At 33.3% G+C, this 72,089-nt stretch overlaps 2 protein-coding genes and 1 non-coding gene across 3 annotated transcripts; 2 read left to right on the plus strand and 1 right to left on the minus strand.

Annotated features, from left to right (window-relative positions):
• Positions 1–4,436: 4,436 nt before the first annotated feature.
• On the minus strand, positions 4,437–4,543 carry LOC139856318 (small nucleolar RNA R71). The gene has a single exon (XR_011761807.1). It is a non-coding gene; the product is annotated as a small nucleolar RNA R71 (small nucleolar RNA).
• Positions 4,544–29,586: 25,043 nt separating this feature from the next.
• LOC139854172 (uncharacterized) lies at positions 29,587–30,530 on the plus strand. The gene is made up of 2 exons (XM_071843493.1): positions 29,587–29,704; positions 29,899–30,530. Exons 1-2 carry the CDS (start codon positions 29,587–29,589, stop codon positions 30,528–30,530), a joined length of 750 nt encoding a protein of 249 aa, XP_071699594.1.
• Positions 30,531–30,662: 132 nt separating this feature from the next.
• On the plus strand, positions 30,663–33,321 carry LOC139854173 (uncharacterized). Its single transcript, XM_071843494.1, has 7 exons — positions 30,663–31,012; positions 31,070–31,180; positions 31,682–31,878; positions 31,981–32,073; positions 32,170–32,302; positions 32,459–32,838; positions 32,906–33,321. Exons 1-7 carry the CDS (start codon positions 30,663–30,665, stop codon positions 33,319–33,321), a joined length of 1,680 nt encoding a protein of 559 aa, XP_071699595.1.
• The last annotated feature ends 38,768 nt before the right edge of the window (positions 33,322–72,089 follow it).

Genomic DNA, 72,089 nt, shown 5'->3' on the forward strand with positions numbered 1-72,089 from the left:
AATATAATTCAAAATAAAATATTATTTAAGTATTAGAAATAAACATTTGAATTAAACATGTAAAATAATAAATAGAAGAATTAAGTAACTATTAAAAACACACACACATATATATATATATATATATATATATATATATATAATTTGATATGTATAAGTAATGATATTATTATTAATATTATTAATATTATTATTGTTATTATTATTATAATTATTATTAGATTCTTTATTATTATTAAAAATTAATATTTAATATTAATATGTGTATAATTAATATTATTATGTTTCTTTATATATTTAATATATACTTATATATATAGTTATACAAATACAGATATATATATATATATATATATATATATATATATATATATATATATATATATAGATATATATAAATATGTATAAATATGTATACATATATATATATATATATATATATATATATATATATATATATATATATATATATATATATATATATATATATTACAGTTTTACATATATAGATAAAATATTGTATATACAGATGCAGATACCGATAAAATACGTATATAAAATTAACATAGATTGTAATTAAATGCCAATACATATGCAATTATACTGTTATATATATATGGATATATAAATAAGCACAGTTAAAGGTACATATAAATTACTGATATATACTTAAATATATACAAATACATACGTAAATATATATAGAATACTGATATATATGGACATAGATACATTATATATATTTAAATATAGCACATCGTATTCTGTTTCCATCGTTATCTTTCTGCAGTAATTATTGCTTTATGATTCTTAAATCACGACTTTAATATGGAGAAGGATCCAAAAGCTGTTACAGACTCCAATCAGCTTTTTATATTTTAACCTCTTTTGTTTGTCTGTGTTAAAAATTCAATACCCACTCCACTTAAAGATCCATCGGTTTGTAATTATTAATTTATGTGTAACCTTACTAAAAGGCGTGAATACTTACTACTATAATTAATGATAAATTGGGTTTAAAAATCTACGAAGATCACTTGTTTTGTCCAAGAAGTCACCATAGATAACTCATGTTGATTGAGTTCTATACATATCAAACACCTTCGGATAACCATCACCCTTGTTGCAACCACCGCACAACATCTATGATCTTCTCCTTCGTGACTTGCTCGACATCCACGACAACTCCTGCAACATCTATTCTTTTTCTAATATGATCACTGCTGCTGTGCTATTAACTTTTCAAACAAACCCATACATCCTCTTCATAATCTTGCACTAAACGAAAATCACTAAATCGCCAACTTACCAAACTTATAACCTTTGATTGCTGCTACGACTACATGCTATTCCAACTTCTATTTCTGTCAAAAACCACAACTATCAACACACACACCACCACTTCATCGAAACTCCATCACCAAACATCAACCGCAAGCTATTGTTTTCGTTCTAGTTTAAACAATCACACCTCACCAAGCATCACCATGGTTCACTCCATGTATATTTTTCTGTTGTAACTTATATCGAATGCCACCACCATACCGCCTATTCTTTCTCTTCTCTCTCTCTAGCTATACCCCTCCAAATCTCTTTCTGTTTTAATCGTAAAACACTACAACCAAACACCACGTTTCCTTTCACCTGTGGAGTGAGTTTGCGAATTAAGAAAAGAATATGTATACTCGCAGATTGAGTTTGGCAAATGGAACACTCTTGAAAACATTATATAATACCTTATCAATTTTCTATACAATAAAAGAAAAAGTGGGACGGTTTGCAATCCAATGTCCGACAAACACTCAACAAGTGGTTCCACTTTGTGATTAAAGAAAACAATCACTTGCTTTACTTTATTTGATTGCTTTTACAAATTGAAACGGTTCCAGGGATGCTTGTTATTTTTCTTCGCAGCCTTTATACCTTCTATCTGATTCGGCCCAAATTGATTCTAGCATCAATAAGCCCAACACTTTATGATGGCCCAATCGAAATTCACAAGGAGAAGGAGTTACAGCATACTGTGATGATGATGAGTGCAAGATGTCACAATGAGGTCATGATTTTATGTGGAAATATATTACTGAATTACATCGAAAACTTTGAACCATGACTAAGTTGATGATACTTATGGATTTCGATATTGATAATGTATAATGAGCTGTGATGATACCAAGGATGAAGTCATCGGTATGGAAGAAGATGGTAAGTGATGAACCATGTTGCAGATGAGCAATAATGATTTTGATTTTCGATTTTGATTTATGATTATGTTTATGTTTAGGATTATGATCATTTTGATTCTGATTAATTTAGTTTAAAGAAGAGGAGGAAGGAGAAGAAACAGATATTCATAGGATATATAATTAAGTCGTGCTATTAAAACAGAAAAACCAAAATGGAAGGATGGTTAGGCGTATGTCGGATGAACGGGAGGTTGTGGGTTCGAGCCTGGGCATGGGCAGTTATCCTCTTTTGATCTTTTTCTAGTCAGGTTGTTATTATTATTACTTTTAGTGTGATTATTATTAATGTTATTATTACTACTGATTATTAATATTAACATTAACATTATTACTAAAAAAATAATATTATCCTTATTATGATTAACATAATGACTCTTATCCTTAAAATTAGTAATATTATCATTAAGACTAATATTAGAATTATCATTATTAGTAAACTTATCTTTTTATTTAAATTTAAAAGTATCATTATTATTAAAACTAATAACGTTTAGGAAAAATAAAAGTTTTAAGATTATAATTAAAGTTATAAGTATATTTTAATCATATTAACAAAATTTATATAAATATTCATATATAACATGTTAGGTATTTTTATTAAAATATCAATCAAACATATATTGATATAACTATATAAATATTAAGCATTTGAATATATACACACAAACTAAATATATATAGTATATAATTTAAGATATAATATATAAATCTGTTCGGTTACAATTATATGTGTTAATATATATATATATATATATAACTGATATAGGTTCGTGAATCCGAGACCAATCCTACAATTGTTCAATGTCTTCATATGTATTTTTACTACAAAATACATTTGGTGAGTTCATTTGCTCCCTTTTACTCTTTACGTTTTTGGGCTGAGAATACATGCAAATGCTTTATTAACTATTTTATAATATTTATATGCGTGAGTTCATTTGATTCCCTTTTACTCTTTACATTTTTGGGACTGAGAATACATGCGCTGTTTTTACAACTGCTTTATTAAATGCCTTTAAAATATATTTTAAACTGCGAATACATGAAATGCTTTTATAAATGTTTGACGAGATAGACACAATCAAAACATTCCTCGAATGAAATTATTATGCAGACAGAAGTTCTGCGAATTATTATTGAATTATGTGGACATGATAATTGCCATCATTGAATTATGTGGACATGATAATTGCCACTATTGAATTATGTGGACATGATAATTGCCACCAATGCAAATTGAATGTTATGTATCGAGAGAATGATTTTATACACAGGTTATGTGTATGCTATTTTTGTGCGCGAGATATGTGTACGGTTACTAAGATTTATGAAAGATGATTTCGTACACGAGAAAGGTGTACTGTATTTAAAAGATATCGCATGTACATTACAGGTGGGTATAGGATTCGGGCCCATTTGTACCATGCAGCATTTAAATCTTGTGGTTTATCAAAATGATGAATTTTATTGTTTTATGATAAACTTATGAACTCACCAACCTTTTGGTTGACACTTTAAAGCATGTTTATTCTCAGGTATGAAAGAAATCTTCCGCTGTGCATTTGCTCATTTAAAAGATATTACTTGGAGTCATTCATGACATATTTCAAAAGACGTTGCATTCGAGTCGTTGAGTTCATCAAGATTATTATTAAGTCAAGTATAGTTGGATATATTATGAAATGGTATGCATGCCGTCAACTTTTGATGTAATGAAAGATTGTCTTTTAAAAAACGAATGCAATGTTTGTAAAATGTATCATATAGAGGTCAAGTACCTCACGATGTAATCAACTATGGTGAATCATTTGTAATCGATATGGACTTCGTCCAGATGGATTAGGACGGGTCATTTCAGAAGGTCGAGGAGGACCAATCAGATTTCCAGAGATTCAAGGAAACTCGTTCGAGTTAAAACATCACATCATCCAGCTCATTCAGAATAGTTGTCAGTTTCATGGATTACCGAATGACGATCCTAATTCTCACCTTAATAAATTCATATCTCTTTCGAACTCCTACAAACAGCCAGGGATAGGACAAGATATAGTTCGACTATACTTGTTCCCCTATTCTCTCACTCATCATGCTCAAACTTGGTTTGAAGGACTGGAAAAAGATTCCATCACGTCATGGACAGAGATGGAAACTAAATTCCTAACCAAATATTTCCCTCCTTCTAAACAAACCAAACTGAAGAATGACATCATTAACTTCAAATAAAGTTATGATGAATCTCTTTACACTGCATGGGAGCGTTTCAAAACCCTGCTGAAGAAATGCCCTAATCACCAGTTAGAACGGTCAGCCCAAATCTGTACCTTCTACAATGGTCTTACGGTAAATCATAGGACGATGATCGATGCAGCAGCTCAAGGGAATCTGATGAACCAAACCGCAGATGAAGCATGGGAATTGCTCGAGAACATGACGATGCATCATCATGACTGGAACAGTGGTGAAACAACTTCATCATCTGCCCTACTCTCTGCACTTAACAATCAAACGGAGGCCATCAAATCCCTCACGGACAAGATGGAATCTCTTGCCAAACAACTCGGAGAATTGAAGATGCAACCGCAGCAGGTTAGCCAAGATCAGGCTTGTGTTAATTGTACCAACCTACAACCCACTGAAGACTATCAAGTTGAGTACGAAAACCCTGACGGTTCAGTCTGTTATGTTCAATACCCAGCTCGTCCACCAAATCCCGGATTCAATCAACCACCAAGGGTTAATCAATTTCAGCGAAGCAATCAACCTTTCCGGTATCGCTATCCACCTTATCCAGCCCAACAATCTCAATTGACCTACGATCAACCACTTCCACTCACTGGTCCCCCAGTTGAGGAGAATTCTCCTACCACCCAGATTACAAAAGCAGCTAACCTCACTCTCGGAGCTGATGATCAGTTAACTCAGTTCATCCAAGGACAAAAACAGCTAAATCAGAGAACTGCAACCAGACAAGATCAGACGGAGATACTAATGAGAAATTAATTGGCTCTGCTCAAAAGTTTGGAAACGCAGCTCGGACAGTTATCACAACGCCTTGAAACCCGACCGCAGGGAAGATTGCCAAGTAATACTATCCAGAATCCCCACATAGAAGAAGCAAAGCAAATGGATTCCGTAATCCCAGAGGAAGAACCACATAGGAGGTCAACTAGGCTCAAGAACAAATCAACATATACTCAGAATCTGACCCCTGAAACTCCAGTTCGCGTACCTTATCGTGGAAGGCTACAAGAAGAACCATCCAAGCTTGATTCCTTCAAACTAGATGGAAGATTCTTAGACACTATGTCCAAAGTTCCCAACCAGAAGAGATACATCCGAAGGCTTCTATCTACAAAGGAGAGGATACCAGACTCTAACAAAATTCCACTGAGTGAAGAATGCTCTGCATTACTCAGAAACTCTCTACCACCTAAGGTAGGAGATACGGGTCGATTTGTTTTCCCGTGTTCAATCTACCAATCTGGAACCATTCATGCGCTAGCAGATTTAGGAGCAAGTATCAACCTAATCCCCTACTCTCTCTACAAGAGATTAGAGTTAGGAGACTTTTCACCAACCAAAATGACAATCCAACTTGCCGATCATACAATTCGATATCCTAAGGGCATAGTTGAGATTTTCTTGGTGAAAGTCGACAAATTCTTGTATCCTACGGATTTCGTAGTAATGGATATTAAGGAAGACCTACATACCCCAATAGTGTTAGGAAGACCTTTCATGAATACGTCAAGGACTGTCATTGATGTGTACAATCAAACCATGATCTTACGATCACATGGGGAGAGCGTTACCTTCAAAATTGACCGACCAACCGATCTTTCTGGACAGGCAGAGATGTTTGCTATTTCCATCAGACAGATCACTTTCGATGATGAGTCATTACCACCAGCCGACGATATCGAGATGGGTGTCAAATCACAGTCTACAGACGACCCAGAAATGGAAGAAGAGGATCCCAGCAAAGAAATATAGGAAAAGAAGGAATCTGAAGAGGAAGAGGAAATGGAAGACGTAAAAGAAACTGCGACAACACCCGTTCCAAGCATTGAGCGTCATGAATAAATAATGAGGCTTGAAACGGCAGATCACAGTTTAATCATTCGCTTCAAGAAGAAGACCGACAAGGCTGAGGTTAAGGATATAGAAATTGATCCTGTAAGTATCAAAGTGGAGAATCAGAATACTGAAGAAACCCGTTCATCAGACGCATCCTCAGAGGAACCGGATACCGATGATGATGAGGAAGAGCATCACGAAGACATTCTGACTAACTCACACTCTCCAACCGAAGTAGATCAAGGGGAGCCGGACTCTTCTTCAGATCAAATTCCGGTTATATCCACACATGCAGACATGATTACCTTCATCAATGATACCGATGAATTTGAAGACATTCTCGAAGCCATCCGAAAGTCAACCATTGATTTTTCGCTACGCTTAATAGAACGAATCATGGCTATCAGAGAAGAGCACCACCTCTATCTCCGAAGAAAAGACAATGATGTTGAAATCCTAGAAGAACGCATTCAAGACTTTATCAACTCTCTTTACGATCATATCTATCACGAAGAAAGGCAACGAGAGCATAATTCAGTGGTTCGCACTATTCTCGAGACAAGATTCTATCGAGATCAGAAGATCATTTACTCTATGCTTTATAACGCCTTAGCCAGATCTGCACTTTCGTTCTCACGAAACGAATGAGCACAACTGACTCTCATCCGGAAGCATATGGATCTTTCCACCGGCCGCCCTACTTATCACTCTTATTTGCAAATGATCGAGGATATTCACAGTCTTTTCGCTCTTCTGGATAGAGATAACTTCGAAAGCACACCAGACAGACTAGTGATTTACGTAACAATTGATCACCATGTTGATCTGATTATCAAGGAGTTACAAGACGATGTTATGGAGGAAGCAAGACGAAACAATCCGTTCTCTCATCTTGAACCAGATCGAGTCAACATTACCACCTATATTACGAAGCAGCTATCACGTATCTTCCACGAATCCACAGATCCTAGTTTCATATTCAAAGCTGGATGTCGGGAGATATACTCAAAGACGGTGAAATTAATATTCGGATCAGGATTGTTGTTCACTTCTTTCCAGCTTCGTCTCTTAACTAATCTGTGCAAAGCTACAGACTCTTAATGTGGAGATCACCATTCCGAAGACTTCGAAATTCTAAAGATACAGTTTCTTACATTGTTTGAAGACCTCCGAAATGAGCATCCCGTCAGAGAAATCATAAACACCAGCACTGCGACCATGATTGACATTCATGGGTCAACCAACAGAGCTGTGGATCATATTCTCATCGGACTTCAAGACTTATCAAGAGCAGAAACTGCGCACTACTTATCGTTCAGAAGATCTTCAAGAGAAGTACCAGACTTGTTACCACTATTGGTCCGACGCTTTCTCAGAACTTATCCACCAAGACTCACATTCTCTCAAGAAGACCAAGATCACAACCATCAACGAGGAATGTTTGCTTTTTGAAGAATCACTACGGTCGAGCCAACGACCTTAAACAAAAGCACTTCTCGGGAGGCAACCCGTGCAATAAAGTAGAGTAGAAGAATAAAGGATGACAAATGAGCCGATAAAGAAGCAAGGAAGCCAGCCGCATCTGCTAGGGGTATTTCTTTCTTTTCGCTACTAGCTCAAGATTCAAACCATACCGCATCCTAGCTTATCACTAAGTGTGGGATAACACCCAATTAAAACACTAGACAAACACTCCCAAATCTTCAACTAAAACTCCTAAGTGTGGGATACACTAGGAACATTAAGGACAATGTTCGTCTAAGTGTGGGATGTTGGTATCTTTTTATGCTATATCATAATAAACCATTACGAAGATTCCAAGTCCTTAAGCCAAATTTCAAATTTTTTGCAAAAGAAACCCTTTTCGAAAAAGTATTTTTGAAAACCTAAAACGTTTGTCAATAAAAGTAAGGCTTAAGTAAGGTGGAAATCTTGTTAGATTGAAATCTCTAATAGAGCATTGCATGACTAAGGCATTATCGACCTAAATTGACTATGGTGAGGCACCCCAAATAAGACCCGCATTCATCTTTAATGCTTCACTATTTTCCGTTGAGAGTGCCGATGTCTGTGCTCAGAATCAGAACTTGCTTTAGATCTACATCTCCAAGCAGCAAAGCGTGGTTCAGTTGTAATCAAAATAGCTACCCATTTGTCAAACATAAGCCTTCCACACCTCCACTACCTCTACTCCACCATCACATCCATATCACCTTTACTATTTCTCAGAAAACCCAGAAAATGAGATTCCTTTCGAAAACCCAATGTTATAAACCTCTCAAGTGTCATGGAAAAGGTCTTGAAAAAGTTTACCGGCAAAAAGTTTCTCGAGATGAAGTCTCCAAAAAAAAAATGATGATGAAGTTCTGAAAAAAGGAGCAGAACTAAATAAGAGAAATGCCGAAGAGAACTCGACCGAAAATGATTATCAAATGAAGAAAAGTTCAAAAGTGCTTCTCAAAATACTTCAGCACTCCTATCTATCCGAATAAAAGTCTGTATAAAGACTACATTACCCTTTTATCTCACCCTTCAAAAACAACTTCACTCCAAAATTCCTTCTCCATCATTGACAAATAACCCATAAAGCTGAGATTACTACTGTTCTCGCGTAAGCAGTAAGGATTTGAGTCTTTATCAAGCCTATGACGATGGGTGAAGCATGACTGGCTATGAGTGTATTCATTTCTTAGATCTATAGGGAACCCTAAATACTTGAGTGATTTGAGTGACCCGTGAAAGCTAGCCGATGTCATGTAACCTCCTCGCATGCTTGCAGAGATAATTTCAATTCTAACATAGATAACTCACCTTATCTTTTTGCTCTTATAATAAAAGCAAACTGCTTAGGCTATTAGAAAAGAAATGCTGAAAAGATTCTTTAAAATGAGAGTTTGCTTGAGGACAAGCAAAGTCTAAGTGTGGGATATTTGATATCGGCTAAAAAGTCTCGTTTTCACCCCGGTATTAACGCCCAAAAACAAGAAAGATTCGAACTTTTTCGGAAAAATACCCACTTCGTCAGTTAGAATTGAAGAACAAGTAATTACGAAGGCGGTGCAAAAAGAATCAACAGAATCAGAGCTAAAACGAAGATTATAGAGCGAAAATGGTGAAAGACAAGAAATCAAGTTACAATCCAGGGAATCAAGGCTGACCAGCAAGCCATACGGCCTGCCATACGGTCTGCCAGTATGGAAACGGCCTGCCATATACGTGCCACCACACGAGCCACCATACGACCTGCCTTACATACGGCCTGCCAAAAATGGGCTACCATACGCCCTGCCATACACCCTGCCAGGCGTATGCTGGCAAATTCTAAGTCTATTTAAAGGGTCTTTGTCATTCATTCCAACACATACTTCAATTCATTTCTTTCTCTCTCTTGTATAATATTAGTCATACTTTCAAGGCCTTCTCACCTCCGAGCGGGAAATTAAGTACCCGGAGGCGAACGCTGAAGATTGTATTAGGAGCGGTCTGGAGTCTTGAAGTTGTCACTTTTGTATTCAGAACTCATTTAATCTACTGGTACTTCTATCCTTTATCTTATATAATGTTTTATGATATTATTGCCATGATTAGCGAGTAGTTATCTTTAGTGTATGCTATGATGTAAGCAATTATAATGCCGAAATAATATTATGGTCGGTGTATGTTGTCGAAATGCTTTCCGATTATGCTTTAAACTCAATCGCATTTCCAACTAATAGAACGTAGTTATAGGCTCTGTTATTGGGAAGTCACGAACCCCCGATTCAGAGTACACTATCTGTGTCACCCCTTGGTAAGAGAAGTCTATCGGATACAACGTAAGATAGATCGAGGCACATGGTTGTAGTAAGTCTATCGAGCTTTGGATTCCGACTGAGGACTCTTTCATAGTGAAACATCTGACTAGACCCCTAGTACATTGTCGGTCCTAGACCATGCTAGTGTAGTCACCAAGCATATAAACTTCGTACGTGCACGCTGAAGCACGGCGGTTGTTGTAAGCTGTACCTCTGCTAAGTAAGGCCATGGAACACGGTTAGTGTTGACCAGTACACTGCACCATAACGCGGTCTCAAGCATTGCACCCCGCTTGAGGGATTCTTAGTTAATTAAGGAACTGTTTGTTTAGACACATAAAGGATTGGATCGTTAGGATAACCGAACGTGTTCATGGAAGTCAGACTTGACTTGGCCATGGTGTTCTTTATGGTTGAACTCTTTTTAAGGGCCTAACTATCTTTTACCAATCATTAACGAAAGCATTGAGGCACATCACGTCTCTCGGATATGGTAAACCATGTATTCTATTATGCTTAAGAAAGTTTAGACCATTTTGGAATGTTAATACGTCACCCAAACGAGTCGCTCAATTAGATGAGCCGTCTGAATGTGTACGCCTGTAGTCTGACTGCACGGGCCTCGGGGGTAAGGGACGTTGCTGTCTATTCAGAATCTTCAAGCCTAACACAGTACCCAGTGACATGTCTTATGACAGGGGCGTTTAGGACCAGTGTAATGAATACAGGGCCTCTGCCTATTCATGAGCCAGCATTCCATAATCTCGGCAGAATAACTGATGAAGTCATAGTATGCACTTACTTTAACCTTATCTGAATTACAAATTTTATCGCATTTACTTTATCTATCTTATAAATTAGAAAATCCCAAAATAAATATCCACTACTCCCTAACTATCTTAGGCTACAATATAGGTTCGATGTTACTAATATCTCAAAAATACGACTCTAGGTCATACTTCCCTTACTTATAAGGAGTAGTAAGATTTAGGCCCCGCTAAATATAAATTTAAAACATTACCCTCTCCCACGAGTGGCTGATCCTGGCGAGCTGCGGCCTAACGACACCGCGCAAATAAAAACCGTCTGTTTCGGCCATATCATACGGCGATTAGGTAATCTCTAAAATCTTAGAGATTATTTATCCCAGTTCTAACCATAAATCTGATGAATAGAAATGATAGAAGGAAGAGTAGAAACCCTAACAAGAATGGTACGTAAGGTACAAGCTAGACTTGTTTTACCAACAGCATCAATAGTACCCTTAGCCTTACCAGTACAGTCAGTGCTGTCAACATCGCCTCTAACATCACAAGCTCTGCCAGTTCAAGAAGCACCGTGGACATCATTACGAGTCAACAATGAGTATATTGTATCAATGAGTTATGAAGTATTAACTCAATTCCTCTAAAGAATTTATATGTATATCTTATATATATAAATTTTAAAACCATCATAAATCTTTTTGTACTAAGCTATTATGTATTAATTGAAAAAGGGTAAATACTACTCGGATAATTCATATTACTAATATGCTATGATGTACATCCTGCGTTATCAACTTAACCTTCGCTAACTACAATCTCTGTTTCAACTCAATGAATTCCATTTCATAATAAACCAAGTGTATTATTCAATTACATAATTGATTCTACATTTTCATTTTCGATGTACTCGAAACTTTCCAGAAAACATCATCTGTGCCTTGTAAAGTTTACAAGAATTCCACAAGCATCAACATCCTTCACCGAGAAATATCAATAAGAATAAATAATGAAGTATTGATTTCATTAGTGAAATACCCCGCAAAGATTATGTAATCTTTAATATTTTAGAGATTAATCATTTCTAAGTCAAGTCGAAAATCAAATGAGCTTAATATGATATTAACTCATTAAATCTATATTACATCTTAAGAAAATATACATACATATATTTTCATAAAGACGGTAATAAAAATTCTTTTGTACAAAGTATTAATTGTGAAATCTTTAACGGGTAGGTAATACCCGAGAAATATTTAAGTTCGCAATTAATATGTTACACTGTACATTCTTCAACTTTGATTCAAAAATCATTAACTATACTCACTATCTTCACAGTGATACACAATCATTTCATACAAATTCAATTACATATTCTGATATTGACGGATCAGAATCCAAGTCATAACTCTGAACTGGTGACATCATTCTTAGATCTCTACATCTTTCAAAACTATACTTTGACTTCAAAACTGTGCAAGATCCTTTAGCGTTGTTTTTACCAAAAATAATCTTGCAATCTTTTTCCAAAGTATCCAGTTTTACTATACTTCCAACCAGTCAACCTCGACTTTTTAGATTAGCCTTATTATAATCTTGACATATACATTCTTGTTACCGGAGAACCTTTTATGTTCCACCACATTAGCAGTAAATTTACCAACAACTTCATTGATCATTGACCTTCCGAAAAATCCTTATACTTATTGAAACCCTATCATGTACTCATCCACGTCTTATAACGGTAATTACCATACCAACTACCAGGAATTAGCAATCAGTATTTTGAATCTCACAGCATTTTCTATGACAACAGTTATATATAGATAACATCTATCTTCTAGACTTACATACTTCGAATGTGAAGTTTCTGAAAAACATCCCAAACTATGAAACTAGTTCCCTGAAATTGGAACAATGCTGATGAAGCAGCAAAAACTGTAAACGACCTTAACAGTCAAAAGTTTGATGATAAAGAATAGTATGGTGGTAAAGCTGAGAAAAAGAGAAGGTTTGGAACTGGAAAACGGATTGAGCAGACTATGAAGGAGGCTGTGGACAAATCACAAAGTTGAAATCTACCTTCAAAGAATACAAATAATTCAGTGTCTACTGAAATCCTTAGCAAATACCTAGCTCCTTACTCTAAAACCTTTGCGGACAATTGTCATAACCCGTCCTTAACCATAAGAACGTGTTAGATAACGTATGATTTCATTGCGAGGTATTGACCTCTATATGCGACATTTTTAAAAGAACGACTGCATATATTTTACATTACAAACCATAATTCTTATTTTGATACAAGCTTTAGACAAAATAAAGATGATTATCGTTTAGCGATAATCTTAGACTTACAAACTTTACATGTGATGATAACAATACGATTTCTAGCATATTTTACATTACAAATCCTCCGATATGCAGTTTTATTTTTGATACAAATATGCATACTCAAGATCTTGTTTAAATTCAACATGTTGCAGCGGAAGCTTCTAATTATCACCTGAGAATAGACATGCTTAAAACGTCAACATAAAGTTGGTGAGATACAGGTTTAATGCCGGCAGCAATATATATATATATATATAGACCACAAGATTTCATATATAAACGTTTTAATAAAAATATTCTAAGTGGTTGAGCACTTGGTAACCATACTTAACATTTAATCACGTCGCATATTCCCTTTATTATGAAATCTTACTACACCGTACCAAGTGTAGTCACAAAACGAAGTACTGTGCAACCGTTGAATACTGGTCGTCCAGTCCGGTTGGGGTTGTCAGGCCTGATAGATCTATCAACAGGATTCGTGTTTACAATACCGCTGTAAATAACAGTTACCAAGCTACAGGGAAATATGCCAGTGGTACAACTCAACGTAGAATATATTTTTCAGTTACTTGTGTCCATAACATAAAACATAAAATACATGTATTCTCATCCCGAAATACTTAGAGTTTAAAAGTGGGACTATATACTCACTTTCGTCTTGAAGATATGTAATTTTGACTTGGTCTCCGATTGATATCACGAACCTATCCATATATAATATATCAATACCTTTTCTTTTTAAACAAACGTCACATATATATACTTATAATACTTTTAATACTTTTAATAATTCCTTAGTCCGTAGTTAGCAGTCCGATGTTAGTAATTCAATTTTAATGGTTCATTTTTAGGTGTTTAATAAACCCCCAATGAAATAAATAAAAACCCCCATCGTATATGTATTGGTCGAGATTAATCTTGACCCACGGTACCGGTGTTGTCAAATGACGTGTTGCGTACATAAAGTACCGGTGTTGTCAAATGACGTGTTGCGTACAATCATGGGATCTTATGATTAATCTTCTCGTATTGTTTACGGGTGATCCTGAACCATATAAAATTAAATTATGAGTACATATATATAAAATATCATGTTATTTTAAAAAGATGTGATTTATTTAATTTTCTCCAATTATTTTCGTAGCTAAACTAGTCTTAGATATCCGATCTCGTTTTGGTCATAGTTTCTTCGTTACAACTCCGTTTTCGTTGATTCAACTTGCCACTTCCTTGGATCGAGTCCCTCTTTAAGACTATGAACTGTAAATACCTTAGTGAAACTTATGAAGTTGATCATTTTCCATCATGTAAACAACCTTAAATGATTATTTTTCTAAAAATACTTATACTTTGAGTTAAATCATGAAATTTTTATGTGTTATCATATTCATAGTAAAAATCATTTTTCCAGAAAATAAACCTCCAATTCAAGGTTCAAGATAGTTTTTAATTATCCAACCCAAAACAGCCCCCGGTTGCACTCCGACGTCGTAAAAACAGTTTTTAAGGTGTTCTTTGAAAAACCAAGTTATACCTTGTTAAATTAGCATATATTTATGATATATTACAGGTCTTGAAGTATTTTAAAAGTTAAGTTAGAAGGATCTATTTAGTTTGCAAACAAGTTTGAAAACATTCAAACTATGTTCTTGTTGTTAAAATTTTATACCACAAAATAAGATAGCTATATATATATGAATCGAATAAGGTTATGAACAAAGTTACTACCTCAAGTTACTTGGACAAGATTGCTGTAAATGATGAGTGAAAACCTAGAACTAAAAGGGTGATGGAATTGGATGAAAGATTGAAAGTAAGTTTGTGTTCTTGGAAGGATTCTTGAAGTGTTTTTGTAAGAGTTTTCTTATGGTGATTAAGTGATGTTTTTATGGCTAGATCTTCATGGATATTAGCTGAATGGTTATGGAGTTTAAGGGTTATGAAGATGTGTGTGTTTTTAGCTAGAGAATGGAAGTAAAAGTGAATCAAAAATGGAGTACCCTTACTCCCTTAAAAACGTGATCAAGGGGGGGAGACAAAACAAAATTCAAGTTTGTAATCTTGTTAATTAGTCTTGCAATCATCCAAAAGTAATTACCTTATACATAAGGCATTGAACAAGGGCTGGTTGGTGGTGATTTGATGTGTATATACCAATAGTAAATACGTATAGAAGCTAGGTATGATACGAGTATATGTACTCTAGATATACGTATAGAAATCTTGTGAAAAATGGAATGAGAATTCAAATATAGCTATCTTTTGTGAATATACTTATATTGTTTTATGTATTTAAGTCTTTAAAAGTGATTAAATACATTACATATACGATATATGTATAAACATTATAGGTTATAAGTATTTATGTCAAATAACGTTACGTATGGTTATTGTTTTGAAAACTTAAGTTAGTAGTTTCAAAATATACTTATAACTTATTGTTATTAATACAAAATGAGATATTAAAACATCCTTAGATCATGTTAAATATGTATATATACATATATATACACAAACATATAATTATCATATATTGTATAGTTCGTGATATCATCGGTCAAACTAGACGGTCAATCGTTGTGTAAAACTCTCTTTGAAAACATAAGTCTCAACAATTTGGATTGCTTATCATGTTGGTAAGGTTTAATTTATATAAATATTAATCTTATAAGTATAGAACGATCGAAAAAGTGCGGGTCATTACAGTACCTACCCGTTAAATAAATTTCGTCCCGAAATTTTAAAATTGTACCTATTTTGCGTCATCGGAAAACAAGTGTGGATATTTTTGTTTCATTTGATCCTCTCGTTCCCAAGTAAACTCGGGACCCCTTCGAGCATTCCAACGAACCTTAACGATTGGTATCTTGCTCTGCTTGAGCCGTTTAACTTCACGATCCATGATTTCGATTGGTTCTTCGATGAATTGTAGTTTCTCGTCGACATGGATTTCTTCAAGAGGAATGGTGAGGTCTTCCTTTGCAAGACACTTCTTAAGGTTTGAGACGTGAAAAGTATTATGTACTCCGGTGAGTTGTTGCGGTAACTCGAGTCGATAAGCTACCGGTCCAATGCGTTCGATGATCTTGAACGGGCCTACATATCTTGGGTTCAGTTTACCCCTTTTTCCAAAACGTATTACACCTTTCCATGGTGACACCTTTAACATAACCATGTCACCGATCTGAAACTCTAATGGTTTCCTTCGGACATCGGCGTAGCTCTTTTGACGACTACGGGCTGTTTTCAATCTCTCCTTGATTTGTACTATCTTTTCAGTAGTTTCATGTATGATCTCGGGACCAGTTAATTGTCGATCTCCTACTTCATTCCAACAGATAGGAGATCTACACTTCCTTCCGTACAATGCTTCGAATGGTACAGCTTTAATGCTCGCATGATAACTATTATTATACGAGAATTCTGCTAATGGTAGATACTTATCCCATCCGTTTCCAAAATCGATCACACATGCCCTGAGCATGTTTTCAAGAGTCTGAATTGTTCTTTCACTCTGCCCGTCCGTTTGCGGATGATATGCGGTACTCATATCCAAACGAGTTCCTAGTGCCTCCTGTAGTGATTGCCAGAACTTTGAGGTAAATCTACTATCACGATCAGATATAATGGAAATAGGTATTCCATGCCTTGAAACTATTTCCTTTATATATAATCGTAATAATTTCTCCATTCTATCTGTTTCCTTTATAGGCAAGAAATGTGCAGATTTGGTAAGACGATCAACAATTACCCAAATGGTGTCGTATCCCCAGGCAGTCTTTGGTAACTTCGTGATGAAATCCATGGTAATACCGTCCCATTTCCATTCTGGAATTTCTGGTTGTTGAAGTAACCCTGACGGCTTCTGGTGTTCTGCTTTGACTTTGGAACAAGTTAAACACTCCCCAACATATGTTGCAACGTCTGTCTTTAAATTAGGCCACCAATAATGTGTCTTAAGATCTTGGTACATCTTTCCAACTCCAGGATGTATCGAATATCTTGTCTTATGTGCCTCGTTCAATATCAACTTCCTTAATCCACCCAACTTCGGTACCCAAATACGATTTGCAAAATATCGAATTCCATCTTCCCGCATAACGAGTTGCTTCTCATACTTCTTCATTATTTCATTTCCTATATTTTCTTTAGTAAGTGCTTCTCGTTGAACTTCTTTGATTTGTGAGTTGAGATTCATGCGAATTTTTATGTTCATCGCTCGTACTCGAATTGGTTCTCGTTCCTTTCTGCTTAGAGCGTCGGCCACCACGTTCGCTTTCCCGGGATGATAACGAATTTCACAATCATAGTCATTTATTAACTCAACCCACCTACGTTGCCTCATGTTCAGCTGTTTTTGATCGAAAATATGTTGAAGGCTTTTATGATCAGTAAACACAGTGCATTTAACCCCATACAAGTAGTGTCTCCATATCTTCAATGTAAACACGACTGCTCCCAGTTCTAGATCATGCGTCGTATAATTCCGCTCGTGAATCTTTAATTGTTGGGATGCGTATGCAATAACTTTCTTCCGTTGCATAAGAACGCAACCAAAACCTTGTCGCGAAGCGTCACAATATATTTCAAAATCATCGTTCCCTTCTGGTAACGATAAAATAGGCGCCGTAGTCAACTTCTTTTTCAGTAATTGAAATGCACTCTCCTGCTCAGAAGTCCATTCATATTTCTTCCCTTTTTGCGTTAACGCTGTCAACGGCTTAGCTATTCGGGAAAAATCTTGAATAAACCTTCTATAATAACCGGCTAAACCCAAAAATTGGCATATCTGCATTGGTGTCTTAGGAGTCTCCCATTTTTCAATGGCTTCAATTTTTGCTGGATCAACCTGAATTCCTTTGCTACTAACAACGTGGCCAAGAAATTGCACTTCTTTCAACCAGAAAGCACATTTAGAAAATTTAGCATATAGCTGTTCTTTTCTCAACAACTCTAATATCAACCTTAAATGCTGTTCATGCTCTTGCTTACTCTTGGAATAGATAAGAATATCATCAATGAAAACGATAACAAACTTATCTAAATATGGACTACAAACTCGATTCATGAGGTCCATGAATACAGCTGGCGCATTCGTCAATCCAAACGGCATGACTAAAAATTCGTAATGACCGTAGCGTGTCCGAAAAGCAGTTTTCGGTATATCTTCTTCTTTGACACGTAATTGATGATAGCCCGATCTTAGGTCAATTTTCGAGTACACACATGATCCTTAGAGTTGATCAAATAAGTCGTCAATTCTCGGTAGTGGATACCGATTCTTGATAGTTAACTTATTTAATTCACGATAATCTATACACATTCGGAAAGATCCGTCTTTCTTCTTGACGAATAAAATTGGAGCTCCCCACGGTGAAGTACTTGGTCGTATGAATCCACGATCCAGTAATTCTTTTAACTGACTCTGAAGTTCTTTTAACTCGGACGGTGCAAGTCTATATGGAGCACGGGCAACCGGTGCAGCTCCTGGTACAAGATCTATTTGAAATTCTACAGATCTAAATGGAGGTAATCCCGGCAACTCTTCCGGAAATACTTCAGGAAAATCTCTTGTCACAGGCACGTCATTGATGCACTTCTCTTTTTCTTTCTTTTCGACTTTATTAACATGTGCTAAGATAGCATAGCACCCTTTCTTCAAGCACTTTTGAGCTTTCAAATAACTAATGAGTTTTAGCTTTGAGTTACCCTTCTCTCCATAAATCATTACTGGCATTTTATCCTTACGAGGAATGCGAATTGCCTTCTTGGCGCACACAACTTCAGCTCCTATTTTGGACATCCAGTCCATGCCGATTATTACATCAAAACTTCCTAATTCTACGGGTATCAAATCAATCTTAAATGTTTCTCCGGCTAAATTTATTTTACAATCACGGCAAATTTTATCGGCTTTAATTAGTTTACCATTAGCTAACTCAATCATGTACTTAGCATCTAGAGGTAATGATGAACAATTCAATTTAGCGTGAAAGTCTCTACACACGTAACTTCTATCAGCACCAGTATCAAATATAATAGATGCGGATAAGTTATTAATGGTAAACGTACCCGTAACAAGCTCCGGGTCTTCACACGCCTCTCTAGCATTAATAACAAATGCTCTCCCTCGTGCAGGTCCGATATTCTTCTCTGGATTTGGGCACTGGCTCTTATAATGACCCTGTTTCCCACATCCATAACAAGTAACAGTAGCCAAAGAAGTTCTATTTGCATTAGTGGCAGGAGTCTTGGTACCATTTGTATTTGTAACGAGAGCCCTACAATCTTCAGCAAGATGACCCTTTCGATTACATTTTTTGCATACCACATTACAGTAACTAGAGTGATGTTTGTGGCATCGGTTGCATAAAGTATTTTGTCCTTTATAACCAAAGCTTAAACCACTACCCGCACCTTGCGTGATTTCTTGTTTCTTAAAAGATTGTTATTGGTTACCTCGATCATAATTTCCATTCCACTTTCTTTTGTTACCTGATACCTTCACATCAGTATTGGATACTTTCTTATCCATGATGACCTGATCCATTAGCTCGTTTGCCATGGTTATAGCTTCATGAATTGTCTTAAGTTTCGATGCTGTAACATTTGCCTTGACCTTTTTGGGCAAACCATCTTTGTACATTTCAATCTTCCGTTCTTCGGTTGGAACCAATTCAGGACATAGCAAAACTAATTCCATGAATCGCTGATTGTAGTTGGTGATTTCAGTACCAATAACCTTCAGACTTTGTAATTCATCTTCCAACTTCCTAACCTCGTTCCTTGGACAATACTCGTTGATTAACATTGTTTTGAATTCTTCCCAAGGAGTATCATAAGCTACATCTCCTCCTACAGCCTTCACATAATTTTTCCACCACGTGAGTGCACTATCTTGTAAAGTGCACGATGCATACTTGGTCATGTCCTTTTCAACACAACCACTTATTTTAAACACAGTCTCCATCTTTTCTATCCACCGGGTTAAACCGATCGGTCCTTCTGTTCCACTGAATGATGAGGGCTTGCAAGCTTGAAAAGTTTTGTAAGTGCACCCCACACGAGGATTTGGGTTAACTGCAGCACCTCTTGCAGCCTCGACCCATAACATTCTGTCGTTCACTCGCTGATTGATGAGTTCCTGGATTTCTTGTTCCGTCATTCGGTTCAATCGCGCCATATTCTTCTATAAGAATGAAAAGAAAATAATTATTCACATGGAATATTATAGATGTAGTGTATATTTACAGTACATTATAGCTTATTAATAATATGAACCAGGTATTATTATAAAATCCTTTTCTTCTTATTAGCGTTTTATAATTATATCTAGGGTAGTACCTACCCGTTAATGTCCATACTTAATAGCTTAGTACAGAATCAATTACTACCATCTAAATAATACTTAACCATGGAAAATTATTGCATTTCACACTTCACTATTTTACATATGCTTATCTTACATCGAACATTAAGCAAACAACACTAATAATATTATACAAAACATTATATGATCCCATGGTTTAATACGGCAGCGCATCGTTTGGTCTATTTTCTAGGACGTTTAGGTTCAAAGAATCGCTTAACGCTTATCCTGGCTGTCTGCCTATATTTTGGCTGTGGGACTGAAGAACTGGATGCCGGGATAGAACGAATAGGAATAGCGGAAATAGGGGTGGTAGTGTCTAGTGGAGTTGGTGCCACATCATCCTTATTAAACTCAAGATTTGAATTTTCTAATTCATTAGCCTTTCGTTTCTTTCCTAGTTCGAACTTGTCTTTCGTAATTTCCTGTATTTCTTCCTCGGGTTCACTTTCCTCCTCAGGTTCACTTTCCTCCTCGGGTTCACTTTCCTCCTCGGGTTCACTTTCCGGGTTCTTTATAGTTGGTTCATCCGGAATTTGTGAGTCTTCCCCAAAGATATTATTTTCGTCATCGGATAGGTTAATGACTGAAACACCATCTGAAGATTCTGATTCGGAGTCGCTGAATGTGATAATAAGTTTTGAGCCCGACATCTATCACACAACAACTAACCCATTAGTACTACATAATATTTACATATAAATTTTAACCAACAATGATAAGCAATGGTTTTTAAAATCAGACCCGGTCAAAGTCCAGACTTACTAATGTATCCTAACGACTTCTCGGTTAGACACACTAATGCAAACCTGGTTCGCTAAGACCACCGCTCTGATACCACATGTCATAACCCGTCCTTAACCATAAGAACGTGTTAGATAACGTATGATTTCATTGCGAGGTATTGACTTCTATATGCGACATTTTTAAAAGAACAACTGCATATATTTTACATTACAAACCATAATTCTTATTTTGATACAAGCTTTAGACAAAATAAAGATGATTATCGTTTAGCGATAATCTTAGACTTACAAACTTTACATGTGATGATAACAATACGATTTCTAGCATATTTTACATTACAAATCCTCCGATATGCAGTTTTATTTTTGACACAAATATGCATACTCAAGATCTTGTTTAAATTCAACATGTTGCAGCGGAAGCTTCTAATTATCACCTGAGAATAGACATGCTTAAAACGTCAACATAAAGTTGGTGAGATACAGGTTTAATGCCGGCAGCAATATATATATATATAGACCACAAGATTTCATATATAAACGTTTTAATAAAAATATTCTAAGTGGTTGAGCACTTGGTAACCATACTTAACATTTAATCACGTCGCATATTCCCTTTATTATGAAATCTTACTACACCGTACCAAGTGTAGTCACAAAACGAAGTACTGTGCAACCGTTGAATACTGGTCGTCCAGTCCGGTTGGGGTTGTCAGGCCCGATAGATCTATCAACAGGATTCACGTTTACAATACCGCTGTAAATAACAGTTACCAAGCTACAGGGAAATATGCCAGTGGTACAACTCAACGTAGAATATATTTTTCAGTTACTTGTGTCCATAACGTAAAACATAAAATACATGTATTCTCATCCCGAAATACTTAGAGTTTAAAAGTGGGACTATATACTCACTTTCGTCTTGAAGATATGTAATTTTGACTTGGTCTCCGATTGATATCACGAACCTATCCATATATAATATATCAATACCTTTTCTTTTTAAACAAACGTCACATATATATACTTATAATACTTTTAATACTTTTAATAATTCCTTAGTCCGTAGTTAGCAGTCCGATGTTAGTAATTCAATTTTAATGGTTCATTTTTAGGTGTTTAATAAACCCCCAATGAAATAAATAAAAACCCCCATCGTATATGTATTGGTCGAGATTAATCTTGACCCACGGTACCGGTGTTGTCAAATGACGTGTTGCGTACATAAAGTACCGGTGTTGTCAAATGACGTGTTGCGTACAATCATGGGATCTTATGATTAATCTTCTCGTATTGTTTACGGGTGATCCTGAACCATATAAAATTAAATTATGAGTACATATATATAAAATATCATGTTATTTTAAAAAGATGTGATTTATTTAATTTTCTCCAATTATTTTCGTAGCTAAACTAGTCTTAGATATCCGATCTCGTTTTGGTCATAGTTTCTTCGTTACAACTCCGTTTTCGTTGATTCAACTTGACACTTCCTTGGATCGAGTCCCTCTTTAAGACTATGAACTGTAAATACCTTAGTTTATATTTGAAATCACAGGTCATAGGTCAAACTTTAGTGAAACTTATGAAGTTGATCATTTTCCATCATGTAAACAACCTTAAATGATTATTTTTCTAAAAATACTTATACTTTGAGTTAAATCATGAAATTTTTATGTGTTATCATATTCATAGTAAAAATCATTTTTCCAGAAAATAAACCTCCAATTCAAGGTTCAAGATAGTTTTTAATTATCCAACCCAAAACAGCCCCCGGTTGCACTCCGACGTCGTAAAAACAGTTTTTAAGGTGTTCTTTGAAAAACCAAGTTATACCTTGTTAAATTAGCATATATTTATGATATATTACAGGTCTTGAAGTATTTTAAAAGTTAAGTTAGAAGGATCTATTTAGTTTGCAAACAAGTTTGAAAACATTCAAACTATGTTCTTGTTGTTAAAATTTTATACCACAAAATAAGATAGCTATATATATATGAATCGAATAAGGTTATGAACAAAGTTACTACCTCAAGTTACTTGGACAAGATTTCTGTAAATGATGAGTGAAAACCTAGAACTAAAAGGGTGATGGAATTGGATGAAAGATTGAAAGTAAGTTTGTGTTCTTGGAAGGATTCTTGAAGTGTTTTTGTAAGAGTTTTCTTATGGTGATTAAGTGATGTTTTTATGGCTAGATCTTCATGGATATTAGCTGAATGGTTATGGAGTTTAAGGGTTATGAAGATGTGTGTGTTTTTAGCTAGAGAATGGAAGTAAAAGTGAATCAAAAATGGAGTACCCTTACTCCCTTAAAAACGTGATCAAGGGGGGGAGACAAAACAAAATTCAAGTTTGTAATCTTGTTAATTAGTCTTGCAATCATCCAAAAGTAATTACCTTATACATAAGGCATTGAACAAGGGCTGGTTGGTGGTGATTTGATGTGTATATACCAATAGTAAATACGTATAGAAGCTAGGTATGATACGAGTATATGTACTCTAGATATACGTATAGAAATCTTGTGAAAAATGGAATGAGAATTCAAATATAGCTATCTTTTGTGAATATACTTATATTGTTTTATGTATTTAAGTCTTTAAAAGTGATTAAATACATTACATATACGATATATGTATAAACATTATAGGTTATAAGTATTTATGTCAAATAACGTTACGTATGGTTATTGTTTTGAAAACTTAAGTTAGTAGTTTCAAAATATACTTATAACTTATTGTTATTAATACAAAATGAGATATTAAAACATCCTTAGATCATGTTAAATATGTATATATACATATATATACACAAACGTATAATTATCATATATTGTATAGTTCGTGATATCATCGGTCAAACTAGACGGTCAATCGTTGTGTAAAACTCTCTTTGAAAACATAAGTCTCAACAATTTGGATTTCTTATCATGTTGGTAAGGTTTAATTTATATAAATATTAATCTTATAAGTATAGAACGATCGAAAAAGTGCGGGTCATTACAACAATATTCTTCATCATCATCTTATCAAAAATATTCTAAGATATCATCGTATCTTCCATTATAAATATCCTCCATATTTCTGAAGATATTTTTATAATTATTCTTATCTGAAATCATTCATCTCTTCGCGCTATCTGTGTTACATTATAAAAGAAACTATTTTAGTTTCTAAAATCTGAAAATTTCAAAAAATTGGATGTTTTGAAGTAATGTTGGGAACTAAAGCATGAGTTAGTATAATATAATGACACTTGATCAACGTGATTATATTACAGTAAGTCATGCTGAGTTTCTAATGGAACGTGATAAAGGTTCACAGATCCCACCCTCATCATGAACCATGTTACATAACTCTTTCATTCTATATAATCTCTAAATATATCAAGAAAATATATTTCTTGATGATTCGGTCTTTTCCGAATATTCTGGTAATTTGACAAATCAAGATCGTGCCATTACAATTCCCTTCTTAGAATATTAACTATGTTCATTTCAAAATCCATACCTATGAATTCTGGACCATTATTCGCTTGACTTGAAGGCGGGAAGAGAGAACGAAAGCATGAAGCTTCAAAATATAACGGAGAATATAAAGCCCGATAAAAACACAATAATTACAAACCATGAATATCAATAAGTATTGCAACGTAAAAACACGGGAGAACTAAAAACACTATAAAGCCAAGAGTATAGTAAAAGTGAATATATTCCTCCGGCGGCAGATGAAAAAGAAGAATGATAGATATGAAAGTTAGAAGTATATCAAGAATCAAAACTGGATGAAGCATTTTCAAAATCTATTAAGAAGTATTAAATAAGGAAGAAGATTATAGGAGTGGTGAAAATAAATGAAACGGAAGAGGTCAATTTATAGCGAAATATCAAACATAGCAATCGAGGCAGATTACGCATTTAATCAAAGAAAATCCTAATTTTCGCAAATTCCAAAAAATCAAATCTTATTTAGATAATGAAGATTTTTCTATTCCTTAAATTCCGAAAATCAAGCGTTACTACGCCAAGAGTTAAAAACGAATCTCTATTCTCCATTTTACTCTATTACGATAACTTCCCTCATACGCTTCGAGTAATTGGATTGTTTTATCCATATTATTCAACAGCGATAAAAATTCTATTTATCAACTCATTTCGTCATGAAAACATTTTTATTGTTAGCCATGATGACCTCACTCAAATTTCGAGACGAAATTTCTTTAACGGAGAGGTACTGTGATGACCCGGAAATTTCTGACTAAATTTAAACTTAATCTTTAACGTTTCCAACATGATAAGCAAAGTCTATGAAGTTGAATCTCAAAATTTTGAACTATTCAATTACCCTTCGATTGTTCTCAACGATTCGCGAACAATTATATGTAAATAGATACATATGCTATAACTTGAAAACGTAACAAAGTGTTATGAAAATGATACTGTGCATTAACCTTATTGGTTTGATTATCTGATTGAAATTTAGATAAGTTAACTAAAACGTTTAAGATGAACCAGTAAAACACTAATTTGCTACAGTATTTTCGAATTGCTACAATACCCGAAAAGCTACAGTGTTTTCGAAAATTACTATTTGCTACAATAAAAAAAACTTTGCTACGATAACTTTGCTACAGTTAAACACTATTTCAAAATGAAAATGTATATATATATATATATTTTACAAGGTGATAAAATAAAATATTAACTTAATCTTAAAAACGATTTGATATTAAATATATATTAACAAATAGCGAGACGATGATTTAAAGAAGTAAATGACTAAAACACTCAAATGTATAAATTATATTTCGAGTGATATAATTTAGGGATAATTTAAGACTATATTTTGACAAAGGTACATGTCCCAAAATGTAAATTACAAGTTTTCACAGCATACGAAGGGACACTCGAAAAACCGAAACCAGGACATAAGTTGCATGATGACGTACGACTTATCGGAAAAAAAATTACAAGTCAACTATGCACGTGAATTTAATATAATATATAATTAATTATATAAATTATATATTATAAATATAATTAATAAATATGTCGATAAGCGTAGGACAAAACAGATGTGAGCTGGATTTTTCAGCCATGCGATCGCATGGCAAACCAGTGCAAACCCCATGCGATCGCATGGGGTACTTTTTCAGGCCAGGTCCTATAAATTCATTCATTTTCTGTTTTGATCGGACATATATCTTTCCATCTACTCTCTCTGTATTATTATTATTATTTATATTATTATTATTATTATTATTATTATTATTATTATTATTATTATTATTATTATTATTATTATTATTATTATTATTAAGATTATTAAGATTAATAATATTAATCTTATTATTATTAGTATTAGTATTATCAGATATCGTTACCGTTATTATTAGTATTTTACATAAAATATTACGACGAGGTTATGGCCAAACAATTTCAAAATGGGTTTTCGAGCGGGATAAAGCTAAGGAAATTATGGGTTATAGCCATGGAGGTTATGGGTATGATTTGAGGGTTTTGCTTGTGAGTCAAACTAGTGTTTATCATCTCTGTTGTGTCTAGGTACTTTCCTGCAATATTGAATCACAATATTGATACGTGAGCATTCATATCTTATCTTTTATATATTAATAGTGTATACATGTCTAGTGCTCGAGTATATATGTTTATGCATGCTTGTATACTAAATTTCGTCGTTAAACAGTTTATAATGAATCACGAATTAAATACATATATTACTGGTAAAAGGTATATGATATACATGTTTTTGGAAAGCTGGCGAAAAATCAATAACTTTTCATTTAGAAATCGCGTAATTTCGATGAACGGATTAAAAGATATGATCAACTGAATTATGATTGACGTTAATTGAAATTGCTTTTGAATCTGCAATTAAGATTTAAACAACTTGTTTACGAGGTTGATAAATTGGATTTTTGAATATTACCAACCGAGTAAATGAATCCTTATATAAGGTACGTCTCGTTTTGTTGAACTATTGTCAAAATTGACTTTTTGAAACGACTTTGGATAAATTTTGTTTGTCGATCTCGAGCATTAGGATTGTGATACACTATGACCTGACCTAGCTTGATAAACATTTATTGACCAACATATGTTCTCTAGGTTGAGATCTACGGTTATTTGGTAATCCGAGTTTTGGTCACATTTTGGTGAACGACTTTATATGCTGCTAAGGTGAGTTTCATTTGCTCCCTTTTTAAATGCTTTTGCAATATATATTTTTGGCTGAGAATACATGCACTTTATTTTAAACAATGGACACAAGTACATAATAAATTCTATACTGAGTTTGAACCAAAAATCCCTTAGCTTTGGTAACTAGTAACTGCCGGTTATAAGAACTGGTGGGCGCAAGTAGTAGTATATGGATTCATAGGGCTTGATATCCCCGTCCGAGCTAGAGCACTAGCCTTTTAACGGACGTATGCTATTTGAGAAGCGTACACGTTAGTTTACGTGTATTATTAAGATGATTATACAAAGGGTATAAATTATATATACGTTAAGTTTAGTTGCCAGGGTGCTCAATCTTGTAGAATATTTTGATAAACGTTTTTTGGATGAAACAACTGAAATCTTGTGATCCACCTTTATATACAGATTATACGAAACATTAAAACTATGAACTCACCAACCTTTGTGTTGACACTTGTTAGCATGTTTATTCTCAGGTTCCCTAGAAGTCTTCCGCTGTTTGCTTATATGTTAGACAAGCTATGTGTATGGAGTCTTACATGGCATATTTTTCAAGGAAACGTTGCATTCACCAAATCATCACCATGTATCTTATTTTGACTGCATTGTCAACGGAAGTACTGTTGTAAACTATTATTTATGGTGATTTTCTATATGTACAAATCATCAGATGTCGAAAACCTTTGATTTAAATATTCATTTATGGTGTGCCTTTTCAAAAGAATGCAATGTTTACAAAACGTATCATATAGAGGTCAAATACCTCGCAATGAAATCAATGAATGATGTGTTCGTACAGATGGATTTGGAGCGATCCTCACATGTACATATCACTCCCCTTAATTATTAGGTATCAAAATTAAATTTGAGTGATTATTTGTTACATATGCATATATCTTTTTCATTACAATAAAGCTATGTATGGTCAAGTAATTTTTGTGTTGTATTCATTATTTACATTGAATGTTACCTAGTTGTGTAGTATTAAAAGATAAAGGTAATTTATCTGAATCTAACTTAAAATGTTTAAGTGCTGGTTTGTAGATGAATTAGAGTAAAAAGCTTCTAGACAAAAAGTACAAGGACTGAACTCGTAGATTATGAAAGATTATCTTGGAGCTTGTTGCTGGATAAAGAGTTTGAAGGGCCTGTTTGTATTTTGTTATTTCTTCAATGGCTTTGGTGTATTTTGACCATATATGGGTATATAGAACAGCTAGGGTTTTCTGTTCCATTATTCTCATTCAATCATATTTTTCTAGATTACTGTTAGGGTTTCTTATTCTTTTGATCTTATTATTCATTTTTTGATGAATAATAGTTATTGTGTATTGCAAGTGAGAGATTGAGATTTAATAGTTCTGTAATTCTATTATTGGTTCGATTTATTGAAGAAGTATTGTTTTGATTTCTGTGTTCTTGTGTATACAATCTTTGTATACATTACTGCTATTGGATTGAAGTTTTTACATGGTATCAGAGCTGTAGAGATCTCTGATCATCTTCTTCATTGTTCATATACAACGATTTTTCTGGTGACAAATTGATTTAGGGTTTCTCTAATCGATTTGGGGTTTTTAAGATCTATTCTTATAATCTTCGAAATCTGTTCTTCCGGTGGATTACGAAGGTTGATCTAAGTGGTTTTGGGCTGCTACAGTTGTTAATCTGAAGATTAATTGATGTTATCTCTGTATTTGGAAAATTAGGGTTTCTTCTAACCCTAATCACTGAAGTTGTTCTTCCGCTGCTTATTGTCTTGTTTCTTCTGTTTCTTTTGAACCTATTGCTCCCACTGTGAGGCTTCTTCTCTCCTTTATATATAAATTGTCTTCTAACTCTTTTTTGCGGGGCTTTGAAAATTTGGTAGTATTTCTTTTGTCTTGATTCTTATTCTCTTATCTTATCTGTGTATCTGTTTATTTGTTCTCTTATCTGCTTATTTGTCTTTGTGAAAACTTGATAGTATCTTTATATTCTTTTCTATCTGTCTATCTGAATATTTGTATTTGATCTGTTTATCTGTTATAATGGGTGATACTAGTGATACTCTCATTAGTAAGTTGAATTTTGGGGATTCACTTTATCTGCATCCTAGTGATATTAGTAGCACTCCTTTGATTTCTATTAAACTAAAATTACAGTCTGGTCAAGTGCTATGACTTTAGCACTTGAAACCAAGAATAAAATTGGATTTATAGATAAAACATGTATAAAATCTGAAGATGATGATATTCTTGCAAAACAATGGGACAGATGCAACTCAGTTGTATTGTCCTGGATTTTAAATTCTGTTTCTGAAGAACTTTATCTTGGTCAAATTTTTTAAAAAATTAATTCAGAAGTTTGGACAGATTTAAAAGAAACTTATGATAAAGTAGATGGCTCTGTAGTTTTCAATCTACATCAAAAAATCAATTCATTGACCCAAAATGGTTCACCATTGTCTGATTATTACCATAAACTCAATGGGTTATGGAAGCAATATGAGTCTAATGTGCATATTCCACAGTGTACATGTAAAACTGCTAAAGAGTTACAAGACCATAATGATATGACCAAATTGTGGCCGTTTTTAATGGGACTTGATGATAAATATCAGCAAATAAGAAGTATTATATTAACCACTGATCCATTACCTTCCATAAAAACTGCTTATACAACTCTTTCAAGAGAAGAATCACATAGATCTTCATCTGCTTCTAATCATAAAGGTCAAAATTCTGCTTTTGTTTCTAAAACTTTATCTAATTCTACAAATTTTAACAACAGTTTTCAAAGAAATAACAACAGAGATCCAAATATGAATCTTAAATGTACTAAATGTCTAAAATTTGGTCATACGGTGGATACGTGTTATGAAGTTGTTGGATATCCTCCTAATTTTAAGGGAATAATGTCTAACAATAGAAATAACATGGACTCCACTAATTCTTGGTCTAGTAATTCTGCTAATAATTCTACTAATACTTAAACTAATAAGGCTTTTTCTGAAAATACTTGTGCTTCTGATGATTCCTGTTCTCAGTATCTTTCACAGGATTAGATATCTCAATTACTTAGTCTGCTGAATAAGCAGAACTTGTGTGATGTACCCAAAGCCAACATGGCAGGTACTGGTTCATTGTTTTATGGTTCTGGTTGGGTAATTGATTCAGGAGCTAATCAACATTATGTTTTAAATGATAAAGGTTTAAAAAATGTGGTTCATGTGTCTGATTTAAATCTTGGTTTGTGTCATCCTAATGGAACCACATCTAAAATTTCTAAAATTGGAGATATTGATTTAACATCTAATGTTACTCTTTTTGATGCACTTGTGGTTCCTGAATATAGTGTTAATCTGTTGTCTATAAGTAAACTTGCTAGGGATAGCAAAATGTTTGTTGGGTTTGATGAATATAATTGTTATGGACTTACCCCAAGGCAGATTAATGGGGAAGACTCTGGGGACTGGTAGTGAACTTGGTGGACTTTATTTTTTGATGACTATGGTAAGAACTTGAGTTGCAGTTCTGTTAATGTTTGTATGTTGTCTAAACATACTTGGCATAACATACTGGGTCATCCTGCTGACCCTGTGTTACAAGTTTTAAAACATAAACTTCGTTATGGCAATGAAGGGTTAAAACCCTGTGAAATTTGTCATAAAGCCAAACAAACCAGGGAACTTAAGTGATCATAAAACTCAATATATTGGTGAACTAATATATTTAGACTTATGGGGTCCATATAGGGTGACTAGTAGAGATGGTTACAAGTTTTTCTTAACTATTGTAGATGATCATTCAAGAGCTATTTGGGTTTACTTATTAAGATCTAAAAGTGATTGTGCTGACAATGTCATTGATTTTATCAACATATTTTAAAATCAATTTAATAAAACTATTAAAGTTGTAAGAAGTGATAATGGAACTGAATTTCTTAATAATCATTTAAGCTCTTTTCTAAAACAAAAAGGTGTTGTTCATCAAACATCTTGTGCTTACACACCACAACAAAATGGTGTGGTTGAAAGAAAACATAGACATCTCTTAAATGTTGCTAGGTCACTTTTGTTTCAAGGGGGATACCACTCAACGTGTGGAATGAATGTGTCTTAACTACCACATATCTTATTAACAGAACTCCTGCTTCTGTTTTGGGTGGTAAATCTCCTTATGAGATTGTGTATGGTAGAAAACTAAATTTAAATCATTTAAGAGTGTTTGGATGTTTGTGTTTTGCTAAAGTCTTGAATAATACTGATAAGTTTGCTAGTAGGTCTGAAAAATGTGTGTTTATGGGATATAGTAATACTCAAAAGGGCTATAAACTATATGGTTTGGATTCTAAACTTATGACCATGTCTAGGGATGTTAAATTTTATGAACATGTTTTTCCTTTCAAAATGTCTATTAAAACTGAAAAATTGATTTATCCAGGTGTGGATCACTTGAACTTCTTCAATGACAATTTCTTTCCTGACACATCTCTGCAGCCCAATGATGACAGAATTACTTATGATCATAGTGATGGTAGTGGAAGTTCTATTTCAAGTAGCAGAGCACATTCTCCTACTAATTAGTCTAATAATGGTATTGAGACTATTAATATTTGTAGTGAGAGTGAAGGCACATCTACCATAACAAAACACGAAACAGCTACACATGATGACAATCAGTCTGAGACTGATAATCAACCTTGTGTTGATGACAGTTCTAAGGGGAATGTGTTCTTTGAACCTCCTGCATCTTCTTTAAGATGGTCTACCAGAGATGTGTTAATCCCTAAAAGATTTGATGATTTTATTCTTAATGCTTCTCACAAATATAGTTTAAATAATTATATTGATTATTCTTTTTTAAATAAACAAAATTTGTGTTTTACCTCTTCATTAAATTAAATTTTTGAACCAAAAAGTTATTTTCAAGCTTCCACTGATCCCAAATGGGTTGATGCTATGAATGCTGAAATGGAAGCACTTCATAGAAATTATACTTGGGTTCTTACAAACTTACCTCCTGATAGAATACCTATAGGCAACAAATGGGTATACAAAATTAAATATAAAGCATCAAGAGAGGTTGAAAGGTACAAAGCCAGGCTTGTTGCCAAAGGCTATAGTCATAAAGAGGGGATTGATTATGGTGAAACATTCTCTCCAGTTGTCAAAATGATAACTGTTAGATGTATTTTGTGCATGACTATTAACAATGGTTGGTCTCTTTACCAACTTGACATTAATAATGCCTTTTTATATGGAGAATTAGTTGAGGATGTTTACATGACCTTACCTCAAGGTTATCATGATAAGAATGAAAAAAAAAGTTTGTAAACTTATTAAATCTTTATATGGGCTTAAACAAGCCCCTAGAAAATGGAATGAGAAGCTTTCTAATTGTTTGCTTAAAAATGGTTTTGTTCAAAATAAATGTGATTATTCTTTATATACCAAGAATAAAGATAACAAAATTGTTATCTTATTGGTGTATGTTGATGACATTGTTCTTACTGTAAATGATATTTCTGAGATTAATAGTGTTAAGAAGTATTTGAGTAATATGTTTATTAAAGATCTTGGTAATCCTAAATATTTCTTAGGCATTGAGGTACTTATTACTGATCAAGGGCTCTGTCTAAGTCAAAGAAAATATTGTCTAGAGTTGATAAATGATTTTGGGTTGTTGGGCAAACCTGTTAAAAGTCCTATAGAAGTAAATGTTACTTCTTATAAGGATTATTCCAAAGATTCTCTCATTAAGAATATTACTGTATATCAATAGTTAGTGGGAAAATTGATTTATATTACTGTTACCAGACCTTATATCAGTTATGCAGTTCATATTTTGAGTCAATATATGCATTCACCTGCTCCTGTACATCTTAAATATTCTTTTAGGGTTTTGAGATATCTTGAAAGTTGTTCAGGAATGGGTATTCATATTATTAAAAGTGCATCTTTTAAACTTAATGCTTTTGTTGATGCTGATTGGGGTAAAAACTTATTAGGCAGGAAATCTATTACTGGTTTCTGTATTTCTCTTGGTGAAAGTTTGATTTCTTGGAAAAGTAAGAAACAGCCTACCATCTCTAGATCTTCTGCTGAAGCAGAATATAGAGCTATGGCAGCTGTTACTTGTGAGTTGGTCTGGATTGTTAATCTTTTGACTAGTCTGAATGTCAAAGATTTGATACCAGTCAAATTGTGCTGTGATAATGAACCAGCTATTCAAATTGATGGTAATCCTGTTCTACATGAGAGAACTAAACATTTTGACATTGATTGGCATATTGTGAGAGAGAAAGTTGAAAGTGGTTTGATCAAAATTATGAAAGTTGATTCTGCTGCAAACATTGCTGATATATTCACTAAAGGATTGACTATTAGTCAACATTATAATCTGTGCAGAGAATTGAAGTTGTTTGATGTGTTCTCAAGTAAAGCTTGTGGGGGAGTATTAAAAGATAACGGTAACTTATCTGTTCCAAGTTTTCTTGATCATAATGTGAATCTAACTTAAAATGTTTAAGTGCAGGTTTGTAGATGAATTAGAGTAAAAGCTTTTGGATAAAAAGTACAAGGACCGAACCTATAGATTATGAAAGATTATCTTGGAGCTTGTTGCTGGATAGAGAGTTTGAAAGGCCTGTTTGTATTTTGTTATTTCTTCAAGGGCTTTGGTGTATTTTGACCAAATATGGGTATATAGAGCAGCTAGGGTTTTCTGTTCCCATTATTCTCATTCAATCATATTTTTCTGGATTACCGCTCTCGTTTTCAACTGTATACCCAAATTAGGGTTTCTTATTCTTTTGATCTTATTATTCATTTTTTTGGTGAATAATAGTTATTGTGTATTGCAAGTGAGAGTTTGAGATGTAATAGTTCTGTAATTCTGTTATTGGTTCGATTTATTGAAGAAGTATTGTTTTGATTTCTGTGTTATTGTGTATACAATCTATGTATACATTACTGCTATTGGATTAAAGTTTTTACATGTAGTTTTGTTGGTAAAGAAGTAGAAGACAAGTATATTGTTCAGACCACTGACCGCATTAATCTGATCAAACTATGTGATCAAGCATATTTCCACCTAGGATAGAAACACGCTTGAGTGCAATAGAGGAGGGTTTTATTAGTTCAGCGGCGTTAACCTCCAGTCAGGTTACCGTGATAACCCTAACCGAGATAATGATCTCGGGAGGGTGGCTAAGGGCTAACCGTCGGTCGATGGACGGCGCTCCGATCGGCGGTGAAGGGAAAAACCCTACTAAGAGTGGTAGATAAAAACCCTAGAGAAGATTATGTGTTGATTGGATGCCCTAATTGATTGGTGACCCCTCTATTTATAAGAGGGAATTAAGGTTTAGGAGGGAGACTTGACCGCGGCCCATGGACCAAGCCCAATTACTCGGCCCGATAGGCTCCGCACATCATCAACTCCCCCAAATTCGGTGTGACATAGTAATGTCATATCGAAGTTACGAATATGCCACCGCAAATAACTCGTCGCATAACCCACACCGATTATGAACTCCAATGCATAAGGAATCCACATAGTAATGTGATGACGCGATGTAGTAATTTCGCATGCCATGCATTCATGAGGTGAGCGGGGATCCGTAGGGTAGAACCCTGCACAGTACGGCCTACACATCATAACTATGTGTGACACAGCCCCGCACATTGCAATCATGCATGATACGACTAAATGTGACGCATGCATGTTAACCACAACCACTCGCAATGAATCCTTGCGTTTAACGCAATGCAGCGATGTGAGCATGCTAACTTCCACTACCATCCGCAATGCACAAAGTAGCGATGTAGCAAAAACAAAACTGAAGGGATACTGATAGTATACCATCATTCTCCCCAGTTCGATATGAAATGTGCAAACATATCATGGCGAACTATAAATAAGACCACGTTAAAGTGACATCATGTAACAAGTAGCTGATCAGAACTCGTAGTTGTATACAAGGCATCTCAAACTCACGGAGTCCGATCTCAGAGTCATATTGAGTCATCCTTACCACATATTTGTGAGGGGTATCAAGTAACCATACGCTTACGCAGCGTAATCATGGACTTTTATGCATGTGTATGCATGTGATTGTAATTGCCTGATATCGCGAATTAAGACAATTCCTACAATGTGTGCATAAGTTAACCAAAACTTATGCACAATTTCGGGCGCTGCGTAAAATAAACCAATATTTTAACAAAAAGCCTGTGTGCGAGTCCTCACGAAAAAAGTTTATACTCATAAGTTGCAGCATCACTTGCTCTGTCACGTACTAGGGGTGCACTTAGTTGTGTGGTAAGGCAATGCTAACTAAAAACAAACCAATGTTTTTATACTTAAGAGTTTCCCCAAGTAAACCAATACTTAGGATAATTTAATGTGTACAAGCAAACCAATGCTCGTATTTTAAGTCGACTTGGTAGCCTTCTAGTCTGTGTGGTGCTTGGCTAGGGGAAACCCAATGCCCTTCACCTGCCTTTATATTCTAGCCTTGTAACCAAACAGGTTTCTGCCGCACGGGGGCTAGAGGACACCCCTTAAGTAGGCAGGAACCGCACAATAAACTATTGATAAAATATGTGCGAGAGATTTATTGGCATTTGAAAGTTATTATATCCGCGACACGTTTAATCTTGCCATGAACAATAGAATTTTGAGGACAATAGAATTCCACTCTTCGGTTCGTAAACCGTACAATCCTAGCGGGATTGCGAGTAATGTGGGGTTTAGGATCTTAGAATTTAACTCTCCGGTTCGGCTACCGTGAATAACCCAGATCGATATGATGATATCGTTGGGGGTGGTTAAATGTTAAGTCCACCATCGATAACGTTCGTTGACCGATGGCCCCCGTGAAGGTTGTAGGTTACCGTCATAAGAGACTGACCTGTTAACCTTAACCACGAATGAATGAATGTTGATGATGGTTTTTGTAACTCGACTATTGATTCGATAGAGCATAATCTACCTAACATCGCGTCCTTCGTCGAATGATTGTAATCATGTGACAAACCGGGAAAACTCATACAGTTAATCATACGGTTAAAACCCAAAAACCAATCGTGAAGATGATTGTAGGCAAGGAAGTAGGCGAGAAGCCATATGAAGAAGAGGTGCATCGTGATCATAAGGAACATAAGCTAAAAATTTGGGTGATCAAGTCCAACTAGCTATATATTACATCTCTTTAATGTCGTCGCATGCCAAATGTGATGCTTCCATGGGTTTATTCAGAGCCACCATGGTCAAGAAACGTGTGAAATGCACAAATGAAATGCCGCCATGGCTGAAAGTAAAGTGCCTGCAACACATGTAAAGCGTTGCGCAATGCACGAATAATCTTGTGACCATGGTCTTACGTGGAGCCCCTATGGCACAATACAAAATGCGTAAAAGTGTTTTAGGCTTAGGGTCGCCGCCAATGGAAACAAATCTTCCCTATCAGTTAAAGCCATATATCCATATATCCTGGTAGCCCACATTTCAATACTACTAAGTATTTTGTGGTGTTGAAATCCAACATCAAATTGACACCGTCTTCAAGGGTGATACATAAACGCGCATAGAAATTCTAATAGAAAAGAACTGCGCAAAGCATTACATAAATAACTACGCTCGAATGGGCGCGCAAAAGGGGCATAGAAAAGAGCGCGCATTGCGTTGTACAAAAGACCCTGCACAAATAACTGCTCAAAGAACTATGCAAGGTGCGCGAAGTAAAACTGCGGCCACGGGCTTATGCGAGGCCACCATGGCACAATATGCGTGGATCACAGAAACTGCGGTCATGGACTTACGAGGAGCCAACATGACTCTAAGAAAAGTGTGCAATGTGTTGCGTATTGCAACTCGCACGAACAAATTACAGCCATGGGCTTTTGCGGAGCCGCTGAGGCAATGTAAGGTTGATCTAAGCATGTACAACGTACAATAGAATCGCGAGAAGTGCGAATGGTGCTATGCGGGACTAATGCCAAAAGTGACATTCAAAGCGTAAAAGTAGTATGGAAAGATACCGTGTATTGTTGAAGCGTGTTGCGGAATATTTGCATCATAACTCTATGCCTTTACCATACAGAACGTAATGAAGTGCGTCAATTTTGACAAACTAGTATAGTCAACGACGACACAACGAAACATGAAACGGGAGCGACCCGGTGTTATATATAGGCATAATGATGCTCCTCCCAAAGGGGAGATATTCCTAAGAACACATATTGTGCAACTGGCCACCAAAAATAAGCTGTACGGCCGCACATGACAATGGAACACATCTTTCCCACTACTAACCTAGCACAATGCTAGCCCCCATTTCAATACTACTAAAGTATTTAGTGGTGTTGAAATCCAACATTAAGTTAACACCACCTTTGGGAGCGATGAACTTGTATGGCACAAGAATTAAAATTCTACGATTTACCATTGTAAAGTAATGGAAATGTACAAGATATAGTACCCAAAAGAAACTATGCAAAACACCGCAACCATGGCCTTACGCGGAGCCACTATGGTGCAAATGCAAAGTGCGTACAACACATTCAAAGTGTTGCGCAATGCACAAAAAATCATGCAACCATGGCCTTACACGGAGCTGCCATGGTGCAAAGGAAAAGTGCGCACAACACATGTAAAATGTTGTGCAACGCACAAATAATCTTGTGACCATGGCCTTACGCGGAGCCGCCATGGTGCAAAGGAAAATTGCGCGCAACTCATGAAAAGTGTTGCACAACTCACGAATAATTTTGCAACCATGGACTTATGCGGAGCCGCCATGGTGCAAATGTACATGTTGTCGCATGCAAAGTGCTATGAAAAGAACTGCGCAATTAGGTTGCACAAATAAGCCATGTGACGACCCGAAAATTTCCGACCAAATTTAAACTAAATCTTTATATGATTCCCACACGATAAGCAAAGTCTGTAAGGTTAAGTCTCAAAAAGTTTGAACTGTTTCATATATTCATTTGACTTTCGACTATTTTCGACGATTCACGAACCTTTAATTGTAGATAGATATGGGTGTATATATATATATATATATATATATATATATATATATATATATATATATATTAATTTGAAATATAATTTGAAATATTATATGTTGTTCTTATTAAAAGTAATTACGTAAAATAAAATAAAAATGATATTATGGTAATTATTATTTAAAAACATATATAAATCTATATATATATATATATATATATATATATATATATATATAAAGAATATTAAATATATATTTTGTGATTTTGAATCTATTCAGTAAACGATTGTTACACTCAATTGCCATTCTATGGATATTACATGAGTAAAATACGAACTAATATTATTTTAAAAATAAACGGTGATCCGAAAATGGATTCTATAAAGTTTAGACTTATTAAAAATGTATTTAGGAGCTGTTTGCTAAATTTAGAACTTTTTATATTTCACCCATAAATGAGAGGGGCAGTTGATGTAATTTTTATTTAATAGTTAATGATCGAATTTTATACCATAATGACCAAAATAAATAGATATAGATAATTTAAAAATATGGGATTTTTCTGAACACTTTTATCCACCACTGTTTAACAACGGAGCACGAATTTCAGTCCGTGAAAGACGACGGCTACTTAATCACACATTTATTATTATTAAATATATATTTCTACTAAAAATGGATCCGTCAACCAAGACTTAATATCATTGAATACTGTTTTTGTCTTTGTTGTCCCACCATCTAATCATATAGATATACATTCATACGTGCATTATCACACACCACTTGCTATATATTTTGTTTCTATATTATATATATTCTATATACACATGATTATATATAAAATATATATATTCTTACACAAGACTTAGACACACTCTAACACAAAACCAAAACCACTGGCCATCTCCACCATGAACCCCACCAATAAACTCAAGTTTCAGTTTTGATTCTAGACGACACCAACCTCAACACAAACCTACAAATCTTCGTGGAAACACCACACCACCTGCAAATTGTTTTCAAACTACTGATGTACCTTGATAAGTTTCTGCTGTACGCATTCTGCTGCTGCCATATAAGCTGTTCCAAGTCATTGTTCTTCGAACCAATACCACCATCACGAACTGCATACTCGTTGCTTCCCTATTACTCGAGTCATCACGACAGCCACCACCCGCCATCCTACATTTTTCATCATCAGGAACACAACCGCTACTTATTTTCTGTTTTTACAGCTTTTTGCTACTGCTTATTTTTCTGTTTTTCGCTCACGATGAAACCACCACAACCCACCGTAAAAAACCACTATGTTGCTACTATATTCTGTTCCATCTAAAGACCAACAACGATGATACAATGATCATAATGATGAACAGCTGCAGTACGCTTCTGTTTTGGCAAGCGAAGACGACGATGAACAGTACAATGATATAATGATGATGATGAGCTGTTGGTGTTGCCGCTGCTACGTTTTCTATTTTGGTTATACAACGATGGTGATGATATGTAATCATGAAGAAGGAAGAAACATAAGTAATGGAATGATGATGATACGTTTGCAGATAACCCCGCCCCCACTAATATCACGATCAATTAAATTTAACACATGTTTTTTTGCCATGATCTATAGTTAATTATCGGGCCACTTGGGCCATTCATGTTTTAAATGAATATGCTATATGGACTTTGTTGGGCTGGCAAGTAAACCGTCCCTGTTTCCATTCGAGCATCTAAGCCAAAAACCGAACACTCATGTTGATCTTGAATTCGCAAACGACATGTTTAAAGAAGATAATGAATGGTGGTTTATTGATGAAAGGAATATGTGACAAAGGATGATGATATTGATAATAATGATAATTGTTAGATGATGTTAAGTTGATGATGATGATAATGGTAATATGATAATGATTAGGATAACAATGATGATAATAATAATTGTTTGATGATAATGAGTTTGATAAAACGGGTACATATGTTAAAGAAATATTCGTGCAGTTTAAAACAGAAAAACGAAGATAGTGTAATGGTTAGGGGTGTCTTTGGGTGGGCGAGAGGTCGCGAGTTCGAGCCCGGGCAAGGGTACTTATTTTTGGAACTTATTCTTTGAGGTAGTTTACCTTTTACTTATTATTATTATTATTATTATTATTATTATTATTATTATTATTATTATTATTATTATTATTATTATTATTATTATTATAAGAGTTATTATTATTGTTACTATTATTAATTTTATCAATATTATCATAAGTATTATAATTATTATTGTTATTATTAACACTATTATTATTATCATTATTAATATTATTGTTATCATTATTACTATTATTATCATTATTTTTAATATTATTGTTATTATTATCTTTATTAGTATTATCACTATTAGTATTATAATAACTATATTATTTTTACTATCATTATTATTATTATAATTATTATTCTTATTCTAAGTATTATTATAACTATTATTTTGCAAACAAATGAAATCTATATAAAAATATATTTATTACAAGTATACTAATATTACTTAATATTAAGTTTTAACTAATATAATATTATTTATATTAATATACTATTAATTAAATTATATATCATATAACGTATTATAAGTAACAACAAAATTTTATATAAAGATATTAACCTTAATACATTATAAAATATATATATTTCTTTAGTGTTAATATTATTTGATATATAATAATTTATATAGGTTCGTAAATCCGAGGCCAACCCTTAACTTGTTCAATGACGTCATATGTATTTTTACTACGAAATACAGTATTGTGAGTTTCATTTGCTCCCTTTTTAAATGCTTTTATAATATATATTTTTGAGACTGAGAATACATGCGCTGCTTTTATAAATGTTTTACAAAATAGACACAAGTACTTAAAACTACATTGTATGGTTTGATTATTAAACCGAATATTGCCCCTTCAAGTCTGGTAACCTAAGAATTAGGGAAATGGCCCATAATTGAAGCGAATCCTAAAGATAGATCTATGGGCCTAACAAACCCCATTCTGGAATTTGGAATGCTTTAGTACTTCGATTTAAATGGTAATTGCGATTGCCAATATTTATGGCATACTTGCGAGTATGCGGGGGATATTCTATATGCATTATGTTAATGTCGGTTACCAGGTGTTCATCATACGAATGGATTTTATACACTTGCGAGTGTAATGATATTTATGAAAAATGAGGATCTTGTGGTCTATTAAAATTATGGAAATGATCGATTATGATAAACTAATGAACTCAGCAACCTTTTGGTTGACACTTTAAAGCACGTTTATTCTCAGGTATGAAAAAATCTTCCGCTGTGTATTTGCTCATTTTAGAGATATTACTTGGAGTCATTCATGACATATTTCAAAAGACGTTGCATTCGAGTCGTTGAGTTCATCAAGATTATTATTAAGTCAATTATAGTTGGATATATTATGAAATGGTATACATGCCATCAATTTTTAAAAACGAATGCAATGTTTGTAAAATGTATCATATAGAGGTCAAGTACCTCGCGATGTAACCAAATGTAATGTATTCATCCAGGTGGATTTGGACGGGTCACGACATGTGGTATCAGAGCGGTGGTCTTAGCGAACCAGGTCTTGCATTAGTGTGTCTAATTGATAGTTGCTTAGATGCATTAGTGCGTCTGGACTTCGACCGTGTCTGCATGTCAAAAGTTTTGCTTATCATTTCGTGTCGAAAATTTCCTGCTAATCATTCTTAGTCTCGACACATCTTACTGCATTGATTGCATGAATAGTGTATAGACGAAATTCATATCTTATCATATCTGCTAATTTATATCTTATCGTATTTGTTACTGCTACCTTTGCCTGACAGCTTTCGAAATTTTTTCCGTAATCTACAAAATCTTTTGCTCTATATATATAGATATTCTATGTAATTAGAATACCATCCAATAGCGGGAAATTATTTCCTATCGAAAAATCCTTTACTCAATCGTACGAAATGGAACTCGCCACTAGCTCAAGTTCTTCGGAATCCGACAGCTATTCCGACATGGACGTTCACCTAAGCTCTGGAGGCAGCGTTACCAGAATGAATCAACCAATCATCCATCCCCAATTCATCTGGTGGGTTCATAGCCTACTTAATTATTGGAGACAAGAAGAAGGCGATCCCTTTCATCCACCACAGTTCCCTCTTAGTGAAGAATCTGAAGTACTTACCGGCGAACCTATCCGAAACACCATTTTCAGCCTCATTCTAGAGTAGCTCGACACGATTATATTCTATCCACAATTCTAAACCTTATTCATCCGCTCGTTCAGACCGACAATCATCCCGGAATAATAGAAGAAGTCAACGAACTTCGCGCTCGAGTAATCAATCTGGAGAATATGGTGCAAAATTTACCAGCTTCAACAACATCACCGGCACCAACAGTACCATCAATAACAGCACCAGTACCATCAACAATCCATGCCTCAACATCGCAATCTATACCTCGAGCATAATCATCGTTCTACATGACGTTCTACATCATTTATCTTCGTACGACATGACGATTATGTAATCTCTAATGTTCTAGAGATTATATATTCTTGTTCTAACGGTAAATCAAATGAGTTTAAAATCATATTGACTCATTAAATCCATGATTACATCTGAAGAGAATATATATGTAAGCATATTTTCATAAAGATTGTAATTAAAAATTCTTTTGTACAAACGATTAATGGTGAAAATATTTTAATGGGTGGGTAATATGTAATGACCCGGAAATTTCTGATCAAATTTAAACCTTAATCTCTATATGTTTCCGACACGATAAGCAAAATCTGTAATATTGAGTCTCGAAAGTTTTAAAATCTATTCATGTAATCAATTACTCTTTGACTATGCTCGACGATTCACGAACAATTGTGTGTAAATATGTATGTAAATATAAATATATATATATATACAATATAATCATTAGATTAATATATTTATAAAAATAAATATTAACATTAACATATATATCAGTATTATTAGTACCATTGAAATTATAATATATAGATATAAGATTTGATAATCTTAAATTGTTATAAATATTATTTTACTAATATTATTGTTATCGTTTGTAATATTAATAATTATTGGTAATATTTTTATTATTATTGATACTATTATTAATATTATTATTATTATTAATTCCATTATTACTATTAGTATTCTTATTAAAATTAATAATACTAATAAATTTTATTAATAAATTTATATCAATAATTTATATTATAGAATTTAATATAATATATAGGTAAATATAGGTAAATACATATATACTCCGTATATACATGTAAATACAGGTATACCCCGTATATAAATACTGGTATTTATATATTCTGTATCAAGTTAAAAATAGTTCTGTTTAATTTGTCTGGTTGATTGGTATATCTGTCGATTTCAAGGCAGCAGAATCCAAATTTTGTTATAAATTGATTCCAAGTTTTCTTTAAACTTATCTGATTAAGTGAGGAGTCTCTTTCTGATTTATTTTTTATTTTTTATTTTTTTCTTCCTGCTTAAGTACTCCTGTCGATCACCTTTCTGTATTTAAGAAATGAATTATGGTTTAAATCATTCAAATCATTTATCATTTTTACCAGATATCAATTTCGAGTAATCCATATTATTGAATTGAAAACCCCAAAAACAGAAAGAAACCCGGTTAAACCACTGTTCGCGTTTTATTTTCTTAAAAAGGTTTAATTCGTTCGAATTTTCAAAATGTATTAATGTAGTTTTGTTAGGTTAACTCTAAGCAATCTTTTTGTAAAGTTTGAAGTTTCAATTCCTTAAAACGAGTATGAAATTTTAGGTCAAAGTTCTTAATATAAAAAGTCAACCGAACGATCTAGGATCAAATTAAAGTTTTAATGGTCGGTTCTATTGAAATTGATGATCTATAAAGTTTATACGAATCATTTAACACACTTTCCGTTTTGTAAACATCATCTAAAAATGTCTGGGATTAAAAATTGAGATTCAAGTCCATGTGTTCTTCGTAAAGGCTGTACAGCCGTTTTTTATTTATTTATATTTTTTTTCTCTTTCTGTTAATCAATGTATCCCTCTTATTTGATATTTCTGTTTCGTTTCTAAATCCAAACTGTATCCTCTCGTTTTGCTGTTTTGATCAATGATTTAATTTAGTCACTCGAATATTGGACATAAGAAGTAGAACAGGAATATAATTAGTTTAAAAATAATTGGGTACGGGTTATAGCAGATAAATAGAAATAGAGGAATGGTTAGTTGTTGGATTGGGTGAGTGAGCGGTCACGAGTTCAAGTCTCGGCTTGGGTGGATTATTAATTCTTTTTTAGGCTTTAAAGGTAGTCTTCTTTATTATTATTATTATTATTATTATTATTATTATTATTATTATTATTATTATTATTATTATTATTATTATTATTATTATTATTATTATTATTATTATTATTATTATTATTATTATTATTATTATTACTATTATTAATATTATTATTGTTAGAATTACTATGAAAAGTATTATTTTAAGTAAAAGTACTATATTTATAACACTGCTAGCACTTAAACCTATATCTCACCAACTTTATATTAACGTTTTAAAGCATGATATTCTCATGTACGAATTAAGTCTTCCGCTGTGCATTTGCTCAATTTAAGGACATTACTTGGAGTCGATCATCGCAATGGGACCAAATGTTGATGACTTTGTCCAGGTGGATTAGGACGGGTCCTTTCAGTTGGTATCAGAGCAGTGGTCTTAGCGAACCAGGTCTGCATTAGTGTGTCTAACTGATAAGTTGTTAGGATGCATTAGTGAGTCTGGACTTCGACCGTGTTTGCATGTCAAAAGTTTTGCTTATCATTTCTATATGGAAATCATCTACTTATCATCCTTAGGAAATTGCCTGCTTATCATTCATAAGTCTAGACACGTCTTACTGCACTTACTGCATTGATAGTGTATAGACAAAATTCATATCTTAGCGTATCTGATAATTCATATCTTAGCGCATCTGTAGACTTGCCTGACATATGCCGTAAATTCCTTTGTAGTCTACGAAATCTTTAGTATTATATATATAGATATCCTATATAGTTAGAATATCATCTGATATCCGAAAATTATTTCACATCGAGGACCTCTTACTCAATAGTACGAAATGGAACTCGTCATTAGTTCAAGTTCTTCGGAACCCAACAGCTATTCCAACATAGATGTTCACCTAAGCTCCGAAAGCAGCGTAACTAGAATAAACCAACCAATCATCCATCCCTAATTCATCTGATGGATTCGTAATATACTAAATCACTGGAGACAAGAAGAAGGCGATCCCTTTCATCCACCAAATTGCCCTCTTGGCGATGAACCTGAAGCACTTACCGGTGAACCTATTCGAAACACCATTTCCTCTCTCATTTCTAGAGTATCTCATCACGATTATATACTATCCCACATTTCGAATCTTATTCACCCGCTCGCTCCAACCGTCAATCATCCCGGGGTACTAACAGAAGTTAACGAACTTCGCGCTCGCATGACGGCTTTGGAGATTATGGTGCAAGGATTACAAACACCATCAGCAGCACCCGCAGCATAATCAATACCACCAGTAACATCCACATCGCAAACCTCAATACCTTAAGCATCAGCAGCATCACCGGCATCAACGGTATCACCATCTGTACTTCAAGTATGATCCTCGTTCTACATATCGTTCTACATCGATTATCTTCGCTTTACGTAACGTTCTACCTCATTTATCTTCGTTTGACATGGCGATTATGTAATCTCTAATGTTCTAGAGAACATGTAATCTAGTACTAACGATAAATCAAATGAGTTTAATATCTTGTTGACTCATTAAATCCATAATTACATCTGAAGAAAATATACATGTATATATTTTTTCATAAATATTGTGATTAAAAATTCTTTCGTACAAACTGTTAATGATGAAAATATTTTAACGGGTAGGTAATACTCGAGGAATATTTAGATTTCACAGTAATAAGTTACACTGTACATTCTTCGAATCTGATTCAACGGTCATTTACTATCCTACTTACATCCACAAGATACGAATCCGTTCACCGCAGAATAACCATTTTTATTCAAATTTCATATTTGGATTTTGACCTATCAAAATTCAACAAGTGGCATAATGAAGAAAACATTGGACAAAATAAAATTTGTTAGAAACAAACAAATTAACTACGATGAATTTGTTAAGAATCCATGCTGACAAAATCCTAGCTAACTGTTCTCAGCTAACTGTTAATTCCGTATTACATTTTATTTATTGCAATTTAATTTATCGTTATTTAATTTCTGTATTTATTTTACGCACTTTAAATAATTGGACACGTATACAAGGTTTCGACATATCATATTGACCCATCTATATACCTATCTTGGAACAACCATAGACACTCTATATGCAAATGACGGAGTTAGCTATACAGGGTTGAGGTTGATTCCAAAATATATATATAGTTTGAGTTGTGATCAATACTGAGACCGGTACACGGGTCACGATACGTATTAATTAATTCGAATGTTATATATTAAACTATATATGAACTATTGGACTATTGGACTATTGGACTACTAACTTTGGACAATCAAAATGAATTAAAATATCGATTATAACATATGAAACTGAACAATTCTTCAAGTTTGCCACTTGATTTCATCTTAAACCTCAATTGTACCTTGACGATTCCAATCTGCATTCAAACCTTTCATGATTTTTGGAAACCCCTCAATCGAGAGGTTGAACCAATCGCACTTCATCTACGGAAGAAAAGATTTATGAATATAGTTATGCACCTGAAAAACTCTTGAACCCAAAGTCATAGTACCGCGTCGAATTCTTTATCATTTATTAGCAAAAACAACCTTACGATTTTGTTTTCAAAGTGGCCAGATTTGTCACAGCTCCAACAACTCAACTTAGATTTTTTTTTTCAATCGGACTAGCCTTATTATAATCTCGATAGATACGTTATCCCTTCATCATTGTTACTGGGAAACCTTTCATATCTCGTCACATTAGCAGTAAACTTATAGACAATTTCATCAACCTTTGAGTTAACCCTCTCCGAAAAATCACTATACTTATTCATTGGAATCCCATCTCTTACTCATCTGCGTCTTGCAATAAGAATGGTTATAACAATTACTGAAGATCAGCAATCAGTATTTTGAAATTTCGTAGCGTTCCTACTTCAATAGTTATATATACATATAACGTCTATCTCCAAGATTTACATACTTCGAATGTGAAGTTTTTGAAAAAACACCCTGAACTACGGACTAGTTCTTGAAATGCTGATGAAGCAGCAAAAACTGTAAACGACTTTAACAAGTTAAAAGTTGACGATAAAGTATAGCGTGTTGGTAAAGCTTAGAAAAAAAGAAGGTTTGGAACTGGAAAACGGATTGAGCAAAGTATGAAGGAGGCTGTAGATAAATCACAAAGATTAAACTCACCTCCAAAGGATTCAAGTGATTCAGTGTCCACTGAAACCGTTAGTAAGAACCTTACTTCTTATTCTAAACCTTCACAAACAAATATTCTTCATCATCATCATATTTTGAACATTCTAAGATATCATCGTATCTCTCATTATAAATATCCTCGATATTTCGGAAAATATTTTCATAAGTATTCTTATCCGAAATCATTTATCTCTTCGCAATACTTGTGATTCAATATAAAAGAAACTATGTTAGTTTCTAAAATCTGAAACCTTCGAAATTGAAGTATGAATGTTTTTGAAGTAGTGTTGGGAACTGAAGCATGAATTAGTATAATATAATGACACTTGAACAACGTCATTATATTACAGTAAGTCATGTTGAGTTTCTAATGGAATGTGATGATTCACAGTACCATCATCATGTGCCATGTTACACGACTCTTACATTCTACCTAATCTCCAGACATATCAAGAACATATCTTCCTGATAGTTCTATCTTTTCTCCTGAATTCTGGTAATTTGACAAATCAAGATCGTGCCATTACTATTCCTCTCTTAACACGTAAACTATGTTCATTCCGAATCCATATGTATGAATTCCGGACCATTACAAGAAATGCTTAGTCGCAAGAAAAGGAAACGAAAGAATGAGGCTCCGAAATAGAATAGGAGCATAAACCACAGCAAATAGGAGGGAGTATTAACTGTGGATGACAATAATTATAGAAGACAGAAGCAGGGACATCGAAGTATAAGGGAAGATATAAAACCCAACAACCACCCAGAAATTTCAACCGTGTATATCAATACGTATTGCAACGTAAAGACACGGGAGAATTAAAAACATTATAATTCCAAGGAAATAATAGAAGTAAAATAGATTCTTCTGGCGGTAGATGAAAGAGAAGAATGAAATATATGAAAGTTAGAAGTATAACAAGAATTAGAACGGGATGGAGCATTTTGAAGAATACTTTAAGGTATGAATTGAGGGAGAAAGAATAGAAGATGTGAGATATGGAAATAGGGAAGTGAAGGGGGTGGATTTATAGCAATATATCCGACAGAGAAATCGGAACAGATTATTGCATTTAATTAAAGAAGATACTGATTTTCTTAACCATTGAAAGATCAAATCTTATTACGAAGATTTTTTCTAAATTCCTTGAATTCTGAAATTCAATCATGACTAATCAAAGGTTATGATGAAACTTGTCTCTCTCCTTTCACTATTTAGTGATAGCTTCATTCGTACTCTTCGAGTAATCAAATTGATTTATTTATATTAATCAAAATGATAAAACTCTATTCATCAACTCATATTTGTCATGAAAACATTTTTATTATTAGCCATGACGACCTCTATCAAATTTCGAGGACGAAATTTCTTTAACGGGTAAGCACTGTAATGACCCGAAAATTTCCGATCAAATTTAAACCTTAATCTCTATATGTTTCCGACACGATAAGCAAAATCTGTAATATTGAGTCTTGAAAGTTTTAAAATCTATTCATGTAATCAATTACTCTTTGACTATGCTCGACGATTCATGAACAATTGTGTGTAAATATGAATGTAAATATAAATATATATATACAATATAATCATTAGATTAATATATTTATAAAAATAAATATTAACATTAACATATATATCAGTATTATTAGTACCATTGAAATTATAATATATAGATATAAGATTTGATACACTTAAATTGTTATAAATATTATTTTACTAATATTATTGTTATCATTTGTAATATTAATAATTATTGGTAATATTGTTATTATTATTGATACTATTATTAATATTATTATTATTATTATTAATTCCATTATTACTATTAGTATTCTTATTAAAATTAATAATACTAATAAATTTTATTAATAAATTTATATCAATAATTTATATTATAGAATTTAATATAATATATAGGTAAATATAGGTAAATACATATATACTCCGTATATACATGTAAATACAAGTATACCCCGTATATAAATACTGATATTTATATATTCTGTATCAAGTTAAAAATGGTTCTGTTTAATTTGTCTGGTTGATTGGTATATCTGTCGATTTTAAGGCAGCAGAATCCAAATTTTGTTATAAATTGATTCTAAGTTTTCTTTAAACTTATCTGATTAAGTGAGGAGTCCCTTTCTGATTTATTTTTTATTTTTTATTTTTTTTCTTCCTGCTTAAGTACTCCTGTCGATCACCTTTCTGTATTTAAGAAACGAATTATGGTTTAAATCATTCAAATCGTTTATCATTTTTACCAGATATCAATTTTGAGTAATCCATATTATTGAATTGAAAACCCCAAAAACAGAAAGAAACCCGGTTAAACCACTGTTCGCGTTTTATTTTCTTAAAAAGGTTTAATTCGTTCGAATTTTCAAAATGTATTAATGTAGTTTTGTTAGGGTAACTCTAAGCAATCTTTTTGTAAAGTTTGAAGTTTCAATTCCTTAAAACGAGTATGAAATTTTAGGTCAAAGTTCTTAATATAAAAAGTCAATCGAACGATCTAGGATCAAATTGAAGTTTTAATGGTTGGTTCTATTGAAATTGATGATCTATAAAGTTTATACGAATCATTTAACACACTTTCCGTTTTGTAAACATCATCTAAAAATGTCTGGGATTAAAAATTGAGATTCAAGTCCATGTGTTCTTCGTAAAGGCTGTACAGCCGTTTTTTTTTATTTATATTTTTTTTCTCTTTCTATTAATCAATGTATCCCTCTTATTTGATATTTCTATTTCGTTTCTAAATCCAAACTGTATCCTCTCGTTTTTCTGTTTTGATCAATGATTTAATTTAGTCACTCGTATATTGGACAGAAGAAGTAGAACTGGAATATAATTAGTTTAAAAATAATTGGGTACGGGTTATAGCAGATAAATAGAAATAGAGGAATGGTTAGTTGTTGGATTGGGTGAGCGAGAGGTCACGAGTTCGAGTCTCGGCTTGGGTGGATTATTAATTCTTTTTGAGGCTTTAAAGGTAGTCTTCTTTATTATTATTATTATTATTATTATTATTATTATTATTATTATTATTATTATTATTATTATTATTATTATTATTATTATTATTATTATTATTATTATTATTATTATTACTATTATTAATATTATTATTGTTAGAATTACTATGAAAAGTATTATTTTAAGTAAAAGTACTATATTAATAACACTGCTAGCACTTAAACCTATGTCTCACCAACTTTATGTTGACGTTTTAAAGCATGATATTCTCATGTACAAATTAAGTCTTCCGCTGTGCATTTGCTCAATTTAAGGACATTACTTGGAGTCGATCATCGCAATGGGACCAAATGTTGATGACTTCGTCCAGGTGGATTAGGACGGGTCCTTTCATAATACCCGAGAAATATTTAGATTTCACATTAATAGGTTACACTGTACATTCTTCGAATATGATTCAACAGTCATTTACTATCCTACTTACATCCACAGATATACGTATTCGTTCACCGCAAAATAACCATTTTCATTCAATTTTATATTTGAATTTTGACTTACCAGAATCCAACAAGTGGCATAATGAAGAAAACATTGGACAAAAATAAAACTTGTTAGAAACAAACAATTTAATTATGAGAAGAATTTTGATAAGAATCAACGCTAACTGTTCCTAGCTAACTGATTAATTCCATATTACATTTTATTTATCACAATTTATTTATCGCAATTTAATTATCTTAATTTATTTATCGCAATTTAAATTCTCGCAATTTTATTTATCGTCATTTAATTTCTGTTATTTATTTTACGCACTTTAAATATGGGACACGTATACAAGGTTTTGACATATCATATCGACGCATCTATATATATTATTTGAAATAACCATAGACATTCTATATGCAGTAATGCTGGAGTTAGCTATACAGGGTTGAGGTTGATTCTATAATAATATATATACTTTGAGTTGTGATCGAGTCTGAGACATGTATACAATGGGTCACGAATACGTATTAATTAATTCGAATATAATATAATAAACTATATATGAATTATTGAATTGCTAACTGTGGACTATCAACTGTGGACTATTAACATTGGACAATTAAAATGAATTAAAATATTGATTATAACATATGAAACTAAACATGTCTTCAAGTTTACCACTCGATTTTATCTTAAACCTCATTAATATCTTGACGATTTCAATCTGCGTTCAAACCTTTCATGATTCTTGAAAATACCTCAATCGAGAGGATAAACCAATCGCACTTCATCTACGGAAGAAAAGATTGATGCATATAGTTATGCACCTGGAAACACTCGGAACCTGAGTAAACGTTTAATGCGTATCTGTGCTAGCTCCTTGGGTGTTGTTATTACCAAAAATAACTTTACAATCCCTCTCCAAATTAGCCAATTTTGTCACAGCTTCAACAAATTAAATTCGACTTCCACTTAGATTAGCCTTATTATAACCTGGATGTATAAGTATGCCTTTCGTCATCATTACCGGGGAACCATTTATATTCCATCACATTAGCAGTAAACGTACCAACAACTTCATTACTCATTGGCTTGAGTCTCTCCGAAAAACCATTATATCTACCCATTAAAACCCTATCATATACTCATTCGCATCTTGTAACAAGAATAGCCATACCAGTTACCGAGAATCAGCAATCGGTATTTTGAAATCTCGCAGTATGCCTACATCAACAATTATAAGTATACATATAACATTTATCTCTTTGAACTATGATCTTCCATTCTAAAATTCTGATACGCACTCCAATTTATGAATCAATACTTGAAATATTGAAAAGCTGAATGAAGCAGCAAAAACTGTAGACAACCGTAAACGACCTTAACAGCCAAAAGTTTGATGATAAAAATAATGTGTTGGTAAAGCTCAGAAAAAGAGAAGGTTTGGAACTGCAAAACAGATTGAGCAAACTATGAAGGAGGCTGTGGACAAATCACAAAGACTAAAATTGACTTCAGGAAAATCCAAATGATTCAGTATCTACTGAAGTCATTAACGAATACCTTGCTCCTGACTCTAAACTCTTACGGACAAATCTTCTTCATCATCCTTTGATATTAGAAATTCTAAGATATCATCGTATCTTTCATTATAAATATCCTCGATATTTCTAAAGATATTTTCATAACTAATTCTTATCTGAAATCATTTATCTCTTCGCGATATCAGTGTTACATCAGAAAAGAAACTGTTTTAGTTTCTAAATTCTGAAAATTTCGAATTTAAAATATGAATGTTTTTGAAGTAGTGTTGGGAACTGAAGCATGAGTTAGTATAATATAATGACACTTGATCAACGTGATTATATTACAGTAAGTTATGTTGAGTTTCTAATGGAACGTGATGATTCACAGATCATAACGTCATCATGTGCCATGTTACATAACTCTTTCATTCTACTTAACTTCTAAACATATCAAGGAAATATATTCTTGATAGTTCTATTCTCAGTGATCCTGGTAATTTGACAAATTAATTCGTGCTAATACGTTCTTCCTTATTTAGAACATGATGTTCATCCGAAACTCCATACTTACGAATTCTGCACCATTACTCGCTTTACTAGAGGTCGAGAGGAGAATAAAAAGGCAAAGATCTCCAAAATATAAGAGAAAATATAAAGCCAAATAACAACACTGAGGTTATAAACCGTAGATATTAATACAAATAGCAATATAAAGACACGGTAGAATTAAGAATAGTATCACCCCCAAGGTAATAGTAAAAGTAAATAGATTTTTCTGGTGGAAGATTGAAAAGAAGGATGACGGAAATGATAATTAGGAAAATATCAAGGATTAGAACGGGATTAAGCATTTTCACAATCTTTTGGATGTACGAACTAAGAAAGAAAGTATAGGAGTGGTAAAAATAATGGAACGGAAGAAGTTAATTTATAGTGAATTAACCGATAAAGAAATCAAGGGAGATTTCTACAATTAATGAGAGAGATCCTAATTTCCTTAATCCCGAGGAAATCAGATCTTATTCAGATTTCAAATATTTTTCTTTAAATCCATTGAACTCTGGAAATCAACAGAATCTACGTCAAAAGATATGACGAAACTTTATTTACACATTTCACTCTTTTGTGATAGCTTCATTCATACTATTCGAATAATTGAATTATTTTATCCATATTACTCAATGATGATAAAACTCTATTTATCAACTCATATTCATCATGAAAACATTTTTATTGTTAGCCATGACCACCTCACTCAAATTTCGAGACGAAATTTCTTTAACGGGTAGGTACTGTGATGACCCGGAAATTTCCGACCAAATTTAAACTAAATCATTATATAATTCCGACACGATAAGCAAAGTCTGTAAGGTTGAGTCTCAAAAAGTTTGAAATGTTTCATATATTCATTTGACTTTCGACTATTTCCGACGATTCACGAACCTTTAATTGTAGATAGATATGGGTGTGTATATATATATATATATATATATATATATATATATATATATATATATATATATATATATATATATATATATATATATATATATATATATATATATATATATATATATATATTAATCTGAAATATTATATGTTGTTCTTATTAAAAGTAATTACGTAAAATAAAATAAAAATGATATTATGATAATTATTATTTAAAAATATATATTTTGTGATTTTGAATCTATTCAGTAAACGATTGTTACACTCAATTGCCATTCTATGGATATTACATGATTAAAATACGAACTAATATTATTTTAAAAATAAACGGTGATCCGAAAATGGATTCTATAAAGTTTAGACTTATTAAAATGTATTTAGGAGCTGTTTGCTAAATTTTAGAACTTTTTATATTTCACCCGTAAATGAGAGGGGCAGTTGATGTAATTTTTATTTAATAGTTAATGATCGAATTTCATACTATAATGACCAAAATAAATAGATATAGATAATTTAAAAATATGGGATTCTTCTGAACACTTTTATCCGCCACTGTTTAACAACGGAGCACGAATTTCAGTCCGTGAAAGACGACGGTTACTTAATCACACATTTATTATTATTAAATATATATTTCTACTGAAAATGGATCCGTGAACCAAGACTTAATATCATTGAATACTGTTTTTGTCTTTGTTGTCCCACCATCTAATCATATAGATATACATTCATACGTGCATTATCACACACCACTTGCTATATATTTTGTTTCTATATTATATATCTTCTATATACACATGATTATATATAAAATATATATATTCTTACACAAGCCTTAGACACACTCTAACACAAAACCATAACCACCGGCCATCTCCACCATGAACCCCACCTATAAACTCAAGTTTCGATTTTGATTCTAGACGACACCAACCTCAACACAAACCTGAAAATCTTCGTGGAAACAACACACTACCTGCAAATTGTTTTCAAACTACTGATGTACCTTGATAGGGTTCTGATTTACGCATTCTGCTGCTGCCATATAAGGTGTTCAAAGTCGCTGTTCTTCAAACCAACACCTCCATCATGAACTGCATACTCGTTGCTTCCCTATTACTCGAGTCATCACGAAAGCCACCACCCGCCATCCTACAATCACCTCCGGTAACCACCCAACACCATCTCAATCCACATTTTTCATCATCAAGAACACAACCGCTACTTATTTTCTATTTTTACAGCTTTTTGCTACTGCTTGTTTTTCTGTTTTTCGCTCACGATGAAACCACCACAACCCACCGTAAAACACCACTATGTTTCTACTATATTCTGTTCCATCTAAAGACTAACAACGATGATACAATGATCATAATGATGAACAGCTGCAGTACGCATCTAATTTGGCAAGCGAAGAAGACGATGAACAGTACAATGATATGATGATGATGAGCTGTTGGTGTTGCCGCTGCTGCGTTTTCTTTTTTGGTTATACAACGATGGTGATGATATGTAATGATGAAGAAGGAAGAAACAGAAGTAATGGAATGATGATGATACGTTTGCAGATGACCCCACCCCCACTAATATCACGATCAATTAAATTTAACACATGTTTTTTGGCCATGATTTATAGTTAATTATCGGGACACTTGGGCCATTCATGTTTTAAATGAATATGCTATATGGACTTTGTTGGGCTGGCAAGTAAACCATCCCTGTTTCCATTCGAGCACCTAAGCCAAAAACCGAACACTCATGTTGATCTTGAATCCGCAAACGACATGTTTAAAGAAGATAATGAATGGTGGTTTGTTGATGAAAGGAATACGTGACAAAGGATGATGATATCGATAATAATGATAATGGTTAGATGATGTTAAGTTGATGATGATGATGATAATGGTAATATGATAATGATTAGGATAACAATGATGATAATAATAATTGTTTGATGATAATGAGTTTGATAAAACGGGTACATATGTTAAAGAAATATTCGTGCAGTTTAAAATAGAAAAACGAAGATAGTATAATGGTTAGGGGTGTCTTTGGGTGAGCGAGAGGTCGCGAGTTCGAGCTCGGGCAAGGGTACTTATTTTTAGAACTTATTCTTTGAGGTAGTTTACCTATTACTTATTAATATTATTATTATTATTATTATTATTATTATTATTATTATTATTATTATTATTATTATTATTATTATTATTATTATTATTAATATTATTATTATTATTATTATTATTATTATTATTATTATTATTATTATTATTATTATAAGAGTTATTATTATTGTTACTATTATTAATTTTATCAATATTATCATAAGTATTATAATTATTATTGTTATTATTAACACTATTATTATTATCATTATTAATATTATTGTTATCATTATTACTATTATTATCATTATTTTTAACATTATTGTTATTATTATCTTTATTATTATTATTATCACTATTAGTATTAGTATTATAATAACTATATTATTTTTACTATCATTATTATTATTATTATTATTATTATTCTTATTCTTAGTATTATTATAACTATTATTTTGCAAATAAATGAAATTTATATAAAAATATATTTATTACAAGTATACTAATATTACTTAATATTAAGTTTTAACAAATATAATATTATTTATATTAATATACTATTAATTAAATTATATATCATATAACGTATTATAAGTAACAACAAAATTTTATATAAAGATATTGACCTTATACGTTATAAAATATATATATTTGTTTAGTGTTAATATTATTTGATATATAATAATTGGTATAGGTTCGAGAATCCGAGGCTAACCCTACACTTGTTCAATGACGTCATATGTAGTTTTACTACGAAATACAGTATTGTGAGTTTCATTTGCTCCATTTTTAAATGCTTTTACAATATATATTTTTGGGACTGAAAATACATGTGCTGTAAAATGTCCCGTTCTTATTGATTAAAAATGTTCCATATTAATTGATTTCGTTGCGAGGTTTTGACCTCTATATGAGACGTTTTTCAAAGACTGCATTCATTTTTAAAACAAACCATAACCTTTATTTTATAAATAAAGGTTTAAAAAGCTTTACGTAGATTATCAAATAATGATAATCTAAAATATCCTGTTTACACACGACCATTACATAATGGTTTACAATACAAATATGTTACATCGAAATCAGTTTCTTGAATGCAGTTTTTACACAATATCTTACAAACATGGACTCTAAATCTTGTCCTTATTTTAGTATGCAACAGCGGAAGCTCTTAGTATTCACCTGAGAATAAACATGCTTTAAACGTCAACAAAAATGTTGGTGAGTTATAGGTTTAACCTATATATATCAAATTGTAACAATAGACCACAAGATTTCATATTTCAATACACATCCCATACATAGAGATAAAAATCATTCATATGGTGAACACCTGGTAACCGACATTAACAAGATGCATATATAAGAATATCCCCATCATTCCGGGACACCCTTCAGATATGATATAAATTTCGAAGTACTAAAGCATCCGGTACTTTGGATGGGGTTTGTTAGGCCCAATAGATCTATCTTTAGGATTCGCGTCAATTAGGGTGTCTGTTCCCTAATTCTTAGATTACCAGACTTAATAAAAAGGGGCATATTCGATTTCGATAATTCAACCATAGAATGTAGTTTCACGTACTTGTGTCTATTTTGTAAATCATTTATAAAATCTGCATGTATTCTCATCCCAAAAATATTAGATTTTAAAAGTGGGACTATAACTCACTTTCACAGATTTTTACTTCGTCGGGAAGTAAGACTTGGCCACTGGTTGATTCACGAACCTATAACAATATATACATATATATCAAAGTATGTTCAAAATATATTTACAACACTTTTAATACATTTTGATGTTTTAAGTTTATTAAGTCAGCTGTCCTCGTTAGTAACCTACAACTAGTTGTCCACAGTTAGATGTACAGAAATAAATCGATATATATTATCTTGAATCAATCCACGACCCAGTGTATACGTATCTCAGTATTGATCACAACTCAAACTATATATATTTTGGAATCAACCTCAACCCTGTATAGCTAACTCCAACATTCACATATAGAGTGTCTATGGTTGTTCCGAAATATATATAGATGTGTTGACATGATAGGTCGAAACATTATATACGTGTCTATGGTATCTCAAGATTATAATATACAATACAAGTTGATTTAGTTATGGTTGGAATAGATTTGTTACCAATTTTCACGTAGCTAAAATGAGAAAAATTATCCAATCTTGTTTTACCCATAACTTCTTCATTTTAAATCCGTTTTGAGTAAATAAAATTGCTATGGTTTCATATTGAACTCTATTTTATGAATCTAAACAGAAAAAAGTATAGGTTTATAGTCGGAAAAATAAGTTACAAGTCGTTTTTGTAAAGGTACTCATTTCAATCGAAAGAACGACGTCTAGATGACCATTTTAGAAAACGTACTTCCATTTTGAGTTTAACCATAATTTTTAGATATAGTTTCATGTTCATAATAAAAATCATTTTCCCAGAATAACAACTTTTAAATCAAAGTTTATCATAGTTTTTAATTAACTAACCCAAAACAGCCCGCGGTGTTACTACGACGGCGTAAATCCGATTTTACGGTGTTTTTCGTGTTTCCAGGTTTTAAATCATTAAGTTAGCATATATTATAGAAATAGAACATGTGTTTAGTTGATTTTAAAAGTCAAGTTAGAAGGATTAACTTTTATTTGCGAACAAGTTTAGAATTAACTAAACTATGTTATAGTGATTACCAGTTAAAACCTTCGAATAAGATAGCTTTATATGTATGAATCGAATGATGTTATGAACATCATTAATACCTCAAGTTACTTGGATAAACCTACTGGAAATGAGAAAAATAGATCTAGCTTCAAAGGATCCTTGGATGGCTTGAAAGTTCTTGAAGCAGAATCATGACACGAAAACAATTTCAAGTAAGATTTCCACTCGAAATAAGATTGTTATAGTTATAGAAATTGAATTAAAGTTTGAATATTATTATTACCTTGTATTTGAAAGATAACCTACTGTAAGTAACAAAGGTTTCTTGATCTTGGATGATTACTTGGAATGGATTTAGAAAACTTGGAAGTAAACTTGCAATCTTGGAAGTATTCTTGATTTTATGAAACTAGAACTTTTGGAATTTATGAAGAACACTTAGAACTTGAAGATAGAACTTGAGAGAGATCAATTATATGAAGAAAATTGAAGAATGAAAGTGTTTGTAGGTGTTTTTGGTCGTTGGTGTATGGATTAGATATAAAGGATATGTAATTTTGTTTTCATGTAAATAAGTCATGAATGATTACTCATATTTTTGTAATTTTATGAGATATTTCATGCTAGTTGCCAAATTATGGTTCCCATATGTGTTAGGTGACTCACATGGGCTGCTAAGAGCTGATCATTGGAGTGTATATACCAATAGTACATACATCTAAAAGCTGTGTATTGTACGAGTACGAATACGGGTGCATACGAGTAGAATTGTTGATGAAACTGAACGAGGATGTAATTGTAAGCATTTTTGTTAAGTAGAAGTATTTTGATAAGTGTCTTGAAGTCTTTCAAAAGTGTATGAATACATATTAAAACACTACATGTATATACATTTTAACTGAGTCGTTAAGCCATCGTTAGTCGTTACATGTAAATGTTGTTTTGAAACCTTTAGGTTAACGATCTTGTTGAATGTTGTTAACCCATTGTTTATTATAACAAATTAGATGTTAAATTGTTATATTATCATGATATTATGATATATAATATATCTTAGTATGATATATATACAGTTAAATGTCGTTACAACGATAATCGTTACATATATGTCTCGTTTCGAAATCATTAAGTTAGTAGTCTTATTTTTACATATGTATTTCATTGTTAATACACTTAATAATATATTTACTTATCATTTAACATAATTTACCAAGTGTATCAATATCTTAATATGATTCATATGTACCTAGTAAGACATTGTTATAACGATAATCGTTATATATATCGTTTTCGAGTTTCTTAAATTAATAGTCTCATTTTTATGTATATTACTCATTGTTAAAATACCTAATGAGATACATACTTATAATAAAATCATGTTAACTATATATATAACCATATATATGTCATCGTATAGTTTTTACAAGTTTTAACGTTCGTGAATCACCGGTCAACTTGGGTGGTCAATTGTCTATATGAAACCTATTTCAATTAATCAAGTCTTAACAAGTTTGATTGCTTAATATGTTGGAAACACTTAATCATGTAAATAACAATTTCATTTAATATATATATAAACATGGAAAAGTTTGGGTCACTACAGTACCTACCCGTTAAATAAATTTCGTCCCGAAATTTTAAGCAGTTGGAGGTGTTGACGTATCTTCTGGAAATAAATGCGGGTATTTCTTCTTCATCTGATCTTCACGCTCCCAGGTGAACTCGGGTCCTCTACGAGCATTCCATCAAACCTTAACAATCGATATCTTGTTTTGTTTAAGTCTCTTAACCTCACGATCCATTATTTCGACGGGTTCTTCAATGAATTGAAGTTTTTCATTGATTTGGATTTCGTTCAATGGAATAGTGAGATCTTCTTTAGCAAAACATTTCTTCAAATTTGAGACGTGAAAAGTGTTATGTACAGCCGCGAGTTGTTGAGGTAGCTCCAGTTGGTAAGCTACTGGTCCGACACGATCTATAATCTTGAATGGTCCGATGTACCTTGGATTTAGTTTCCCCCGTTTACTAAATCGAACAACGCCTTTCCAAGGTGAAACCTTAAGCATGACCATTTCTCCAATTTCAAACTCTATATCTTTTCTTTTACTGTCCGCGTAGCTCTTTTGTCGACTCTTGGCGGTTTTCAATCTTTGTTGAATTTGAATGATTTTCTCGGTAGTTTCTTGTATTATCTCTGGACCCGTAATCTGTCTATCCCCCACTTCACTCCAACAAATCGGAGACCTGCACTTTCTACCATAAAGTGCTTCAAACGGCGCCATCTCAATGCTTGAATGGTAGCTGTTGTTGTAGGAAAATTCTGCTAACGGTAGATGTCGATCCCAACTGTTTTCGAAATCAATAACACATGCTCGTAGCATGTCTTCAAGCGTTTATATCGTCCTTTCGCTCTGCCCATCAGTTTGTGGATGATAGGCAGTACTCATGTCTAGACGAGTTCCTAATGCTTGCTGTAATGTCTGCCAGAATCTTGAAATAAATCTGCCATCCCTATCAGAGATAATAGAGATTGGTATTCCATGTCTGGAGACGACTTCCTTCAAATACAGTCGTGCTAACTTCTCCATCTTGTCATCTTCTCTTATTGGCAGGAAGTGTGCTGACTTAGTGAGACGATCAACTATTACCCAAATAGTATCAAAACCACTTGCAGTCCTTGGCAATTTAGTGATGAAATCCATGGTAATGTTTTCCCATTTCCATTCCGGGATTTCGGGTTGTTGAAGTAGACCTGATGGTTTCTGATGCTCAGCTTTGACCTTAGAACACGTCAAACATTCTCCTACGTATTTAGCAACATCGGCTTTCATACCCGGCCACCAAAAATGTTTCTTAAGATCCTTGTACATCTTCCCCGTTCCAGGATGTATTGATTATCTAGTTTTATGAGCTTCTCTAAGTACCATTTCTCTCATATCTCCAAATTTTGGTACCCAAATTCTTTCAGCCCTATACCGGGTTCCGTCTTCCCGAATATTAAGATGCTTCTCCGATCCTTTGGGTATTTCATCCTTTAAATTTCCCTCTTTTAAAACTCCTTGTTGTGCCTCCTTTATTTGAGTAGTAAGGTTAGTGTGAATCATTATATTCATAAATTTTACTCGAATGGGTTCTCTGTCCTTCCTGCTCAAGGCGTCGGCTACCACATTTGCCTTTCCCGGGTGGTAACGAATTTCAAAGTCGTAATCATTCAACAATTCAATCCACCTACGCTGCCTCATATTCAGTTGTTTTTGATTAAATATGTGTTGAAGACTTTTGTGGTCGGTATATATAATACTTTTGACCCCATATAAGTAGTGCCTCCAAGTCTTTAATGCAAAAACAACCGCGCCTAATTCCAAATCATGCGTCGTATAATTTTGCTCGTGAATCTTCAATTGTCTAGACGCATAAGCAATCACCTTCGTCCGTTGCATTAATACACAACCGAGACCTTGCTTTGATGCGTCACAATAAATCACAAAATCATCATTCCCTTCAGGCAATGACAATATAGGTGCCGTAGTTAGCTTTTTCTTCAATAATTAAAACGCCTTCTCTTGTTCATCCTTCCATTCAAATTTCTTCCCTTTATGCGTTAATGCAGTCAAGGGTTTTGCTATTTTGGAGAAATCTTGGATGAATCTTCTGTAGTAACCAGCCAATCCTAAAAATTGACGTATATGCTTCGGAGTTTTTGGGGTTTCCCACTTTTCAACGATTTCGATCTTTGCCGGGTCCACCTGGATACCTTCTTTGTTCACTATGTGACCGAGGAATTGAACTTCTTCCAACCAAAATGCACACTTTGAAAACTTAGCGTACAGTTTTTCTTTCCTCAATACTTCTAGTAATTTTCTCAAATGTTCTTCGTGCTCTTGATCATTCTTTGAGTAAATAAGTATGTCATCGATGAAAACAATGACAAACTTGTCAAGATATGGCCCACACACTCGGTTCATAAGGTCCATGAACACAGCTGGTGCGTTAGTCAATCCAAACGGCATAACCATAAACTCGTAATGACCATAACGCGTCCTAAAAGCAGTTTTTGGAATATCATCCTCCTTTACTCGCATTTGATGATATCCAGAACGTAAATCGATCTTCGAATAAATTGACGAGCCTTGTAGTTGATCAAATAAGTCGTCAATTCTCGGCAGTGGATAACGGTTTTTGATGGTAAGTTTGTTCAACTCTCTGTAGTCAATACACAACCTAAATGTACCATCCTTCTTCTTGACAAACAAAACAGGAGCTCCCCATGGTGATGTGCTTGGTCGAATGAAACCATGTTCTAATAGTTCTTGCAGTTGGCTTTGCAGTTCTTTCATCTCGCTGGGTGCGAGTCTATAAGGAGCACGAGCTATTGGTGCAGCTCCTGGTACAAGATCTATTTGAAATTCAACATATCGATGTGGAGGTAGTCCCGGTAATTCTTTCGGAAATACATCGGGAAATTCTTTTGCGACGGGAATATCATTGATGCTCTTTTCTTCGGTTTGTACTTTCTCGACGTGTGCTAGAACAGCATAGCAACCTTTTCTTATTAGTTTTTGTGCCTTCAAATTACTAATAAGATGTAGCTTCATGTTGCCCTTTTCTCCGTACACCATTAAGGGTTCTCCTTCTTCTCGTACAATGCGAATTGCATTTTTATAACATACGATCTCTGCTTTCACCTTCTTCAGCCAGTCCATGCCAACTATTACATCAAAACTCCCTAACTCTACTGGTATCAAATCAATCTTAAATATTTCGCTACCCAGTTTAATTTCTCGATTCCGACATATATTATCTGCTGAAATTAATTTACCGTTTGCTAATTCGAGTAAAAATTTACTATCCAACGGCGTCAATGGACAACTTAATTTAGCACAAAAATCTCTACTAATATAGCTTCTATCCACACCCGAATCAAATAAAACGTAAGCAGATTTATTGTCAATAAGAAACGTACCCGTAACAAGCTCCGGGTCTTCCTGTGCCTCTGCCGCATTAATATTGAAAACTCTTCCGCGGCCTTGTCCATTCGTGTTCTCCTGGTTCGGGCAATTTCTAATAATGTGGCCTGGTTTTCCACATTTATAATAAACTACATTGGCATAACTTGCTCTGACACTACTTTCTCCGCCATTACTCGTTCCGACACCATTTGTTCCTTTCGTTCTGTTAACCCCTGGTCCGTAGACCTCACACTTCACCGCGCTATGACCATTTCTTTTACACTTGTTGCAAAATTTGGTACAGAACCCCGAGTGATACTTTTCACACCTTTGGCATAGCTGCTTCTGATTGTTGTTGTTGTTGCAGTTGTTATTGTTATTGGGATGATTGTTGTAGTTGCTGTTGTTGTTGTTGTTGTTGTTGTTTTTGGGCCGTTTGTTGTAGTTGCGATTGATGTTGCGATTGTTGGGATAATTGTTGCAATTATTGTTGTAATTTCTGTTGTTGTTGTATTGGTGATTCTTATCACCGTTTTCCTCCCACTTTCTTTTGACTTGCTTCACATTGGCCTCTTCAGCCGTCTATACTTTAATTCTTTCCTCAATCTGGTTCACTAGTTTGTGAGCCATTCTACATGCATGTTGTATGGAGGCGGGCTCGTGTGAACTTATATCTTCTTGGATTCTTTCCGGTAATCCTTTCACAAACGCGTCGATCTTCTCTTCCTCATCTTCGAACGCTCCCGGACACAATAGGCATAATTCTGTGAATCGTCTTTCGTTCGTGGTAATATCAAATCCTTGGGTTCGTAACCCTCTAAGTTCTGTCTTGAGCTTATTGACCTCGGTTCTGGGATGATACTTCTCGTTCATTAAGTGCTTGAATGCTGACCACGGTAGTGCATAAGCATCATCTTGTCCCACTTGCTCTAGATAGGTATTCCACCATGTTAACGCAGAACCTGTGAAGGTATGTGTAGCGTACTTCACTTTGTCCTCTTCAGTACACTTACTTATGGCAAACACCGATTCGACCTTCTCGGTCCACCGTTTCAATCCGATCGGTCCTTCGGTTCCATCAAATTCCATAGGTTTGCAGGCAGTGAATTCTTTGTAGGTGCATCCTACACGATTTCCTGTACTGCTAGATCCAAGGTTATTGTTGGTATATAGCGCAGCCTGTACTGCGGCTATGTTTGAAGCTAGAAAAGTACGGAATTCCTCTTCATTTATATTCACGGTGTGTCGAGTAGTCGGTGCCATTTCCTTCAAAGCTTTTTCTTCATATTAGCGTTTTATAAGTTTAAATTCGGGTAGTACCTACCCGTTAAGTTCATACTTAATAGCTAATATACAATTCAACTACTACAATTCTATATGAAAAACTGATTATAATAATATTTCGCATTCAAACTTTTATACAATATTTTACAAACTTACAATACCGCTTATTTTACATAAAGCATGAAATATAGCACACAATAGCTTTGATACAAGATAGTTGTGAAGATAATTCTAGCTAGTACACAAGTCGTTCAACAAAGGCAATAAAGACACGTAATTCATACGTCCAGAAACAAGTCATGCATTCTGGTTTTACTAAGACTACTTCCCATCCTTGGTCTTGTGGAACATAACCATTATGGCCATTGATAAGACAGCGTGTTGTAACGTCGTCAAAGGGACGAGGGTTACGTAATGACCAATAGTCTCGTAATAACCTAAAAACCTCATTTCTTACCCCAATTACCGACTCCGTCACTTGTGGGAACATTTTATTTAATAGTTGTAGCCCGATGTTCTTTTTCTCACTTTGGTGAGAAGCAAACATTACTAACCCGTAAGCATAGCATGCTTCTTTATGTTGCATGTTAGCCGCTTTTTCTAAATCATGAAGTCCTACATTCGGATACATTGAGTCAAAATAATTTCTTAACCCGTTGCGTAAAATAGCATTTGGGTTCCCCGCAATATATGCGTCAAAGTAAACACATCGTAACTTATGGGTTTCCCAATGTGATATCCCCCATCTTTCAAACAAAAGTCTCTTATAAACCAAGGCATTCTTGGAACGTTCTTCGAATGTCTTACAAACTGATTTTGCCATAAATAGTTGTGCCGAAGAATTCTGACCGACTCTAGACAAGATTTCATCAATCATGTCTCTGGGTAGGTCTCTTAAAATATTGGGTTGTCTATCCATTTTGTGTTTTTATACTGTAAAATAGACAAGAGTTAGATTCATAAAAAAAATACTTATTAATACAAGCAATTTTTACATATATCATAAAGCATAAGCACACTATATTACATATATTACACCACACGAATACAACTATCTTATTCCGACTCGCTCGTTTCTTCTTCTTCGGTTTTGGTTCGTTTTGCCAAGTTTCTAGGGATATATGATGTTCTTCTAATACGAGCTGTCGTTTTCCACAACGGTTCAGAAAAACCTGGTGGTTTAGAGGTTCCCGGGTCATTGTTACAACTTAAGGGCTTCGGGGGTTGACGATACATATAAAGTTCATCGGGGTTGGAATTAGATTTCTCTATTTTTATGCCCTTTCCCTTATTATTTTCTTTTGCCTTTTTAAATTCAGTTGGGCTAATTTCTATAACATCATCGGAATTCTCGTCGGAATCCGATTCATCGGAGAATTGGTAATCCTCCCAATATTTTGCTTCCTTGGCGGAAACACCATTCACCATAATTATCCTTGGTCGGTTGGTTGAGGATTTTCTTTTACTTAACCGTTTTATTATTTCCCCCACCGGTTCTATTTCCTCCTCCGGTTCCTCCTCTTCCGGTTCTGATTCTTCTTCCGGTTCTGATTCTTCTTCCGGTTCCTCTTCGGGAACTTGTGAATCAGTCCAATATATATTTGACTCTTCGTTATTATTAGGTGAGTCAATGGGATTTGTGCTAGAGGTAGACATCTATCACACAATATCAAACATGTTAAGAGATTAATATATCACATAATATATACATGTTAATAATATATAGTTTCCAACAAAAATGTTAAGCAATCATCTTTAAAGAAAACACGGTCGAAATCCAGACTCACTAATGCATCCTAACAAACTCGATAAGACACAATAATGCAAATTTTCTAGTTCTCTAAGACCAACGCTCGGATACCAACTGAAATGTCCCGTTCTTATTGATTAAAAACGTTCCATATTAATTGATTTCGTTGCGAGGTTTTGACCTCTATATGAGACGTTTTTCAAAGACTGCATTCATTTTTAAAACAAACCATAACCTTTATTTTATAAATAAAGGTTTAAAAAGCTTTACGTAGATTATCAAATAATGATAATCTAAAATATCCTGTTTACACACGACCATTACATAATGGTTTACAATACAAATATGTTACATCGAAATCAGTTTCTTGAATGCAGTTTTTACACAATATCATACAAACATGGACTCCAAATCTTGTCCTTATTTTAGTATGCAACAGCGGAAGCTCTTAGTATTCACCTGAGAATAAACATGCTTTAAACGTCAACAAAAATGTTGGTGAGTTATAGGTTTAACCTATATATATCAAATTGTAACAATAGACCACAAGATTTCATATTTCAATACACATCCCATACATAGAGATAAAAATCATTCATATGGTGAACACCTGGTAACCGACATTAACAAGATGCATATATAAGAATATCCCCATCATTCCGGGATACCCTTCGGATATGATATAAATTTCGAAGTACTAAAGCATCCGGTACTTTGGATGGGGTTTGTTAGGCCCAATACATCTATCTTTAGGATTCGCGTCAATTAGGGTGTCTGTTCCCTAATTCTTAGATTACCAGACTTAATAAAAAGGGGCATATTGGATTTTGATAATTCAACCATAGAATGTAGTTTCACGTACTTGTGTCTATTTTGTAAATCATTTATAAAACCTACATGTATTCTCATCCCAAAAATATTAGATTTTAAAAGTGGGACTATAACTCACTTTCACAGATTTTTACTTCGTCGGGAAGTAAGACTTGGCCACTGGTTGATTCACGAACCTATAACGATATATACATATATATCAAAGTATGTTCAAAATATATTTACAACACTTTTAATACATTTTGATGTTTTAAGTTTATTAAGTCAGCTGTCCTCGTTAGTAACCTACAACTAGTTGTCCACAGTTAGATGTACAGAAATAAATCAATATATATTATCTTGAATCAATCCACGACCCAGTGTATACGTATCTCAGTATTGATCACAACTCAAACTATATATATTTTGGAATCAACCTCAACCCTGTATAGCTAACTCCAACATTCACATATAGAGTGTCTATGGTTGTTCCGAAATATATATAGATGTGTCGACATGATAGGTCGAAACATTGTATACGTGTCTATGGTATCTCAAGATTACATAATATACAATACAAGTTGATTTAGTTATGGTTGGAATAGATTTGTTACCAATTTTCACGTAGCTAAAATGAGAAAAATTATCCAATCTTGTTTTACCCATAACTTCTTCATTTTAAATCCGTTTTGAGTGAATCAAATTGCTATGGTTTCATATTGAACTCTATTTTATGAATCTAAACAGAAAAAGTATAGGTTTATAGTCGGAAAAATAAGTTACAAGTCGTTTTTGTAAAGGTAGTCATTTCAGTCGAAAGAACGACGTTTAGATGACCATTTTAGAAAACATACTTCCACTTTGAGTTTAACCATAATTTTTGGATATAGTTTCATGTTCATAATAAAAATAATTTTCCCATAATAACAACTTTTAAATCAAAGTTTATCATAGTTTTTAATTAACTAACCCAAAATAGCCCGCGGTGTTACTACGACGGCGTAAATCCGATTTTACGGTGTTTTTCGTGTTTCTAGGTTTTAAATCATTAAGTTAGCATATCATATAGATATAGAACATGTGTTTAGTTGATTTTAAAAGTCAAGTTAGAAGGATTACCTTTTATTTGCGAACAAGTTTAGAATTAACTAAACTATGTTCTAGTGATTACCAGTTTAAACCTTCGAATAAGATAGCTTTATATGTATGAATCGAATGATGTTATGAACATCATTACTATCTCAAGTTCCTTGGATAAACCTACTGGAAATGAAAAAAATAGATCTAGCTTCAAAGGATCCTTGGATGGCTTGAAAGTTCTTGAAGCAGAATCATGACACGAAAACAATTTCAAGTAAGATTTCCACTCGAAATAAGATTGTTATAGTTATAGAAATTGAATTAAAGTTTGAATATGATTATTACCTTGTATTAGAAAGATAACCTACTGTAAGTAACAAAGGTTTCTTGATCTTGGATGATTACTTGGAATGGATTTAGAAAACTTGGAAGTAAACTTGCAATCTTGGAAGTATTCTTGATTTTATGAAACTAGAACTTTTGGAATTTATGAAGAACACTTAGAACTTGAAGATAGAACTTGAGAGAGATTAATTATATGAAGAAAATTGAAGAATGAAAGTGTTTGTAGGTGTTTTTGGTCGTTGGTGTATGGATTAGATATAAAGGATATGTAATTTTGTTTTCATGTAAATAAGTCATGAATGATTACTCATATTTTTGTAATTTTATGAGATATTTCATGCTAGTTGCCAAATGATGGTTCCCACATGTGTTAGGTGACTCACATGGGCTGCTAAGAGCTGATCATTGAAGTGTATATACCAATAGTACATACATCTAAAAGCTGTGTATTGTACGAGTACGAATACGGGTGCATACGAGAAGAATTGTTGATGAAACTGAATGAGGATGTAATTGTAAGCATTTTTGTTAAGTAGAAGTATTTTGATAAGTGTCTTGAATTCTTTCAAAAGTGAATGAATACATATTAAAACACTACATGTATATACATTTTAACTGAGTCGTTAAGTCATCGTTAGTCATTACATGTAAATGTTGTTTTGAAACCTTTAGGTTAACGATCTTGTTGAATGTTGTTAACCCATTGTTTATTATAACAAATGAGATGTTAAATTGTTATATTATCATGATATTATGATATATAATATATCTTAGTATGATATATATACAGTTAAATGTCATTACAACGATAATCGTTACATATATGTCTCGTTTCGAAATCATTAAGTTAGTAGTCTTATTTTTACATATGTATTTCATTGTTAATACACTTAATAATATATTTACTTATCATTTAACATAATTAACCAAGTGTATCAATATCTTAATATGATTCATATGTACCTAGTAAGACGTTGTTATAACGATAATCGTTATATATATCGTTTTCGAGTTTCTTAAATTAATAGTCTCATTTTTATGTATATTACTCATTGTTAAAATACCTAATGAGATACATACTTATAATAAAATCATTTTAACTATATATATAACCATATATATGTCATCGTATAGTTTTTACAAGTTTTAACGTTCGTGAATCACCGGTCAACTTGGGTGGTCAATTGTCTATATGAAACCTATTTCAATTAATCAAGTCTTAACAAGTTTGATTGCTTAATATGTTGGAAACTCATAATCCTATAAATAACAATTTCATTTAATATATATATAAACATGGAAAAGTTCGGGTCACTACACGCTGCTTTTATAACTGTTTTACGAAATAGACACAAGTACTTAAAACTACATTGTATGGTTGGATTATTAAATCGAATATCGCCACTTCAAGTCTGGTAACCTAAGAATTAGGGAAATGGCCCCTAATTGACGCGAATCCTAAAGATAGATATATGGGCCTAACAAACCCCATTCTGGAATTTGGAATGCTTTAGTACTTCGATTTAAATGGTGATTGCGATTGCCAATATTTATCTCATACTTGCGAGTATGCGGGGGATATTCTATATGCATTATGTTAATGTCGGTTACCAGGTGTTCATTATACGAATGGATTTTATACACTTGCGAGTGTAATGATATTTATGAAAAATGAGGATCTTGTGGTCTATTAAAATTATGGAAATGATCGATTATGATAAACTAATGAACTCACCAACCTTTTGGTTGACACTTTAAAGCATGTTTATTCTCAGGTATGAAAGAAATCTTCCGTTGTGCATTTGCTCATTTTAGAGATATTACTTGGAGTCATTCATGACATATTTCAAAAGACGTTGCATTCGAGTCGTTGAGTTCATCAAGATTATTATTAAGTTAATTATAGTTGGATATATTATTAAATGGTATGCATGCCGTAAATTTTCGATGTGATAAAAGTTTGTCTTTTAAAAACGAATGCAATGTTTGTAAAATGTATCATATAGAGGTCAAGTACCTCACGATGTAACCAAATGTAATGTATTTGTCCAGGTGGATTTGGACGGGTCACGACATGAGATATGCTTCAAATCAACCGCACATATTCTGTAAATCACGCGCAAATGCTGCGCAAAGGGATGCAGTTGCGCGAAGGACCACGCAAAGTGTTGTGATCGGTAATAAATAATGATAGCCAGGTAAATGTACATGTACTATTACGGAAATGAGGCTGGTTAAATTGTCATGGTACGTCGATCGCGTACCATTTAATGAATAATAAATATAACCAAAATCGTCCACATGTATTTAGTTCAAGTAATCTGACACCATCACAAATTTACAAAGATGGTCCAATTCTTTGATTATAATAATATTCTAAAATAATAAAAGATTTTTTGTGAATTAAACTGCCAAAGATCACAATCTGATTACCATAAATAAACATGATTCTTTATTAAATCATAAAATAATAAATAATCCCTTATGACGATTTGTAGACGTACAACGAATTTTCGGTCGAATTATATGGCAAAGAAATTAATGTAAATACTTATGCATGCC

The sequence above is a fragment of the Rutidosis leptorrhynchoides genome, chromosome 6 (genome assembly GCF_046630445.1).
Source record: "Rutidosis leptorrhynchoides isolate AG116_Rl617_1_P2 chromosome 6, CSIRO_AGI_Rlap_v1, whole genome shotgun sequence".
NCBI lineage: Eukaryota > Viridiplantae > Streptophyta > Magnoliopsida > Asterales > Asteraceae > Rutidosis > Rutidosis leptorrhynchoides.

Excerpts from the sequence above, each read along its gene's own strand:
- LOC139854173 (XM_071843494.1), top strand. The coding sequence starts at position 30,663 with ATGGCAGGTACTGGTTCATTGTTTTATGGTTCTGGTTGGGTAATTGAT. Across the intron at positions 31,879-31,980 it reads AAAGGGCTATAAACTATATG|GTGTGGATCACTTGAACTTC; the intron begins GTTTGGATTCTA and ends TGATTTATCCAG. Across the intron at positions 32,303-32,458 it reads CCTGCATCTTCTTTAAGATG|TTATTTTCAAGCTTCCACTG; the intron begins GTCTACCAGAGA and ends TGAACCAAAAAG.
- LOC139854172 (XM_071843493.1), top strand. The coding sequence starts at position 29,587 with ATGGGTGATACTAGTGATACTCTCATTAGTAAGTTGAATTTTGGGGAT. Across the intron at positions 29,705-29,898 it reads TAAACTAAAATTACAGTCTG|AAGTTTGGACAGATTTAAAA; the intron begins GTCAAGTGCTAT and ends AAATTAATTCAG.